Here is a 72089-nt window from a genome sequence, read left to right on the forward strand (position 1 = left end):
AATCTAGGAAGTGATAATTAACAGTCAACTTTGTCTTTAGGACCGTGCCCATTAACATGTGATATATGCACTGACAAATAGATGCTCATTGGCACAAAACCACAACACGAGAAATTCCCTCAGGGTGACCTTGCATGTCAATTCGGCCAACACGCTAATAACAATGCAGGGCAAACAGGCTGAGAAAACAAGCTGCCATTTTCTACAGCCAAGAAAGCCAAGAAAGTCGCAACAATGTTGGCCATCTGTACTTTTCATTAGTGATTCTACCCTTCACTTCGTCATTGCTGAATATAATCAAGCAATCCTTTCAGCTTGCTGCGTACCATCATAGCATCTATCATCGTCAACGTGTGTGTGGGGGGGGGGTTGGTTTCTCCCCACCACAGTTTATATCTGACAATCAAAATACAGGTAAATTAATGGCAGAAATTTGTGCATTCCTTGTGTGTGATTAATTTGTGGCAGTCAGTAACGATATTCAGGGTTGGCATCTTGTCTATGCCAAATGAGTCTCAGCTTAACTATTCAGCTGCAACGTTGGTGATGAATTTCAATTGAGAGGATGGCTTGTGCATTCCATAAACCTATCAGATAAGACTCCACTAAGTCCACGTTGTGAAAAATGGAAGCAAAGTGTACTGGGCTGACTTAAAACAGGAAATGAGTCAGATAAGAGTCTAACGTTATGGAATGCTGCTGTAACTTGCCTTTGACTGTGACTCAGGTCTGTTATGTATTTAGATGATATGTAGCCCTCTCCAGTGCAAGAGCTGAGGGAAGGTGGCCACATTAGGTGCATGTCCTATGATAGCTAACTTGAACCTTCACGTTCAAAGCAGAATACCTGTAATTGCCAGACTCAGAAAAATAAATCAAGCAGGAAATTACTCTCCCCACTATGCCCAGTTTGTAGGAAACTTTAAGGCCCAATCCTATCCAATTTTCCAGCACTGGTGCAGCTGCAATGTGACCCCAAGGTAAGAGAACAAACATTCCCTTATCTTGAGGAGGCCTCTGTGACTACCTCCTCACCACAGGATGCAATGCACTCCCCACTGGTATGGCTGCATCAGCACTGGAAAATTGGATAGGATTGGGCCCTTATTTGAATTTTGCCCACATTTGTGAAAGAACTCCATTTCCAGACCCCTTCCGCTCCCTAGTGGAGCAGATTTCATGAGGGATGGAGGTGTCTGTGGAGACTATGCATTTTCTGCAGAAATATATGTGCGTGTGTTTTGCAATGTATTATTACATCAGCTGTTTAGGTTGGAAAAATATGAATTTTTTAAGAAAATAGTAATTTTAATACTTATTTAAATATTAATTCTTTTTCGAATGTTGGGGGGGAAAATCTAAGAAGGGGGCAGGTTTGATGGAAGAGTGGGGAACAGGAGTCAAAAGAAAGTGTGTAAAGTTGGGACAGAAGAGAACCAGGAAGTTTTGTCCATCACTGCCTGAATCTCTCAGAGGCATATGGCTAGCCACTCTTGGAAACAAAATGGTGGGTTACCTGGATTTTGTCCAGTGTTGGTTAGTGAGGGGGTCTATTAACTAGCTCAGTGAACTTACCAACTTTGATGTCCAATGTGGCTGACTACCAAAGTCACTCAGGAACATTCTGAGCTGTTCCACAGTGAAACTGACAAGTGAAATGAACAGCAACCCCTTTCTACAGCAGTGCTATATAGGAGCTAGATGTTGATGTGGATCCCCCTTGGTGACTTGGCAAAACTGCAAGTGCTACAGTTGGGTATTATTATTATTATTATTATTATTATTATTATTATTATTATTATTATTATTATTAACAGTATTTATATACCGCTTTTCAACTAAAAGTTCACAAAGCGGTTTACAGAGAAAAATCAAATAACTAAATGGCTCCTTGTCCCAAAAGGGCTCACAATCTAAAAAGATGCAAATGAATACCAGCAGACAGCCACTAGAACAGACAGTGCTGGGGTGAGGTGGGCCAGTTACTCTCCCCTTGCTAAAAAAGGAGCACCCACTTGAAAAAGTGCCTCTTACCCAATTAGCAGGGTATATCATTCTAATCTCCAGAAAATTACAATATCAGGCTACCCTTTGGTCCTCGAGATGCCGGATATCACAACTTTGACTCTGGACACAATCCAGAGAAGAATTTGGGCCGTAAAGCACATTTGTGTCTCCTCATGAGCAAGCCACACCAGCACACGGAGGTGCACTGGTACACGGAGGCTGAATCCAGCCTCCATGACGGCTTGTGCGGTGAGCCTTGCATCAGTCTAGCTGGACCTAAGCAAGGCTCTGGGGTGGGAGAGGAAGAGGAGGGAGGGAGGAGGAGGGGGGAAGAGTTTCGGGTGGGGGAGGGTAGGCGGTGGGTGGCCCTGGGGGTGGGCAGGTGGGGAGCAGTTATGCCAGATCCCAACCCCCATTTCTAGGGAGCTTGGAGCGACTTCAAGCTGCTCCGCTCTCCTCAGAATTGTGCCACCTCTGGAGGTGGCGCAAGTTTGAGGAAACCCATGGAGCCAGCGTGCCCTACCTAGAGGTAAAAGGAATAGTTTCCCCTTACCTCTGGCTGAGCCACTTTGGGCCTCTAACTTGCGCTGGATACAGCGCAAGCCTCTTGGCTTGTCTGTTCCAGCACAGGGTAGGATCACGCCCTAAATAGATTAATGTACCATTGCATTCACCATAAAGAATGCAGGCTCCCCATTTTTCAATCATCTAGGGCATTAACATTCATGTTTTCCTTACACTGTTGTGCAGAAACTGCCATTTATCTCATGCTAGTCATCCATCTTTTCCTGGATTCACTCAAGCCAAGTCACAGGTGGTCTTTTAGCAAGTAGGAGAAGAATTAAAGCCTAACACTCCTAATTATATTAAAATAAGGTGTTGCCAAGCTAAAATAAGCCCTTCCTTCCTGTAGCCAAGGATTTAAATTCAGAAACAAGAGCCTGGATAATCTGTATCCATGTTTCAGCTTGCATAGCCCCAAGCATTTATTAATGGTCATAAAATTATTCAGCCTGTTTTAAAACCTTGCCAGAGAATTACTACGGTGACCTCCTTCCACAGTAAATTACACAGGTTGGCTTTTTGTGCTACATGAAGAACTATTTCCTTTTTCCTAGTAATAAATTAACTGCTACTCTATTCTGTGGCATGACCCTTTGCTCATGTGTTTATACGGGATGGTACAAAGGAGGAGGTGGGCATTTTTCATATTCCCTTTCATAAATTTGAATACCACTTTGCTTCATGAAAGGAAGCTTTTGAAAACAAGGCATGAACCAGGTTATTAAACCTGGAGGTTTTTATAGCAGCGAGAACTCCTTTTGTGGTCTGAACATTCACGAAGGCTGGCCAACACAACATGTGACTAGCAAGGGACAAATGCTGCCTTCGTGCCTGGTTGAGAACTTCCCAGAACCATCTTACTGATGACTGTGAGAAACAAGATCTATCATAGAGTTGGAAGAGCCCACAAGGCCATCTAGTCCAGCCCCCAAGGATGAAGCTTGAAATCCCTCTCTCCAGCAGGTGCCTATTGAGCCCTTGGACTACATGTTCATCTAGTTTGATCCAGCACGATTTTTCTTGTATTATTAGCCATAGACCAAGATGGATGCTAGATGCCTGAGGACACTTTGTTTTTACAGTTCCAGGACGACAGCAAAATCAGAAGCTTTATTCAGCTCTTTATGGGCAGGTATGTTAATGTAGGGGGTCACAGGGAATGAACAGATGTGAATAAGGAGTGGGTAGTCATTTATGACAGAGGAGAAGGCAAGAAGAGGGTGGCTCAGGAAAAGGGCGAGTGATGTAGCTCAGTGGTAGAGCACAGTCTTTGCATGCAAATGTTCAGTTCCCATCGTTTCAATCCCCATCGTGACCCAGGATTTCCATTATTAAGGCTAGGTAAGGGATTGCTGCTTGAGACCTTGGAATCCTAATGTTACTGGAATAATCTATAGTGGGCTAAGTAGACCAATGATAAGACCTACTATAAGGCAGTTTCGTATGTTTGAAAAGTGTGCATGCCTGTATAGGAGCTCATGAGTTTGGGTCCAGGTATACCTGGTCACACCAAGGCCTCCTGTTGACTTATGCAAGGGGGTGCTAAATGCTGCCCCCCTGCCCTGGTAATGTGCCAGCTTCTGCTCAACCCACTCCCTGAAGTGGTCAATTATGCTCTAGCCCACCACTTTCAAACACATTTCTGCTTCTGCTCCAGCTCTTTCTTTTCCAGGCCAGAGAGTGGGAGGAGCAGCCAACTCCATCCACTGCATGAGGCAAGCACTTCTGTCAGCCTCATGAATGGGCCAGCCATGCTGACTCCTGGGAAGCTGCTTTCCTAGGAAGCTGTTAGGCCCAATTCTAAACTCACCCAGCACCAGCGCTGAGCCTAGATGTGCCATAAAGCATGTTTATGGCACCTGGTGAGTAGGGAGCACTGGTGCTGGGTGAGAAGCCCCTTTGAGAAGCCCCTTTGTGGGGCTTGGGGCTTTCCCGGGGGAAGAGGACAAAAGTCCCCTCCCACAAGGAAAATCCCAGCAGCTTCCTGGAGCCTTCTGGATACAGTGGTAGCTGAATTGGCACTGCTGCTCCAGCAGACGCTGGGAAGCTTTGGATTGGGTTGCCTGACCATTGGCCCATCTAGATCAATACTGTCAACACAGACTATCCACAACTCTCCAAGGTTTCAGGCAGTGATTTTATTCTGCCTTACCTGGGAATGCCGGAGAATGAACCTGGGGCCTTCTGCATACAGAGAAGGTGCTTTTAACACTGACCATGGCCCTTCCCAGTGCCAAGTGTACTCCTCCATTATTTAATGCACTTAATGACCAACCTCTCATGAATTTGCCATGCAATTAGTGACATATGCCTTCCAAGCCTGGTGTAAGGTCACCACAGGAAAGCAATTTGTCATGTAGATAATATGTAGGCTGGTCTTCATATTAGCCTTAGGGCACTTATGTGTGACTGGATGCAGGTCTTGTTTGGCTAAGAATTGCTAATGTTTCCTTCCTATGAAGCACTTGCTGGAAAGTACTATACCTGGTAATTCGTTCATGCAAGACTGAAAAGTCTGGCTTAAATAAATATCACTTTGCTACCGCACCACCGCTGGTGGCTAATTCTTTGGTAGCTCAAGTAGCAACTTCTGCTGAACCAGTCAAGGGAGAGAGAGAGAGAGAGAGAGAGCTGTCCTGTTCCCTGCCAGTGCAAACCAGATCCCTATCAGAAAAGCTAAGCACGGGGGTACCACTTTTCCTGCCAGGATAGCACACTGAGAGCCCAACCCTGAGCTCCACATGCTTACCGCCGGCGTGCACTGATCCCGGGCAAGCGCCGGTGCTAGCCAAATGCTGGCTGGTGCTGCACTAACACTGGGTGGGTGCCACTGGGCAGTTGCATGGACCACCGAGCAGCAGAGAGGTAAGCGGGGATGTGGGGGGTGATGGGGAGGCAGCATTCTGGGTAGGGGGGAGGCCGGCAGAGGGCAGGGAGAGGGGGATGAGTAGGTGTGATGGGAAGGTGGGAGGTAGGGAGAAGGTGGGGGGAGGCATGCCAGGGGGAGGGAGTGAGGAGGGAGGGAGGGAGGCGAAACCGGTGGAGCTTCGATCCAAAGCCTCCATGTTGGGCTCGCCTCCTGACATGAAGGCTTTGACTTCACCACCGACCTTTTGGTCAGCAGTGTATCAAGTAGCCCCATTGAGGGTCTACTGCGCTTACTTGGGGAAGGGGACAAAAGTCCCCTTCTCTCAAGGTGCTGCCAGCGGCTGACTTGGGTGCGCAGGATGTGGCGGCAGCCATTTTCGGTGCCGCTGCAGCCGCACGTCCCAGGCAGCTCAGGATTGGGCTCTAAGGACGCAATCCTAAGCAACTTTCCAGCACTGACCTAGCTGCAATGCAGCCCCAAGGTAAGGTAACAAGCATGCCCTTACCTTAAGGAGGCCCCCTTGACCGTCTCCCACTGCAGGATGTGGTGTATGCCACATTGGCACAGCTATGTCAGTGCTGGAAAATTGGTTAGGATTGTGCCCTAATATGCTCTTTTCTTCTCCATGAACCAACTTTCCTGTGCTGTACAGAGTCAGGCAGCAGCACTGATACCACATTGAGGCTGCAGTTATGTCATCAGTGACCTGACGGGCCAGCACAGTCACTCATAGGATTGTACCAGAGTACTTAGAGAACTTTGCACGATAGGGTGCTAAAAACTGCCTTGAAAGCTGATTGGGGTTTCCCATTCAATGGACGAAGGCAAAATCCCAAACAATAGGATTCTTTTGATACTCATGATACAAGGTTATCCCAATAATGCTTCAGGCACGGTTAATTTTTCATAAAGTGCACAAAGACATCTCAGAGGACTCAAGAAAAAAATACATATCCTTCAGCTAAGTGCATGCTATATAAATAGAACGATTAAAAAAACACACAAGTTCGTCATATGTCAGACCGAAAGGAGAATGGTTTTAAAAATACAGAGATGAAAATAGTGATGGGTGAATTCCCCTCAGCTTGACGCAGAACTTGCTTGGTTTTAATGAGTTTTCTTAGCTTAGAACTTGCTTGGTTTCTAATGAGTTCAGGAGATGCTCATCTGTTGTGAAGAAGTTCTCTCCTAGTTCTTAATCCTGGCGCATGTTTGCTCATGGCGCTGTATGCATACACATTATACATGTCCTTCCCTGGGACTTCCCTGTCCTGCACCCACTGCACAGCAGTGTGGGATATTGAACTTTTATATTCAGCTAATCATTCCTCCCCCCAAAAAACAGGTCACCAATGGGAGCTAGAGAGGTTTTAGATCTGGATAGGGGACAACAACCACATCAAATATTTGCAAACAACCATCAAGCATATTGATCCAAGTAGAGAAGATTCTCATGACAGGGGTCAGGTCAAGAAGAATTTTATGAAAGAGAAGGGGTGAACATTAAAGAAAATCTATGTAGAAACTTATAGATCAATTGGCCTCAAAATTCATGTTTTATTTTCACAGCAATAAACAAGAATTTGCGTGAGAATAATAATAATAATAATAATAATAATAATAATAATAATAATAATAATAATAATAATAAGGTCCTCAGACTTCTCCTCAGACTTTTTTCAAGGCGGTTTACATAGGCAGGCTAATTTAAATCCCTGTAGGGATTTTTACAATTGAAAGAAGGCTCTATCTTTCAAGAGCTACAACAATTCAGAAGTTTCGTTCTGATCTGGCCTCCATCCTGGCCTCCATCCTCCCACGCTCAGAGCAGATGGAATAACTCGACTCAGCTTGTCAGCTGCTTCAAGGTCGCACGATGCCGGTGGCCTCGAACTGGCGACCTTCGGATGTTATCTTCAGGCAAATGGAGGCTCAACCCTCTAGACCATACATCCTGCCCAAGGAGAAGGGTATAGTAAGCTTACAAAAGTTAGAACATAAGAACATAAGAACAGCCCCACTGGATCAGGCCATAGGCCCATCTAGTCCAGCTTCCTGTATCTCACAGCGGCCCACCAAATGCCCCAGGGAGCACACCAGATAACAAGAGACCTCATTCTGGTGCCCTCCTTTGCATCTGGCATTCTGACATAGTCCATTTCTAAAATCAGGAGGTTGCACATACACATCATGGCTTGTAACCCGTAATGGATTTTTCCTCCTGAAACTTGTCCAATCCCCTTTTAAAGGCATCCAGGCCAGACGCCATCACCACATCTTGTGACAAGGAGTTCCACAGACCAACCACACGCTGAGTAAAGAAATATTTTCTTTTATCTGTTCTAACTCTCCCAACACTCAGTTTTAGTGGATGTCCCCTGGTTCTGGTGTTATGTGAGAGTGTAAAGAGCATCTCTCTATCCACTCTGTCCATCCCTTGAATAATTTTGTATGTCTCAATCATACAAAATCATACAAAAGTTCTGCACATGTGCCTACAAAGTAGATCCTTTGGGACACCTGGTGTGGCAAACATCAAACATACATCTGACATTTTTGCAGCACAATCCTATGCATGTGTACTCAAAAGCAAGTCTCACTGTATTCAGTGAAGCTTATTCACAGGAAAGTGTGTATAGGATTGTAGTATTACAGACCAATCCTAACCAGGTTGCCCATGGAGTGATAAAGTGGTGCTGAAACAGCCGCTGCTGTATCCTGCGCAGATAGAGACACAGCTGGAGGGTTCCTTGAGGTAAGTGAACATTTGTTCCATTACCCTGTGTTGAGCCCTGGCAGCCCCTATGGGTCTACTTGGAGCTGTGCCAGGTCAATTGATTGTAGGGCTTTCAGGCCCAAGAGGGGCTTAGGATGTGGCTGGAGCCTTTTCTGCCCCCCCTCCCATGCCTGAACCGCCCTCCTCCCCACCCTCCTCCACCCCAAAGTACTCCTTCCGCACCATCTGGCAATGGCCTTACCTGGATTGGTGGGCACTGCTCTGACACTGGCAGAGTCCTACCGGCACAGCTGCCTGGTGGCATTGGCCTCTGTGCAGCCTCCGTCCCACTGGCAGGAGGTGGCTTAGGATTGGGCCGTTCATTATAGAGGGACTACAAAGGGAAATGGCACTCATTTCAGAGTACAGCAAAGCTTGAACCAGGCCAGAGATCAGTAGACGTCGCAGAGCAACAGAGGGGCTGCTTCAATCTGCTGACATCTTCATATGAGTCAGCCCCAGAGTTCATCTGTGCCGCCTTCTGCCTCCTCCCTAGACTCTCAGAGACACCCCCACCTTGTATCATTGTATATTTTTATCATTATTTAAATTGTAAGCTGCTTTGGAGCCTGGCTGGAATGCCAGGAATAAATAGAAAAATACAGAAATGAAATAGCTATGTATGTTGGCATCTACACTAAATTCACCTTCACTCATAGATTCCTCCAATTTCATTTGGATCCACTGGTTTTTTAATAGCACTTTGCTTGCTCTTAGTGATCTATGACTTCAGAACAACCCCTGCTCACCTCAAGAGGATAACAGTTTTTAGGAGGAGCATCACAGATTATGGTAGTCTTCACTGTGGACAAGGAAAGTGACTAGCCATAGTAGACTTCCTACTAACCTTTAAAGCACTTAAGGATCACATTCAATTCCCCTCTTCACAAAAGCACTTCACTCCCTGCTATTCCCCATAAGTTTTTCTAGGCCTGAAATCTGGTATTAATCTCTCTGCTTTAGCAAGAGATTAGCCGTGATTGGGAATTTGAATCTCAGCAGTTTGCAGAGCCATCAGCCCATCATCTCTCCAAACTGTTAAATTATCAGGGCTAGGCAGGAAGAACAGACCTTCCCTGGTTTCATGCATATGAATCAAAAGCTTTGAGAAAATGTGAATGAGAATTCCTGTTGCTAGTGCCATCTGTCTTCATATCATCACTGAGTCATGAAGGTAGCTACATTGAACCAGCCTGCCACATTCTCAGCCCCATCAAAAGATCACTGTGGAACTGCATGGGTAAAATCAAGATTGCAGCCTATACAATAAGATTAAATTTGGGTTATGCAAAGCGTTGTTTAACAGGCAATATAGATTAGCAACAGAGAAAGACTGATTAATTAAATTATGCAAACTAGTCTATTAATAGATCACAGATTTAATAGATCACATTTCTTTCTGACTGCAGTATTTTGCCTATGGACAATCCCAAGCAATGCATTTTTTAAAATATTCTTAATATTTTATTTTATTCTAAAATAAAATAGTAGCTATTTATGAACATGTGAATCAGCCTTATATCGATTGGTCTATCAAGTTTAAGTATTGTGTATTTTGTCAGAAGTTGCTATATGTTGGTAGCTAGTGCTATAGCAGCTAGTATAGTACTAGCTACTATAGTATAGTAGTATAGTATAGTAGCTCTATGCAACTGGTTCTATGTAGCTAATTCTAAAAGTTGATCTTTTATTTACAGCATAAGCCGAGGCATATCTACTCAGAAGTAAGTTCCAGTGAGTTCAATTGGACTTACTCCCAGGGAAGTGTGCATAGGATTGCAGCTGGGCAGCCCTGTTCTATCTCTGCAGCAGCCTGTAGTGGCCCTGGCACTGCATGCTTGTGTGTGTGTGTGGGGGGGGGGGGAATCAGACAATTCAGGAAAGGTAAGTATAAATCATTTTTACTTACTTCCCTGTAGGCTGCTTGGCCACCATTGGGTCTCCTTGGTTCTACACTGTCAAGGAGCCTCAGAGGGCATATCAGGGAAGGGTGGTTTGGATCTTGCCTTGCACCACTGCCACTGTGATCCTCCCCCTCCCACCCCTGAACTGTCCCTAGTATGGTCCTCTCCCTGCCCCAATCTTCCCCCAAACTGTCATCACCTTACCTGCTCCAGCGTAGACTGGATGAGTTGGTGGTGCACACAGGCCCTCTGGGTATTTGCACTGGCAGCCTTGAAGCACACAACAGCAGTGTGGCTTGCCTTAGGCACTGGATTAGATTGGATTGGATTGGACCATAAGTACCATTATTCTTTTATTGTGATCTCAGTTATTTGGAAGAAAGTTCCATTTAGAAAAAAGGTTCCATTGAAAGCAATGGAATTTCCTTCCCAGTACATTGAATAGCCGAATCCCACAAACCAGTGACCCATTTTATGGACTTGATAGAACTCAGGTTTAATTTGAACATGCATTTAGAATTCTGCAATGCCAAGGGGTGTATAATTTATCTCCTATATCTTAAAAACATTTCAGAAACTTAACATTTGTTTCCTTGCTTATTTTTTAGCTACAAATATAACTGAATCATTCTTACCTTTTTTTTACTTTTTTCCCATCAGAGGATGGGGAGCCTTTTGCTAAATCTTTTCAGAATTGTCTTCAATCATCCAGTTTGAGAGGTAATCTGAGTCAGAAACAAAATTGTACAGCTGAACAACCATAAAGACACATCCATTCTCCTGAAATTGAACACAGAAATGGGCCTATGTAATTCGGTTGGTCTCATCAGAAGCAGGAGATAAACAGAACAAAGCTTCCTAAGCAAGTTTACAAAACTTTTACATTTGAGATTTTTTTTTTTTTCATATTTATGTAAGTGAAACTTACATATTGGAAAAAAATCCTAACTGCATTAGGCAATAGTTCATGTTTAAAAAAATCAAGATGCCACAACTCCAAGCAGTTTCAATTGATTAAAAATGCTAATTTGGCTTGATTTATTAACACATGGATCATTTTTATTGTTGTTCACAGATAATTACTTCTCCTGCTTTCCCTTCAGGATAAAAGTGTTGGTTGGTGAACTGCTACTATAGCAAAGCCTTCCCCCCCCCCCTAAAAACTTGAGACATACAAAACAGAACACGGTATTTGTTATTATCCAGGGTTCTAGCCTGAATGCAGGGTTCCAGCAAGCATAAGAGCTCTCTGTTAAATGCTGGGTAATTTCCATTTTTACAACATATAATGAAAAACTCACCACTAAAATGCACTGGAGTTTTCATGTATTTATAGTGGGACATTAGACATTAGTTTGCATCTAAAGGTATTGTTACAGAGCATAGAACAATGTCTTGCACAAGAAAGGTTCCATAATTTTCACATATTTCTTTACTTGCTGCTGCCCTTCCCTACTGACTGCTTCTGAACTGGGGGCTTCCAAAATAGGATGAGGTCTGGGGGGGAGGGTCTGCAACACGTAGGAGGAATTCGCAAAATCAGGGACCCTCCCACCTTGCACAATGAAAGCGCTTTCCACTCCCATGACAGTAATGTGGATTCAACAGCACCATTGGATACTATGTTCAATGTTTATATGTCAAATTACCATCACATGAACAGGAGCACTTGCATAAATTTGTCATGACCTGTAAAACACGTTCATCATGTTGCTTTGAGTCTCTAATTTTGAAACCACTACCTGCTAAGAATCCATTAACTTCTCAATAATGAAAAATTGTCTTATATGCAAAGCCATATAGGGAATCAATGGAACAGACTTGGATTCACAGTGAATGTTATTGGTTTTTCAATAATGCTGAATGTTGCATCAAGAAGAACCTTGAAGATGATCTATTTGAACTTTGTTATTGTTTGTCATAGTGAGTCCATCTCTCCAGGACTCATTCTTGTTTACCTGCTATGGTTCTTTACTGTAAAAAGGTCAGACTTCAGCTTCGACAAAGTGTACAGCTTAGACAAAGTGTACAGAGAAGCCTGAGGGCCACAGTCGCTTACCCTATTAAAAGAAAGAAAAGGAGTGAGCTCTGAAATCAGTTGCATGTCTGATTATAGATGAAAATATAAATGTAAAATAAAACATAAAATATATATACCACTTTTCAGCAACAACAAAAACATTTCACAGTACTGTTACCAAGTGAACTACAGGTGGGGCCTCTTTATCCATAGATTTGGCATCAGCAGATTTGCCTCACTGGGGATGCTGAACCCCCAGATTCCTCCCTCCCTGCAGACTTCCCAGAACCAACCGGAACCTTGTTCCGGTCACATCTCGGACATTTTCTGAGCCTCAGAGAGGCCACTGCCTGGTGCACTGCCTCTCCAAGACTCAAAGCAGCTCCAGACATGACCGGAGCAAGGCTGTGGTCAAGTTCAGAGCAAAGTTGGGCTCTGAAAACCGCAGTTATCCAACATTTTTGCTATCCATAGGGTGTCCGGGAATGGAACCCTTGCTGATTAAAAAGATCTGTAAATAAATTAATGGTTCTCTGTCCCAAAAGGGCTCACAAGATCAAACAAATGCAGAAGAAACACCAGTAACAGCCATTAGAAAAATAAATAGGGACTGTTATTCTCTCCCTATTAAATATTAGAGCAGGGGTGGGCAAACATTTTGGCAGGAGGGCCACATCATCTCTCTAACACTGTGTCGGGGGCTGGGAAAAAATAATTTACATTTCAAATTTGAATAAATTTACATAAACGAATACATTAGAGATGGAATTTATATGAATGAATGAATTTTACTGAGCTTATTTATAATACACATGAGAACTACAATTCAGGCATGTAGAACTACATGAGAACTACTGTTTGCCACACACCTCTTGCACAGTGAAAACGTACAGACCAAGCCAGAAACACATGGAGACATAAGTTGTTCATAGGCAATGGGGGGAGGGTGTTAAATAATGCCCAGGGAAAAACAGAAAACACATAGGCCTTTCTCTAACTCTGCCCGCAGCTTGCATCTGGTGGTCACAACTAGCAGTTGCCGGCCAGTGTGGGCTCCAACAATCTCTGACGGGCCAGAGGCTCATTGGAGACTGGAGGTCCCTGTGGGCCAGATTAGAGATCCCCAGAGGCCGCAAATGGCCCACAGGCTGGGGTTTACCCACCCCTATATTAGAGGAATGCCATTCAAAAGTGTAGTGGTGCCACGTATCAGGAAGAATCTACCGAGACGCTGCTCCAATACTTGTGTCTTATTCCTCCAAATTTTGTGTGTGTTCATCATTCCTGCACTTAGTTTTCAGACATGCTGACAATCTGTAGGAGTATAATGTGTAGTATGAGCCTTGAATTAGGAATATCCTTGAAAGCTCTTCACCAATGGTCCACATACAATCACACCTATCTGACTCAGGACCCAATCCTATCCAATTTCCACCACCAATGCCGTTTCAATGCAGTCCCAAAGCAAAGGAATAAACATTCCCTTACCTTGAGGAGGCCTCTGAGACTAAACCCAACTTCAGGATGTGAGGCATACCCTGTTGGCATGGCTGCAACTGCACTGGAAAAGTTGGACAGGACTGGGCTCACAGTATTTTTACTTTTGGCTTTCTCAGTTACTGTGAATGGACTTTTTCTATTGTTTAACAAGATGGATGATCATTAGGATATAACAAAAGGGTGTCAATAGTACTTAGTGTCCAAGAAGCTGGTTGTTCTCAGCTGGAGTTAGCTCAGCTGGAAGCAGCCTGGAGAACCATGGGAGTCCATAGTATCATTGGAGTTCTGATATAGGATCTGTAGTTTTGCTACAGGGCTATGCTTGCTTCCAGTAGCTTCTGCTCCTACATTTGTAGGTAAATATTTTACAAAGACCATGTAAGTCTCCAGTGCGTTCTTCGGCCAAAGGGAACGGAATCTGCTAGTGTTTTCCTTGGCCTTCTCATCACTCAGGGAAGCGAGAACTCTTAATGTGCTGCCCCCAAATGTCTCACTGCTCAGGAAAGTGAAGAGTATTTAACACAATGTTTTGACACGTTAGAATTTCAAGTGCTGAGCTAGTTAGTATAGTAATAGACTTATCAAAGTCTTAGGTGCAATTCACAGGAAATATCCCAGCCCAGTGATCTTGTACAGCCAAACCAGATCTTCACTGTGCACAAAGAGCTCAAGATCCGAGTAGCCCCATTGAGTAGGCTGGAGCTTGAAATAAGGGATCAAATGTTCCCTTCTCTCAAGGAGATCTCCAAATGCCTCCCTGCCTACGCGGGATACAATTTTTTTTTTTTTGGCCGTTTTTGCACCACTGTATCACGGCCTGGACAGCCCTGATAGGATTTGACTGCCAGTGAATTTTGTCTGTCTGATTTTTAAAGAGCATTACAATGTGGAAAAATAGATCAGTGTAAACAACCTCGTGATTTCCCAATTTTTTCCAAAACCATTCCATAACTGACAGTGGAGCAGACTACTTCCCCTATGAAGCAATGCACATTTTAGCTGCAGACAAGAAATGCTAAATCAATTCCAAGCTGGTTTCCTTTACATCTTCTCTTAAATCAAATAAAGGAAACATTTTTGATTGGGGGCAGGGGGTATGGAGCAGCCAATAATTTCCCTAACAACAGTGAGCATTTCACCTCAGAATTTCCAAAGGGCCTTATAGCTGCAGAGAATCTGAAGTAAATGCTGCTTTTGAGTATGACATGCCCAACATGAGGTACTGAGATTACATATTATGCACTGTTGAGGGTGTCAAATACCATTGCTGTATACTGTAGTTTCAAAAAATGTTATTTAAGAGAAGCTGAAACTGAATTTTTCAGGGTAAAAAAGGTAAGTTCCTTTCTTTTTTTAATTGTGTTTTTAGCAACACAAGGGCTATAACAATCTGGCTTCAAATGTTATTTTCTGTCAAATAATTTTCGACTTTGCAGAACAACCAAGTCCATTGAACTGTGCAGTTCCAGTCAGGCCCTTGTTTTTCCTCCTCAGTCACTGCTCTGACAGAGGCCGGACACTTCCCAGAAGGCCAGTGGAAAGAGATGTCCATCTCCCGGCAGCCAGCTAAGCAGAAGCTGTCAACTTTTTCCAGATGAAAATCAGCTCTCTGCCGTAGCAGCAGCTGATGCCATCACTAGTGAAGCAGGGACACAATTGCTTGTAAATATGTCTCGTTAGGACATATTGCAATGAACAATAATGCACAAGTGAGGAAGAGTGGCTTCATATTTGCGGAGGCGCATGCAATAAATCTTCATGTCATCTCTATGCAATAAATCTTCAGCCGTCTCCAAATTCTGCACATAGTTAAAAATAAATGTGATTACTATGAGACCAGGTCCTGAAGTCATTGCTTGATATGATGCCATCTTCAAAATCAAGTTTCGCAACTGAAGTGGTTCACACAATAAAATATTAACGCTGTTCTGGAGGCAGTTCTCTCAGGCATACATTGTTGCTTTTGTGTAGGGGATCACATGGCTCTGATGCAAGATGCAGGCCAGTCACTGACTTCTGATGTTGTCAAGAGTTGACAACAATTCTCAACTTCCCTTCACCTTGCTTGTTGTCAACAAATCAGAGGTTGAACAAAGCCAGTGGGTTGTTGTTCCTGTATGGCTCAATGTAAACCTAGACCAGGGGTCTCCAAACCCCGACCCAGGGGCCACATGTGGCCCACGGAGAGCCTCTATTCGGCCCGTGGCCAACCTCCAATCCCGTAAGAGCCTCTGGCCCAGTTGACCAAACAGAACCAGAGTTGTGCTTGTGTGTGCTTTATTTCCTTGGCTATGTTGGTGCTTGGAGAAATCCTGGACATTTGAGCCCATTCATTCATTCATCTAAGTTCCATCTCGAATGTATTTATTTAAATTTTATATTTAATTTTTTTTCCAGCCCTCGACGCCATGCCAGATATTTGATGTGGCCCTTTGGCCAAAAAGTTTAGAGACCCCTGACCTCGACTAAACAAGAACAATCTCTCACAGGGTAGGCATACTGAAGATAAGCATTATTACAAAAGGGACCAAGAAGTGGCAATGCCAGCATGGGCACTACCCAGGGCTTGTGTCACACCCTCTGGCATAAAACCCTCCCCCCCTACTCATCGGAAGCAGCACACAGTACCCAGAAGTGATACTGTAGTGATGCAATGACATCATCGCGTCATCATGCTTCCAGGGTGGCCATTTCCAGCCATTGGGAGCTTGGGTGCATGAAGGCCCACCCAAAGCCAAATGCAGTATGGGCCTCCACTTGGCAGGGGCTAAGATGGCGTGCTCGTCACCCCCCCCCCAGGGTGCATCACCCAGGGCAGACCAACTGCCCCTCACTTGCTCCGCTACTGGGGCCAAGTAGTTTGTAGGCAATGGATGGTATCCAGTGTAACATTATGGGAGTACAAGCTCTACCCAAGAAGAAGCATTCTGTTCATGAGAAGGGTCCTTGCATGAGCAGAAGGGGCTTTGTGTGATATGAATGCTCCATCCATTGTCAAAAGGAACTTGCATTCCTGGAGGGAGTTTGTGTTCCTAGAGTGCCCTTCCATTCACAGAAGTGTTACTCTGTGAAGTGTTACACCCCCTTGGGTGCCTGTGTATACAAAGGGATGGATGTCTGTTCTTTCAGTTTAGGGCAATTGGACATTCACCTGGATCAGAAGTAGGTGGCCATAATCTCAATATTAAATTGTGTCTATTATTCTCTTAAGAAAAGAATGAGACAAAATGTTGAATAAGAGGCAGATTAGCACTGATCACATAGTCAAATTGTGTGGATACACTCAAGAAGGAAGGAAATCCTGCCCTCCATCTAGACACATGGGCAACCCAAGCCTATCGCCCACCAGCCCGCACAATGCAATGGTACATACTGCATGCTAAGGTGGGGACAGCCAGCTGGCCTGGAAGAGGTAAGTAATCTTTATTTTATTTAGCAGGTAAGATCAACAAGCTTTGACGGTATTTCAGGTTTTGAAAAGAGGGATAGGATCCTGTCATGTGACGCTGTCACCACCTCTCCCACCCCTGAACAGCCCCTGACTTGGCTTGCTCCCCTTCCTGATCCAAACTTCCCCCAAATTGTTCCAGTGCCACCTGCTCCTGCATGGACTGGGTTAGCCATATGAATGCAAATTTATTTGCACTGCCAGTCTCACAGTGCACAGCTGCAGTGCAACTTTTATAGTGCTGGTCTAGGACAACTTGCCTCACAAAGTCCCTTGCCTTGGGCCCTCAATAGAATTGGGCCTTTAATGTCTGAATGGGCTCCCACTTGCATTGCTGTCCATGCAGAGGACTCTCTACAGATGATCTGGAGGCCTGCAGGGACAGGATTCTCAGTTGTGTGGATAGAGCCCACTGCACATACAACTGTACATGTTCATTTTTTGTCTCAGTAAAGTTCTTAACTAATGTCACTTTTGCTGTGGGTGAGGTTGCTTTAATTCCTTCAGATCTGCTAAACTGTTGGCATCCTTCAGTCTTGGAAGACCACGGTATCGCGCTCTGAATGGTGGTTCTGGAACAGAGTGTCCTCTTCAGTGCGCGAAGCCTGGGTAAAGTAGGTATGGAGGATAGACTGTTTCCCATGCAGCAAATCCCCTCTCTCCATGTTGCTGAAATGGTCCAATGGAAAGGCAGAGGCCAATACGGTTGGTTCCAGCGACATCGCAGGAGTTGCTAGAACGTGACTGTGTTCAGCCTCAGGGACTCCGGCTCCGGATTTTGCCTCGAGGTTGACTCCTGAAGCCTTTTCCATAACTGGATGTAGCCACAAGGCAGTGGAGGTTTGGGATCAGAGTTTTCCTTCTCTCAGATGAGCTGCCTTCCCAGGCTGACGAGTCCCATCTACCCGGTGGCTGTTTAGTCGCCTCTTACAACAAGTACGTATATGAATGCAGCATAAATTTTGTTTTCATATATGATTCTTTAATAACATTGTAATTTCATTGCAAGGATTTGTGAGCTCTCCTGGATTTTTAAAGACAGGTGTACTTTTTAAATGTTTCTTTAAAAAAATGAAAACCAAACAATGACATTCAGAACATACCCAATGAAACATTGGCTGGTCCATGTCTGTCCATCACATCTCATTTTAATGTTGTAGATCTGACAACAAGGCTCCCTGATGTGGCTCTAAAGCCAGCAATTGCCAAGAAGGCTAAAATTGGGTAAGAGGCACTTTTTCAAGTGGGTGCTCCTCTTTTAGCAGGGGGAGAGTAACTGGCCCGCCTCACCCCAGCAGTGTCTTTTCTAGTGGCTGTCTGCTGGTGTTCTTTTGCATCTTTTTAGATTGTGAGCCCTTTTGGGATAGGGAGCCATCATTTGATTTTTTCATCATCATTTAGTCATTTGATTTTTCTCTGTAAACCGCTTTAGTTGAAAAGCGGTATGTAAATACTGTAGTGGTGGTGGAGGAGGAGAAGGAGGAGAAGAAGAAGGAGAAAGCGTTTTATATTTGGATTAATACTAGAGCCACTCCAAAAATGTAAAGTCATTTTACTTCCAGTATATAAAGCATATAGTCCTGCCACTACCAGCTTTCTCATTCTCTCACACATAATCTTATTCAATGTAAATGAATACTTAATAAATCACATAGCCTTCTGTAAACCTTAATAATTGGAATGACTATGCCCTGCCCTTATCATTAGAACCATCTTGAGAATCTAATATTAGAGTCATCGTATCAACGGGAGTGGGGGGGGGGGAATGAAGGAGAATTTTGGTTCCATTTCCATAGCTACTTATTCCTATTTACTGCAGTGGCATGGAAATCAAAATTCAAGCCTGCAAATAATCAGGCAAGAACAAAACAACTAAGGGCACAATTCTAACCAACTTTCCAGCATTGATATACAATCTATGCAGCTCCAAGGTAAGGGAACAAACATTGCCTTACTGTGAGGAGACCTCCGTGACTGCCACCCAACTGCAGGATGCAGCACTTGCCCCACTGGTACAGCTTTGTCAGCGCTGAAAAGTTGGTTAGGATTTGAAGCTAAGTTGTAGATATCAGAAATATTCATTCTCACTGTTGTGCTATATAAAAATGAAAAGAGTCTCACAGCCCAATTTGGAGCTTCGCGGCACCCACTGGAGCAGTGCCAAAGCGTCTACTGCTATATCCAGTGGGTGCCAGGAAGCAGCTGGAGGTCCCCTCAGAGGGAACCTCACCATGGGGCTTCTCAAGTCTGCACCAGCTATTTTGCCTTCCAGTCGGGCCTTCCAGTACAACACAGAGTTCAGGATACAGCAGAGCAGAGCTCCACCAGCCTCGCCCCCCTCCCACTCCAGTTCCCCCCTGCCTCCACCCTTGTTCTGCCCTCCCCCACCATCCAGAGGCTGCACTGCCGCCCATCATTCACACTTACCCCCAGTGGTGGCACATCCTCCTTTTGCCGGCGCTGGACCCAGCACCTTACTAGTGCAGGCCCAGCACCAGCACTTCCTACTCTGAGGATGCTATGAATGAGCTTTACAGCACATTTACAGCACCCTGCACCAGCACTTGCACTGGGCCACTTTAGGATTGGACTCTAAGGCTGCAATCCTATACACGCTATACACGTAAGGGAGTAAAGCAAAATAACCAGCACAGACTTGAAAAGCCCCTTTGTGGAGCTTGGGAGTTTCCTCCTAGGAGACCTCCAGCAGCTTCCCAGCCTCCGCTGGATATAGCAGTAGCCACTTTGGCACCACTGATCCAGAGGGTACCATCAGGATTGGGCTGTAAGTCCTTTGAAATAGTTGAACCGCTGTTAATGCTGTTGATAAAAAGTACTTTATATACTGTTCAAATAATCATACGAATCATTTTATCTACAGTGAGCTCACAATGGATGGCTATACTAGCAGTTCATTATTGAAACTCAATTTTTCATCCCATACATGGTTGTCTCCTAATCATATATAAGTTTTTTTAAGTTGCCTGCTCTGAACCACAAACTCTGATATGAGATTGCTAATTGGGTAAGAGGCACTTTTTCAAGTGGGTGCTCCTTTTTTTTAGCAGGGGGAGAGTAAATGGCCCACCTCACCCCAGCACTGTCTGTTCTAGTGGCTGTCTGCTGGTATTCATTTGCATCTTTTTAGATTGTGAGCCCTTTTGGGACAGGGAGCCATTTAGTTATTTGATTTTTCTCTGTAAACCGCTTTGTGAACTTTTAGTTGAAAAGCGGTATATAAATACTGTTAATAATTAATAATAATAATAATAAAAAACTTCACTTGATCCTAGTTTCTGGTCTTTGGGAAGAAACTGTGGATCAAAGAGAGATGTTAAGCCATAATAGATTCTGGCAGAAAGATCTATACCAACGTGCAAAGGAGTTCAACCAGGTATATTGGTATTGATATTGCATCCAATTATTTCAATAATCTATGGAGGATGGATTCCATTAAAATAATGTATTGCTGTGCCCTGCAAAATTAAATTAGTTTCCTGCATCATAGCTCTTCACCAAAGGGGTATGCTAGAATAGGGGCAGAGTAAGGCTCAATTCCAGTGCTTTCAAGCAGGCACAGTACGAATTGTAAAAATATAGCGTATGATCCATTCTCCCAGATGCACAGCTAGTTGGACATGCAGCCAGTGCCTCATATGGTCTGTGCAGGCCACCAGTATATACAGCAAACATCCAGCACCTCTCCAAGGCTGCAAACATGGATTCCTCATGCTCTGAGCCTGTATTCATCATTCTGGCTAAGAGCAGGCTAGCTGGATCTTCATGTGGTGGAGAGTGTGTGAACAGGTCCCTGTAGAAGATAACGTCCATGTGCATTGCTGTATCCAGCCAAGGATCAGCCAGGAGGAAAAGCAGGTACCTCATGAAAGGAAGGATTCATCAGGCTCGTATTTTCTTTTTCCTTGTCCTGAAGGCTCATTATCTAGAGAAGGGGTGGACAGATATTTTAGCAGGAGGGCCACATCATCTCTCTGACACTGTGTCAGGGGTCAGGAAAAAAGAATTAGTTTACATTTCAAATTTGAATAAATTTACATAAATGAATACATTAGAAACAGAACATATATGAATGAATGAATTTTACTGAGCTTATTTATACGTATGTATACGTACGTATTTTATACATACGTAGCTTATTTATACGTACGTATTTATACGTTCTCGTAATACACATGAGAGCTATAATACAGGTATGTAGAACCACATGAGAACTATGAACTGTTTGCCTCCAGACCTCTTGCACAGTGAATACAGACCAAGCCAGAAACACATGGAGACATAAGTTGTTCAGAGACAAGGGGGGGGGGGGTAAAATAATCCCCAGGAAAAAGCAGAAAACACATGATTATAAAAGCCTTGCTCTAACTCGGCCAGCAGCTCGCATCTGGTAGTCGTGACTGGCAGTCATGGGCTCCAACAGTCTCTGATGGGCCAGAGGCTCATTGGAGACTGGAGGCTCCCTGCAGGCCAGAGAGGGCCACAAATGGCCTGTGGGTAGGGGTTTGCCCACCCCAATCTAGAGAGTATGCAAATTTTCGTGTAATAAAAATGACACAAAGGTTGCAATCCTAGATACATGTGCATTTGGCGGAGGGCCACAAAATGAGGCAGAGACGTCTTTCATATTTTTGTGGTAGTAGCTCACATGGCTGAAGAAACAAGTTTTTATTCAATCAGCTTGCCTATCCAATCATATCAGTACCTGTTGGAGAAACAGAAGACTACCCATGTACTTCTCTAGATCTTTCCACATAGCTTCTTAGAATTTCAGCCAAAAAAAATAAGCATACATAAATATTGTAATAGGCACTGTTGGAGTCTTGTCCAGGGCAATGCACTTTAGCTTGATTCAATGACAGTTAATTAAAATCACAGTGAGAGAGAGAGAGAGAGAGAGAGAGAGAGAGAGAGAGAGAGAGAGAGAGAGAGAGTTGCACGACTAGCCCAATAAAACAATAGTCTTTGATTTGAGAAATAACCCAGATCTAACAATTTCAGGCATTACTGTGTTCACAAGGTATTGGAAATGTCTTGGAAAAGTAGATTCCACCCTACTCCTTTTGATCACAGTTCATTAAAGAACTGTCTTTCTTTCCATTCTGTGGTCAAAAATGTACAAAAAATATAAAGTCTCCACATCTTTCTTGCAGCACAATTCTATGCATGTCTACTCAGAAGTAAGTCCCATAGTGTTCAAAGGGAAAGTGTATATAGGATTGCAGTCTTGGTCTCTGTAAGTGTTTCTACTAGCCCAAATGCTGACATACAGAAACTGACAACACAGGCCAACACACATTTTGCTTCCTTAAACGTTACACCAATTCCTGGGTATATTTGGGGTGCTGATTCCAAAAATGGCATCTGTTTTGCCCTATCACGTCTAGTTTTGGAGATATAGCCTCTTTAGTGAATGGTTCAAGCAGTGTCCTCATGAGGAAGTCTACACCACGGCTTCCTCATGAGGAAGCTGTTTGAACCATTCACTAATGAGGCTATACTATATCTCCAAAACTAGACATGATAGGGCAAAACGGATGCCATTTTTGGAATCAGCACCCCAAATTCATATCAAACCACCATAAAGTTTGAGAAAAACCTTTCTGACCCTCAATTTTGTAGGCCTGTGTAATGTGCTTAACTTTCTCACTTTCATCAATGGAGTAAAACTGCCACTTTTTGGCTCCATCATGGCTATGTGTTTTGCACAAGCTGCTGACAACCTTCATAAGGATAGTGAAAGAATGATTCGAAGAGGGTTTCCAGGGCATTGTACAATATTACATTTTAAAAAGTTTCACCGGCTTTCTCAAGGATGGAGGGTTTAGCCACTTAGGGCACAATCCTAACCAGGTCTACTCAGAAGTAAGTCCTACTTTGTTCAATGGGGCTTACTCTCAGGAAAGTGTGGTTAGGATTGCAGCCTTAGTTTCTGTTACAGCCACTCAGAAATAAGACACATAATACATTACTGTTCATTCTCGTGTGCTTAAATTCATCAAAGTTCTTCAGTAGTTCTCAGATTTCGGGTTCAGGACCCACTAGTGGATTTTTAATGGTTCGTAAAACTGACAGGGCAGATTAGGCTGTGTGCATCAAGGCTTAAACAAGTTGCTATGGGGGAGGAGTACTGCTGCCCAATCACCATTATAGCCACAACCCTTGGCATTTAGAAATCAGGTAGAAGCCTGTAGGGCCTCTAAAAAGTTTGAGCACTGTTCTAGTGCAATCATAGTAAAATCTATTTGGAGCCTGGCTTCTTTGCAGTTGAGGTTGCAAAAATAAAATCTCTACCCCAGATACTCACAGAATATGAAAAGACCGTGTCCGGTGCTTAGTTAGACTTGGCCTCCAATTGTGCCCCAGTTGTATATTACTCATTCTTTTAGCCAGGACTAAAAACTAGTGCCACTTTTCCTGGTCTCTGGGTAGCTCACTTCACAGTTTCTTTTGCAGCCAATGTTGCATTATTTCCCTTTTATTTTGACTTCCCCCCCCCAGCTATGTCCTGCAAGATGGATGAGCCCAGCATGTTCCATTCTTCTCTCTTCTGCCTGTCTTCCTTTTAGGTACCAAAACCAAGGACTACTCAAGACCCAGACCTATTCTTGGGATACACCAGTATAACTCCATATACACTGGTACAATGACAGCCCCACCAGTGTAAGCCCACACATTAATGAAAGTTACATAGAAGTCGGTGCAACACAGGAAGAACACTTTGCCAATGTAGCTTGGACATCACTTGAATTTTGGTGGGGAATGCTCCTCAGTGAACATGAGCCTCCTGTTTTCTGCTACTTTGGTATATAGTGGGCAGTGGCAGGAGGACAGAAGGAGTGGCAAACTGATAGCTATGCCAGTAGGTGCCAGTGATAAAGAAAAGGGCATGGTGTATGTGGAGGTATGAATTGCTGGACGGGCTGCTGCAGTAGGCACCCTGTGTCACATGCCAGCCCAGTGATTGGCCCACTCTGATAGCTCCGTGTGCTATAGCCTCCCAACCAGGTCTGCTGTTTGCAGTGATGCAGGATGCTAAATGTTCCACGAGCTGCCTTTGCCTGTCTCCTCCTGAAACTGGCTGGTTAGAGAGCAACGTTATGAAGTAGCTGGTTTGGGATCTAGACCTGTCCCCCTTCTTTTTGTGCCTGTCAGAGCTGTTTCTGGCCAGCCATGCAAAAGGCAAGCGCCTTGCTGATGAGGGAAAGTGCCTTGACTGACCTCGCAACTGCTCCCTCACTCCCTTGCTCTGTTCACCTTGGTAGTGCTTCTTTAATTCCTAGTGTTGGGGCTGAAGGGATGTGGTTGATTGGGGCTGCTAGGACTGGCTCCTTGGACATCAAACCGATGATACATGAATGTCACAAGGATGATGTGCCAGCATCATGGTGATGACACAAGGGTGACATGCCAACAATGACACACAGTCTTCATGCTGATGACACACCAACATCATGCCAATGATGCACTGAAGTAAGGACCCTACTCCATAGATAATGGGGCTGTATTGGTGTTTGCATTGATGCTGGGGGTGTTACTGGGAAAGGTTGTGCCAGTATTGATTTGTCAGGACAGGTGTGGCATTTGGCCCTTGTCATGCCATTGGTGTGGTATTGTCAGAATGGGCTTAGGATATGATGGATGTCATGCCAGCATCTGTGTGCTGTCGGCACAGCATCTGAACAGAACTGGGCCACCAGTGAGGTAAGCAAGGGGTATTTCTTTTGCAGTTGTTCTTTAGTTATATATTGTTCTGTAGTTTGAGTATATCTGGTTGCTGGCTGGATTTTTTTTTAACGATTTGTTCTCTCTCTCAGCTTGCAAGATGAATTATATATTATGCTGCTCATTGGCAGTTTTATTTAGTGTACTTTTTATAAATTGTTTTAATCTTTGTAAGCCACCTTGAGTTGTAAATGAGTAGTGATAGAGATTTTAGAGGGTTAACCTATCTTCACTTGTTGAGAAAAATAACTGAAATAGGAGCCAAGAAAAAGACTGGTGTTTTCCTTAAAACAGAACAGGAAAGCCATTATTTCAAAGTGACCTGAACAAAGAGAATATGCACATCATAGCTTCCAGGGAAAATTCCCTGGGTCTTGTGTAACCAAAGTTGTGGGCCAGGAACTTTTCCTTAGAAGGGCAAAATGACTTCCTAGTTAGAGCAGGAACCATGCACCAGTGTCAAAATATGCCCAATAAGGAGGTGGAAGTGACATACAGTATCACATGGGTAACTTGTTTGTTCCACCTTATGAATATGAGGTTCTGGGTGTGGTTCTCTGAGAAACTAAGAAAGAAGCGAAGGGTAAACGTCTGTATCCAAACGGAATCTATTAACTGTAAATAGCTGTAAATAAAAGCCTCCAAACGCTTTTAAAGGTCTGTGACTGTTTGGCATTGCATCATTGACAAGAATCTGAAAATCTTTCCATCAGTAGAAAGGGAGGATAGGTCCTTGGCTTAATAAATGTAAATATATAAATAATTTTTATTGAAACAGAGAAGAGACTGAACTCCTAGTTGATTCGCTAGAGTACATTCTCTTCCAGGTGGCTTTGCAGCACTAGCTTGAGGCTGCCTCAATTCCAGTTTCTTTCCTGACTTGAAGGCCAAACTAGATGTGACTTTAGGGGGCTCTGAATCCAAACTTGAGGTGGATTAACCCTTTGAAGAGCAGACTCCGGCCCAGAGCAAACCAACAGGCACCATGGGTGCCCAACCTAGATTGAAATTATAGCAGGAGGAAATGGTTATATCCACTGTGCCCCTCATCATAGCCCCAATCCAGATCATGGCTCACAACCGCAACTTTTTACTGAAGAAAAACAAACACAGGGCGGAATAATGCATTTCATGTGATCTAGAATTTGGCCTTATTTAAGGCAAGGATTGTCTTTGCTCTTCTACTTCTTTTCCCCAGTCAAGGATTAGTTAGTTGGCTCAGCAGAGCAGGACCAGCCCATCCATGAATCCATGAATTTGCAACTCGGACTCAAGTCACCTGACTCTAGTTCCCATCCCTGGGTAGGGGTGGGAAAGACTACTGTCCAGGACCCTAGAGACCAGCTGCTAAATGGACCAGTGAGATAAACAGAGCACTGATATAACTCAGTACATGGCACTTTCATTTGGTATTTGTTGCTAGTTCTTTTTCCTACATTTTAAGATGATTGCTGTGTGTTCATGGTAAACATTGGACCTCATCTTGAGTGTGTTAGCCCTCATCTTGAGTAGACCTCCTCTTGTGGTCTACTCACCACATCATCTTGAGGTCTACTAAATACATTAGACTTCATCTAGAGTATTTTTGGGGTACAGGAAAAGTCACCACTGAAGAATTTTATCATGCCAGTTTCACATGGTGTGAGTACATTTGCTTTTGGAGCAAAAACTGGTCTTTCCCGCATTGCATGATCTCGCTGCCAGAACAGTAGCAATGCTCAAGGAGAGTTCTGAGAATCTAGAGCTTGGAGTAAATGAGAGACTCATGTCTAAAAAGGATCCAATTTTTTTTTTTTTTTGGGGGGGGGGGGGGGCAAGCTACTAAAATCCTTGAATAATTTAATATCAATAAGCCCCAATCTTACAAAGACAAATGAGTGGCCTTGCACATGGTCTTTTTTTCCTGCCCCAAATTACATTTTATTGAACCGCATTTGTCATCCAAGTCCCTTGCCAAACAGGGCTCCATTAGCCTAAACTAATCAGTCGGAGGCAGATGGCAATTTGACAGCAAGAGAGACGGCAAGCTGACAGCTTTCCCTCAAAACGCCACGCACATACTGTGTTTCAAGTGCCAAGCTACCTTGACATTTAATTTAAAAAGTAACTTAAGATAGCTCCTACACAAACACAGAAAGAAACAGAAAAAAAAAGAACCCACAGAGCCCAGTTGCTTCTGCAAATTCAATTTTGCCTTATTTAAACCAGAAATCTTGGTGCCTGGAAGGCACATCTCCTTGCTGTTTAAAAAGCTTCTGTGTGTTGCCATGGGGAATATTGATGGTATTAAAAAAATGAAGAGTGAACAGTCGAAGCTATTGGACTTGGCCCTGGAGATGTACTGAAAATAATAGTGTTTAATAGGCATCATGAAGTGCTATGAATACACAACTCTAGTTGCTATAATTAGCAAATAATAGGGTCAGCTGTTTTTTTTTTGTTTTTTTTTCCCCTGTAGGTTTATATGCAGTTATGGTCCCAGTATCAAATATTACAGATAGCTGAGTTGCCAATGAAGGAAACACAGTGCCAGATTATCCCCAAGGCAAAAATGTCACTGCAGTGGCAGGACACCGTGTCAGTTTTCAAAGGACTGATGTCCTCCTTGCTGCTCCAAATGTGACGATTTCAACCTCCCAAGAATCACGACAACAATCTTGAAAGGGACAACATAAATGAGCGTCCATCAGTTATGCCACAGAAAGGCTGGAAGCAGTGGCGTAGCTAGAGGGGGTGCAAAGCACTAAGTCTCGCAGACACCTCACCGCTGTGTGCAAGTGGCCCTGTGGTGTGCAAGCGCCATTGCCTCCATTTTGCTTTAGTGGCCCAGAATGGCTTCAAAGGGGAGGGGGAGGGGCCACTTGCATTCTGTGGTGAGGCACCCTGCAAAACTTAGGGTGCAATCCTAACCCATTTTCCCACACTGACATAAGGGCAGTGCAACTTCGAGGTAACGGAACAAACATTGCCATACCTTGAGGAGGCCTCCATAACTGCCTCCCAATTGCAGGATGCAGCACATGCCCCACTGGCACAGCTATGCCAGTGGTGGAAAGTTGGTTAGGATTGCGCCCTTAATGTGCTTTGCACCCCCTCTAGCTACACTGTTGGCTGGAAGGGCTCTCAAGGTCGCCTATTTGAACCCTCACTACTAAAGCAGGATTGCTTATTGCTAGCAGAACCACAACTTAGTGTTCAATAAGGCTTTGCACAGATTGCCAGAGGAAGCCCAACTGGCCATTCCCAACCTTAATCAGCAGGCTTCCATGAAAAATCTAGCTGCCAATTTCAATTTGAGTTTTGGTTGGTTCTGTGTGCATTACCATTCCTCTGATCTCCCCCACAGCTCCTTTCCATGCCCATGCAGCTATTATTGGGCATTACCTGTAGCCTCTCTTACATGCCTGCTTAACCCTGGGTAAATTAGCAGTCAGTGTAGACACTAGGTTCTACTTAGTGTAGATACTTGTTTTTCACCGTCCTGTAGCAGAGACAAATGTCACACAAACAGGCATCCTCCCTGTATTCACAGACTTGGTATCAACGGATCTAATCATTCAAGGTTTTTCATGCTCTCTGCACCCCCATGCCCATTAACTTCATTTATGTTCTTATCAGTGGCACCAAGCAAAAATGTGTCTCCCTTTTACTGAATGCTATAAGCATGCAAGCTTATAGTGCAACAGCAGCTAGGTATGATAGAAGGTGTTATCAGTAGAAGTTTAGCAGGAATGCTTACCTGAAATGTATGTTTCTGATCTGTTTGTATGTGTAAGTTAAACAGAGTAAAAAAAATGGTTTTTTAAATGGTTTTGGTTTCAAAATCAAGCGTTTGGCTGAACTTAGCCGCACGCCGCAGATGTTCGCGGCACAGTAGATAAGAATGCATTTGAATGAACAGCCCTTTTTCTCCAAAAGAGAGGGAAAAAAATTTGTTTGTGATTTTAAAATCGGTCTGTGTTCCTTTTTAACACACAGGATCATTGCTTCAAGCTAAACACTTTATATATAGGCATATAAGTAGGTAGCTATATAAGATTTTTGTAGCTATATCACAGAAGCATATTAGACAGCTTCATCTTTTATCTTTACTAAGTCTTTAATATTTTAAGACCAGTTTGGTGCCTCAACAAGTGTAACTAACATATGAACTTATCCTAAGTAAGTTATAGAGGTCTAACTGCATTAAAGGGTTTAAAAGGACATAACATCAAAACCATTTCCGGTTAACATTGCAAAGGTCAGGTTTCCAGAGAAAACCATTTCGCAGCAATTTTCTTTTAGCTGTGCCCGCAAAACCCCATGATAAGTAAGTTACATTTCGAAGGCCAAAAGAACTTCATGATGAGATGAGGTCAGCTTTTGAACAAAGGGGTTGCAGTACCACCTACTGCCTGGTCAAAATCTGTAAATTGTACATGTTGGATGTTGTTGTTGGCAACCTTCAGTCTCGAAAGACTATGGTATCGCGCTCTGAATGGTGGTTCTGGAACAGCGTCTAGTGTGGCTGAAAAGGCCGATTCCGGAGTGACAATCCCTTCCACACTGGGAGCAAGTGCAGTCTGTCCGTGGTCTGTCTCCCTGGTTATGGGCCTTCATGGGATTGCGTAATCTGCACAACTGGTGATTTGTAACCCACCAATGAAATGTCTCCAATGAGAAATGTATAAAAGCAAGCTGAGGAGGGCGCTCTGCACTCCTCTCCTTCTCACTTCTGACATGCGCGCGCACACACACACACACACACACACTCTCACACACTCTCCACGCTTGGACGTGAATCCCTGGAGACGTGGATAGATTTACAGTGCTTTACTTCACTTACTTCTCACACACACATGCTTCTCTCTTCTTCTCACTTCTGACTCGCACACATTCTCAAAGCTTGGAAATGTTCCCTGGAGACACTGTGTTTTGGAATACAACGTTTTGCTGAATATTCACTCTCAAAGCTTGGAAATGTTCTGTTGTTAGGTTGGTCAATGGATTACAATAAAGGCCTGGATTTGATCACTACAGCCTACTGAGTTTGCTTTTGAATCTTGGGATCTCTTGCAACATCTGGGATTACCCTGCAACATTTGGGATTACCTTGCAACAGGTAGTCTGGACACTTGAAGAGATTAAGCAAGCGTTAACAGGAAGCAGGAAGTTAATGGGTGTGGTGGCTGCAGAGAGAGGGTTCTCCGTATTCACGGTTTCCATATCTGCCCTGTAATGCATCCCCCGCAGATATAGGGGGACACCTGTATTAAATAGTGGGTCCATGCGAATGAAAGAAGGCCAAGAGATAACAGCTCAACACATTTATTCCATCTTTAGAATAGAACCTAGCAATGAACACATAAGGCAAACACCCCTTGCTTTATACCCCTTAGCTCTGCCCAGATTCCCCACGATTGGTGCTGTTGAAACAATCTCAGACCGCCTGATTGGTAGGCTAACTAATCGGACAGTAGGATTTCGATCCACCACCCAATTGGCCAGCCATAAGACTGGTCCAATTGGTTATGCAGGATTTCGATCCTGCATAACTTGCATACATAACAACCTGTTTATGCATATATGAAAATTCCAATGTCCCATACTATTGGAGACAAGCAAGGTAATCTGGGAAAAAATGGTTTCATTCTTTCCCCATTAACTGCTTTTGTACTGCAACTTTTCCCATATTGTTTTTCTTTCTGAAGAGATCCAGGCATGCATCTGAAACCTTGGAATGCGAAGCAATGATGGAAGGGGGCATTCGGAGCAGTACACCGTTTGCCCCAATGATGTTTCCACTCCAAAACTCACCTTTATGAAGCTGCTTTTCCGTAACAAAACTGGCAGCCAGGATTTTGTTGCACAATTTGCATATGTGTTGCTCTGCCCATAGAGAATCCTTGTATTTATGCTCTAATCTTTCACAATTGAGGCTGATTGGGAAGGTGTGGGGATGCCCTTATAGGATGAAGAATTGTCCATTTATACATGGATTATATTTTACCACCATCTAGCTTGAGCCATTTGGGTTCACCACCTCAGGCACCAAAGTATCTTGAACTGCCTTTGCCTGAAAACATTACAATAGAGCACCATGAGCAGTGCTGGAGTGACACAGCTGCACAAAAAGAAAAGAAAAAACTAGAGGAAAATAAACATGTACACTAACTGGGCGATAGAGGAGAAAAGGGAAAGCGCAAGGACATGATCAACTCTACCCACAGGCAATAAACATGATGTCTGATTTATGCACTTCCATTCCCCACTCTGTTGTGTGTAGGAAACAGAAGACAGGCTACTTTGTTTTTCATCAAGCCATGAAAAATATTCCAAGCAGTGACATTCTGCCACCATCACCAGTGCGCAGATGTTTTCCCTGCAAACAGCATCGCTGAAATGTACATTGCCTAGTATTCCAGATATGCACTAACACCAGAGGAGGGTCACATGCCATGGGCAAAGGCAAAAGAACCCTCCAGGACTCACTGAAGAGCATTCAGAGGAATAACTTGGATCACTATTTCCATGACTCAATGGCTGCGTTCCCACTGCTGATCCAACAAACCAAGCATTGTGGTGTGGTTTATGCACATGTATTCAATTATTTGTGTGGGCATTCCCTTTAGGAAAGAAATATGTACCAAGGATGCCAATTGTGTTTTTCTTCAAAGGAGAAGAGATGGTTAGAGATGAACGATCTTGATGCGCAAAGTAATTTTTAAAATGTCTACTCAGAAGCAAGTCACATAGAGTTCAGTAGGACTAACAGTCTAGTAAGTGTCCTTAAGATTGCTATCACAGACACTGGAAATGCACTTTATATTTGCATCAAATGGCATGGGAAAGACATTGTTATCATTAGGCTGTTACACTAGCTTCTTATGATGTATTTTGAACTTTCTCTATCAAAGTTCAATGACATGGGATGTGTGAAACCCCTTGAGAAATTTCTGGTTTCATAGAACTTGATTGCCTTCCCTTGAAAGCTCTCAGACGTTCCTTCTAGCTTCAAACTGTATTTTTGGTGACATTTCAGTGTCCACCCTATTTCAGAATCCGAGAAGCTAAGAGAATGGAAATATAAAAGCAGTCTTGATGACCTATTGAGCAACTCTTAACAAAAAGCCCTCCCAACACATCTTTTCCATTTGAAAAGGACAGCCTTTCATTTGGTGCTTCATCAGTACCATGACTCACTAGATGGCAGCAGTGAGTAGCAGTCTCATCAGTGTGAAGAAAAGGCAAAGAACAGGAGAAATGGTCTTGTACTGCTTGGGATGTTGTGTGCTTTCATACTTCCATGTTCTAGGTCAGACACAGGAAATTGGAGGAGCCATCAACATACATTAGATGTAGTGTTGCCACTTTTGTAACTGACTGGTGTGGGACTATTCAGTAGCTCTTACTTTCCATAGCATGGAGATGAAGTGAAGGAGAAACTTTCACTTACTGAATTTCTGTGGGTCATTCAGCTCTTACAGGCATAGAATGTATATGTGTGTGAGAAAGAGCGAGAGCGAGAGAGACCTATGTGTGGTAACTTAAGGGTTAATCTTCTGTGCTGCAGGTGATTTGGGTAAGTAGTCAGGGACTCTTCATTATTATATTTTATTCCTGCTAAAACACTGGGGGCTGGGGATAAGAATAGGCCCTCAGTTTGGCTGTACTTGTCGTAAGAGGCGACTAAACAGCCACCAGGTAGATGGGACTCGTTAGCCTGGGAAGGCAGCTCATCTGAGAGAAGGAAAACTCTGATCCCAAACCTCCACTGCCTTGTGGCTACAGCCAGTTATGGAAAAGGCTTCAGGGGTCAACCTCGAGGCAAAATCCGGAGTCGGAGTCCCTGAGGCAGTTCATGGCTGAACACAGTCATGTTCTGGCAACTCCTGCGACGCCGCTGGAACCAACCATATTGGCCTCTACCTTTCCATTGGACCATTTCAGCAACGTGGAGAGGGGGGATTTGCTGCATGGGTAACAGCCTATCCTCTGTACCTACTTTACCCAGGCTTTGCACACTGGAGAGGACACTCTGTTCCAGAACCACCATTCAGAGCGCGATACCATAGTCTTCCGAGACTGAAGGATGCCAACAACAAAACACAGTGCTAGGTTTCTGCTCTGCATTTTGCATGTAAACTAGATCCAGCTTACATAACTATGGGTGCAATCCTAAACAACTTTCCATCTGGCATAGCTGTGCCAGTTGGGCATGTGCTACATTCTGCAGTTGGGGGGCAGTCATGGAGGCCTCCTAAAGGTAATGCCATGTTCGTTCCCTTACCTCGGAGTTGCATTGCGCTTACCTCAGTGCTAGAATGTTGGTTAGGATTACGTCCTATGTTAAATATTCAGGCTGAAGAGTCATAAGAGTTGCAAACCCTGGCTAGGTCTTCTTCCTCATAGAATAAAAGCTATTAAGCCACAGATTGACCCATAGATAATAATTGACACTTGATGGGAAAAAGTGCTGATGAATTGAACTTCTTTATGTCCTTCACAGAAGTGGAGGTAACTGAAAACATGCTACCCAGTGTTCCACCCAGTTGTGTGTAGCCAACCAATTTCATTGGTGGAAGGAAGCATGCAAGATTGGAGATGGAAGAATCATACTTGCAGGATTAATCTCTTACCATACAGAGAAATCCATGATTTTGGAAAGAGAAGCATTTTGAGAGTGAAGCACCAAGCCCTTCCCCAAATATGTGAACTGAAGCATGGTTCCCTTGTTTGCTACATTCAGAGAATTAGGAATATGTCCTGTGCAGAGTCAGATCATTGGTCCATTTAGCTTGGTGTAGTCTACACTGGATGACAACATCTCATTCCAGGTGGAAAGTTATCTCACTGAGTAAGCATTCCCCCACAGACCACTAGAGAGGGCGGAGAATGAAACAACCACAGTCTCAGTCAACACTTCAGTGGACCACGGGGGAGCACTCACTCAGCGAGATACTGGACGTGATCAAAGGCAATCATCTCTTTTTTCTGGGACCTCGTGGACCACTTCTCAGTGTCTCATGGACCAGCTGTGGTCCATGGTCCACAAGTTGGGAACCACTGGCTTAAAAGATGTTCCCAATGAAGTTCATTCCCAAGATCCCACTGGCCCTCCTTAGGATGCGAAGATCACGTTTGTGTCATAGGTCTAGAGTCCTCCTTATCCTGTTTTGTACAAACAGCTAAAGACTTCAAGAGGTGCATTTACATAAGGGCACATCAAAACAGGGGCATGAATTACCCTCTACAATATGCAGCTGCAATTTTGCAATAATCATTTTGAGATGTTAAATACAAAACCAAGCAGGCAACAAAAATTAGTTAGGGGGGGGAGAAGTAATAACCTGCATTAAAAAAAATACAGTGTTTTAGCTCAACTGGAATATAATTATACTGTGGAAAGTTCCTCATCCATAACATTTTTCAAAACATGTTAACAGCAGGATTTTTTTACTCAATTTAAGAATGAAAAAGCAACATGTCCTTTAAATGTGGCAGAAAATAAGTACTTCTGCAGTATTCCTATGGTTTCAATGTAGTATGCCTGGAGGTTTTGAATGCTTTTGCTTTTGTAGGGGGGTTGCAGTAGGAAAAGGCCATTTGAGTGCACATTTCATATTCATGGATGTTAAAAAATAGATCAGCTGCTCTTAGAATAAAAGGAAAATATGTCTTTTCTGCTTCATTTCTTGGTGAGAGTTTATTGGAAAATCTCAAAGGTATTTAGCTTTAAATGTTGTGCTTCCAAGGAAGGGCCTCTTTTACATTCGAGGTCTGCAGAACTTGAAAAAAATATGTTTCCAATTCATTGACTTAGTGGATGGTGCAGCACGCTGTTTTGTATAAAACGATCTCGAAGACTAACATAAGGCTCTCCTGGCAGTTTCTGGCTTGTAATGTTCTCCGATTTTGGCAGTGTGTCATGGTGCATCACTGATGAATATCTATCTTGCCTTGGAAGGTTGCTTCCTGGAGCATCCTCGACTCAAAATAGACTTTCATCGCACCAGGGTGTTAGATGTGATTTGATCAAACTGTTAAAGGAGAGATGCTACCACATAGGAAATGGGGGGGGGGGGAATAAACTTGATTGAGCCTTCACCTCCTCTATACATTGAGCTGGCAAGATGGCCATGGAGAATTTTCTGTGTAATTTAATGTGCAATGATTAAATGTTCCCAAAGAGCACTAAGACTGGCAGAACAGGTTGCTATGCTGCACACACTTATCTCAGAAGTAAATCACACTGGTTTCCTTTGGATTCATTTTATGGATGAATATAAAGACGTGGCCATACACCCTAGCTCCAAACAGTCGAGGCTCTGGGTATGCGCTGAGCAGCTGTTCTGTGCCCACAAACCGAGGCAGAATCCCATTTCATGGGAGGAAATGAGTCTTTCTACCAATCTGCTCACTGCAGGTGCAGGTCTGGATAATTTTACATACAGAAGAACAACTGAGCCACACTGATGGAAAGTTGGACTGGCAGCATTCATGCGATAGGGTTCGCCCACACGCCTGAGCCACCCCAGCTCTGATCACCCTGCTCCAGGTGACATAATCTTGACCCCGAGGAGGCCAAACAGTTGGTAACAGAAGCTGGTAACAGAACAACCTTTCAGAGCTGCGCTGATCAAGTCCACCTGGTCCCTGTTTGCGGTTAACTGGGAAACTACACTCTGTCCATCTCACCGAGAAAGGAGCAATGGGAGCATACTCCATTTGTACTGTGGTCTTTAGAAGCCCTGGCCAAGGATGAGGCAGGGAGCTGCTCAGGAGATCAAGTCTGGGGGTTCTCTCAGACTATCTGCCTGCTATGTGAGGTAGTAGGACGCAGGGAAGCTTCTTCAAGAATGAGGAGGACGACTCAGGTTTAAGTGTACTTCAACTCTCTCTCTCCTCTGCGACCAGTTACAAAAGCCAGGTAGCTGAGCTGTTTGCTCTGCTTGCTCCTAACCATTGCAGAGGAGAATTGACCATGGAGGACATCCAGTGTACACCCAAAGTACCCAGAACCCAATAGTACTACAGTGTACATGATCTAAATGATTTGCAGTCTATGAGTACTCCTTGATCTGCAACTTCCATGGAAGCTCAGGTGGCATTGTTGACAGACAGCGTCTTTTGCGTGAGATTTATCAGAGGAGGCCTTTTCTGGAGCAGCATAATGTATATACGGGCAGGCCCATATTGCTGATACAATATCTGTGGTTTCAATTATCCGTGGATCCACAGATCCAACCCCCCCTCCCCCGTGCACTCATTAACATTCTTTAAAGGCTTACCGGGAAGTGTATCTTGCTTTCAACAGGTCACTATAAGCATGCCGGCTTATAGAGTGATGAGGTCAGGCTGTTGGCAGCCTGAATGCCTGATTAAAGCTAATACTAAACAGAAAGGGGTGCATGGGGTGGGCAGGGGGCCACTACAGTATTAATACAGGCATCCCCCATTTCCCTGGTTTCTGTAGCCACAAGAGTCCATGGAATGAATTCTCCACAGATAAAGGGCACACCTGTAATTGAATAATGTCATAGTGGAGAGCCCTCTGCTAATATATTTTGAACATACTGACAGGGCAGTCTTCTTTGGATCTGTGGTAATAATAATAATAATAATAATAATAATAATAATAATAATAATAATAATACAGGCATTTATATACCGCCTTTCTTGGTCATTTCTTCTCAGACTTTAATTCAAGGCGGTTTACATGGGCAGGTTGTTCTAAATCCCCGTAGGGACTTTTACAATTGAAGAAAGGTTCTATCTTTCAAGAACCACAACATTTCCGATGGATCTTTTATGGTCTGTTATCACTTTCTGGCCTCCAGATTCCTCCCACGCAGGCTGACAAGCAGCTCCTTCATCTCTCCGAGAGCAGGTGGAATAACTTGGCTGGGCTTGTCAGCTGCTTCAAGGTCTCGCCATTCACGGTGCCGGTGGCCTCGAACTGGCGACCTTCGGATGTTATCTTCAGGCAAACGGAGGCTCAACCCTCTAGACCAGACCTCCTGCCCAATCTGGTAATCTCAGCTTTCCTAAAGCAGTTTGGATGCAATGGCCAAACATTCACATTGCCTCAAGAGTTATTGACCAAGACCTCACATGTCCTGTTTTACGACAGTAATTATTTTCTATCAAAAGAAAAAGGCAGTTCAGATTATATGTTGATTACCTGCCTAGCCTTTGCAATTCAGGACAGATGAGAGCAGTGTGAGTTTTCACGTTCAGTAATGGACCTGGCCCCCGTGGTGACCCAGGGTGCTGATCTGCGACATGCCATCTCCACCTCCCAAGGGGAAACTCATTCAAGTGGATCGGAGCTTCGTGCAATGCTTAGCCGGACTCGAAAAGCTTTCTGAGGCTTCTTGTGACAAAAACCAGAAGTATTTAAGATCACAAGGGGAGCCTCGGAAGGCTTTTTACATGCTGCTGAGTACCATGTGGGTCTTCACCTGCCCACGGAATGGCTCCAATGGGCAGACAGGGCGGCACAGCAGGCAGAGGTGGCAGCGGCGGGGGTGTGGCAAGTGCGGCGCCTGGGGCTTCCCCCACCCCCCACCCCAGGTCCGCCACTGTTCACATTCGGAAAAAAATGCCCCTTTACATATGCTGGGAAGTCTAGCTTTAAAGTAGCTGTGACAGCATGTTTAGAGGGGCATTTTGGATGAAATCCCCAACTGCAATTTAGAGAAGCAACCTAGAAAGGGAGAGAAGAGGCAAGACGTATGTGCAGTGCGGGCACCCATGCCTTGAATCACAGCTGGTTCTGGAAGAAAAGTATCATTCAAACAGGTGCAAGAGAGAATGAACCTTTCTGATTCCATGGTTGGCAACCTTCAGTCTCGAAAGACTATGGTATAAGCCTACAGCACCCGGTATTCCCATGCGGTCTCCCATTCAAGTACTAACCAAGCCTGACCCTGCTTAGCTTCCGAGATCAGATGAGATCGGGCATGCCCACTTGTCCCTCTACCCATTTCCAAAACTTGTGACCCATGATTTGTATTTTCAAGGGTTGCCTTGTTAAAAGAAACAAATGTTGGATGCTGTGCCTGCTGTGTGTCTTCTTAAAGGACAGCGTCAGCAGGGAGGATGGAATGCACGAACCAATTGGGTCGAGGAACTCACATCTGCAGCAGTGAAAATGCCTCTTTCCTCTAGCCTTTTATCAAGATATGAGCAATAGCCGTGGTCACAATGTTCCCTTGAAGGGGGAGTTTGTGGAGATGATTGGTTGCATGTGTTGCCTGGGCACTTACAAGCTGCAGCAATATGTAAGCAGAAACAGCCGCACAGATTTGTCCTGCAGCCACCACTGGCGCGGTTGTTTTTATTTCCGTAAAGTCTGGCGCTTTTCCTCAAGCAGAGCTCAAATCCATAACACATAATTCTGTGTCAGCTCAGGTCACTGTTTTGTCATTCAGTTATAAACACACAAGTAAATAACCGGCCATGTAAATCTATAAAGAAAGAGAGAGTTTGGACAGAGAGACAAACTAGTAAATAATGTCTAAGCTGAAATGAGAGCTGTGCAAGACATCTGTTTGACACACTGTGATTTTCTTTCCCAGAAAGCTATTCCATGTAGGAAGCCGCAGGAAAGTTCTCAATCTGTAGGTCACCATGTGTGGTGATGGCACACATGTGAAGACAGCCTGTCCAAATGCAATAAAAATGCCATTTTTCACATGAGACAATCTAGCCATTAATTTTAAGCAGTTTGCTTTGCGAAATTGTTTTCTGTGCTAGAGAAATGACACAAGCAGGGAAAAGTTATAGTTTCTTGGATAGAGACATGTCAGGTGAACCTCTCTAAGGTGGAGTACAATAGCTAGATGAAACCTTAGTTCTTCCCAGATGTCTCCCAGCATAGTTTGTGTTTGTGTCTCTTAAGTGCATAGTGGATACTGCAGGTTTACTGAATCATATTGAGTCAATTAAGGGCGCAATCCTAACCCCTTACGTCAGTGCTTTTCCATCAGGGCAATGCAGCTCCCTTACTTTGAGGAGGCCTCCGTGAATGACACCCAACTGCAGGATGCAGCACATGTCCCATTGGCACCACTATACCAGTACTGGAAAGCACTGACATGAGGGGTTAGGATTGCACCCTAAGGCTCGTTTATTATTATTTTTGGCTGTGAAGATTTACTCAGGGAAACCCCTGACTCGCAATTCAACTCATTTCTCAAAATGACTTGCGTCTCAGTTCAAAAGACTCAAAATTTATCATGTGTCAGATCATGATGGCTGCAGGTTATGTCTCACAAATCGAGTCAAGTTGTGGGGTCGCTCCGTGCCTGAGCACATCCCTGAACTTGGGGGAAGTTGCATAGCTAATGATCATGTAGCCCGGCGCCTAGCTCAAAATGATGTACCAGAAGTGATGTCACAACCAGAAGTGACATCATTCCCCAGGTTTTTAAAAAAGTGAAAATTGGGGAGAAACCTGCCTCTTCCCCCCAGCAGCTCATCACCCATTTGCTCTGCCACCTCCCCCCAGCCAATAGCATAGCTAAGGCATATATTTGCTACCTGGGGTCGAAGAAGTTTTTTAGCCTCCCCCAAGACAAAATCAAATTTAGGGTGCAATCCTAACCTATGCTGGAACAGGCAAGTCAGGAGCCTTGCGTTGTATCCAGTGCAGGATTGTGGCCAGAAGCGGTTCAGCCAGAGGTAAGGGGAAACTTCCCCTTACCCCTGGGTAAGGGCTTTTGGCCACAATGGGTCTCCTCGGACTTGCGCCACTTCTGGAGGTGGCACAAGTCCAAGGAGAGCGGAGCGGCTTGAAGCCGCTCCGTTCTCCCTGGGAACAAGGGTTGGGATCCAGCATAACTGCCGGATCCCAGCCCCGCCACCCACTCCCCGCCTACAGCAGGGCCGCCAACTGCCTGCCCTCTCCCCACCCAGGAACACCTTCCTCCCTCCTCCTCCCCGCCTACCTTTTCCACTTGTGTCGGCACAGACGGGCCGACACAAGTGGCTGAGGGGAAGCTGGCACAGGGTCTTATGTCAGCCTCTGCAGGCCGGCGCTTCTTGGATACCCCTTGAGGAGGCACGAACGTGCTTTATGGCACGCTTGCAACCTCTTAGGCTGGCCCAAGGGACTTGGGCTGGCATAGGTCGCAGTTTGGATTGCACCCTAAATTAAGTAAATAAATAAAAAGTGTGCCCCTGATTGGTTTGAATGAGAACTGACTCATATTAACACCTTATTGGTTCCATTGTATATCATAATAACATGTCATTAAAACATGTTAATAACATAATAATATGTCATTGGCTTTCAGAAGAATCAGTCTCATAGGTCTGTTTTGAGTTTAGAAAATCCACTTTTTGTTCCATAAAGCATGTACTTTCATTTTCTGGTTAATTGGCCATAACTTTTGATAGAATACAGATATTCCAATGTAATTGGTTTCCTTGCATTTTGCATTAAATTACCTTTCCAATGATATATAACATGATGGTATTATTCGTACATACCTAGATTTTCACAATTTTGGTTACTAGTGTCAAGCTCAGTTTGTTGCCCCCCTAAAGCTTGATGCCCGGTGCAACTGCTACCCCCTGCACCCCCTTAGCTAAGCCACTGCTTGGGGGCCATCAAATTTCTCAAGACCTAAGATGGCAGCACCCAGGAGAACAGGATAGGAGGGGCCACTGGGGTCATCTCACAGTGCCCCTGCAAGTGTGATACAATGCCCTACAGTGCTGTGATACACTTTGGGAACGAACCCCTGCCTTAGGGTTACAGTGAGAGACTTTGAACTGTGTGGCAGTGCTGAGTAAGCTCTCAGAAGCTGAGGGGATGCAATTACTACCAACACCCTGATTCTAAAATGAGCAGAATAAATTTAGGGCACCACACACCAGCAGCAATTTGCATCAACTGTTACCCTGCACATGCCCAATCTCGTCTGATCTCGGAAGCTAAGCAGGGCCAGGCCTGGTTAGTACTTGGATGGGAGACCGCCTGGGAATACCGGGTGCTGTAGGCTTATACCATAGTCTTTTGAGACTGAAGGTTGCCAACCATCAACCTTTCCCCTCATTCCCAGGCTACCCTGACCCTTTTCTCTGCTCAGACTTATGCCAGCAAAATGGTGATCAGACAGCCTCCTGGAAGGCAAGTAGAAAATATCTTTTTAAAACACTTTAAACTTACTTCAAATTTAAAATATTTACTTAAAATCTGCTGGCTGTCTGATCCCACCCACCCAGCCAGCATTGGTTGCAGTATGCACTCCATCAGTGTAGCTGCATCGGTGTCAATGCTACCCTGGGGGATAGGATTGTGTAAGTGAAGGAAGTATATACAAACATGCCTAATTATGAAGATTGCAGAATTTGATTGTCTTGGCACAATAATTAGACTATTTTTATCACATGCTACAAATGGGCTTCCTTAAACTATCCTTGACCCACAGGTTCACCTTTTTTTTTCTTTTCATTTTCCAGGTCCCTCTTTAGGGATGAGAACAAGTCCTTCCCAACGAAGTCTCGACTGTCTTCAGGGAGATTGTGTCTGTGGTTTCAAAGTGAAGACAACAAACAAAACCAAATAACTTGACGGAAGAGTGAAGTGGGCAGAAAAATAATGCCAGTCATGGCTGGTACACAGAAAAATCAGTCATGAAAGAAGAAATGAAACACAGAAAAGAAGCTTAAAGGAGGAGCAGGGTTACCAGACTGTAGCCATCTTTGTGAGCTCACCGACTCCACTTGTCCAATTTACCACATGCACGAGAACAAAACAGAAGCCATGAGATTCTTTGGTACCTATTCAGAAGTGGATTTGTTAGGTTCCAGAGGCAATGCAGACTGTGGCAAGTTAAAAAAGAAAACAATCGTCCTGTTAGTTAACAGAATGAAGACTGTATACTAGATGACTTCACAATACAGAACCAGTGTTGCCCACAGGCAAATACCAAAACTCAGCATCCTTCAGGGATGAAGGTGGGGAAAAACTGCACTGATGTAGATGGAACCTTTTGCACTACTCCACTCCAGAATTTTGTCTGTACCAGAAACTGGAGTTCCACCATTTCTCAATTTAAAAGGAACAATACTGCAGCCAGGATGGTGTAGTGTTCTGGAGTTGTACTTACACCTGGAAGATTCAGGTTCTAAATCCCCACTTAGCCATGAAGTTTCCTGGGTAACCTTGAGCCAGTCACTATTTTTCAGCCTAACCTACATCACAGGGTTGGTGTGAGGACAAAAGGAGGGAAGGAACCATGTGCATCACACTGAGCTCCTTGGAGGAAGGACAGTATAAAAATGTAAAAGATAAATAAATTGCTTATGACAATAGGGACACATCTGTTTTTGGTTTTGTTTTTTTTAATAGGCAAGCACTTATAAAAACTGTATTTAACAGTGGTGGGCAATCCACACATCATTTTTGGCTCAGGAATAAGCTGAGCTATTGCTCCCCAAAACCAGGAAGTAGCTTAGTTTATTTCCAAGTCAAAGCCATGTTTGACCCACCTGCACCCCTGTGAAGTCCAAAATTGCCCCCCTCCCCGTTACCATTCTTCCTGATACCTCAATCTCTTCCTTGTAATCCCCATCCGCTGACTACAGCAACAATTTATCAGTGCAATGAGTTTTGCTGGCACCTCGGCTTCATCAGTGTGCACATCAGTGTGGTGCACTGCTGGTTCTCCTGTGGCGAGCACATGAATCAGCAATTGAAGTAATGGCTGTCTAAGTCAGTGCTTTCATCATGGGAAAATGTCGCAGAACACATTTCACACATTATGGTACGCAAACACATTGTGTTTTTTACATATATTATTTACCTATAGGGGGAAAATGCTATGAGTGAGCTAGTCCATATTTTCTCAGTCCCCAGAAGATGCCTTACTACTGATCGTAGAACTTGAACTTATTTCCTTATGCGTTGCTTCTAGTATTTTCTTTGTCAATTTCATCCTTCCCCCTCTTATTGCAGTTTTTTTTAAATCAGGTAATTGACAGTACAATCCTATGCATGTCTACTCAGAAGTATGTCCCATTGAGTTCAGTAGGACCTACTCCCAGGTAAACATGCTTAGGATTGCATCCAAACCTACTGGTTTGGCATGCCCTGACAAACCAACAGCAAAACTCCACATGGCAAAAGGCTGTCTAGAATGTTGTAGCATCTCTCCCGCTTGACAATGTTTGCAAATCTTTTTATGGCTTAATTTACACAAAGAACACCTGCTTCTGCCATGCAGTCATGCCAAAACAATTTTGAAAGGCAGCTCAGAACAAAACACTGAATCTTCTTTTCATATGTTTGGAAGGGATTGGCAGTTTTGAGGTCCATCAATTTTCCGTACATGATGCCGACATGGTGATAACTATTCGCATTCCATCCCCTGAACATTTCAACTGACAATACAGACTTGAGTATTTAATATGGATGGTGAGTATTTATTCTCATATCCTGAGAAACTGGGCCAAAGCAATTACAGCACAGAAAGCTTTTCTTTCCCTTCCCTTTATAGGGGAACATATTATACAGCATGGTTTACTTAGCAAATACTGGTTGTCAAATGAAATCCACACACTTTTCCTACAAAAGGATCAAAGTTTGCTAAGCAAATGCTTCTACCTTAGACTATAAAACAGACAAGGAAACTGGTTACATCCTACAAGCTCAGGAGCCCAAATTGGATAAATGTTCCATATACTGTATCTCCAAGGGCACAATCCTAACCACCTGGTTAGGCTGGCACAAGTCACTTGCACCGTAAGGCACATTTGTGCCAACTCAGGAGTCAGGGAAGCTAGCGCAAGGATTCAGGTCCTGCGGGGTAGGTTTGCATCAGCTGAGCTCAACTGATGCAGGATTCGAGGGGGGGTGCATGCGGAGGGCAGGGAGAAGACAGGGAGGAGGCATTTTGGGGTGGGGGAGGGAGGGCAGCTGGTGTTCCCAAGGGCGGGTGGGGAACAGGAGGCGGGGCCAGAATCTGGCGGTTATGACCCAGTTCCTGGGCAGCGTGGAGCAGCCCCTCGCGACACCATTCTGGTCAGATCTGTGCCACCTCATCACATAGCACAGATTCAAATAGACCTATTCCAAAGGGAAAGTTTTCCCCTTGCTTTGGTTTGCACCACTTCTGGCCCCAAACTTCCACTGGATGCAGCGTGGGCCTGCTGGCCTGCCTGCTCCAGCACAAATTAGGATTGTGCTATAAATGAGTGTGTACTTCTTAGAGGTTTCAAAAAGTGAGTCACATTACCTGGCAGCCCAATACTAAGCTGCGCTGGTGCAGACAGGCCACATGGCCTGCACTGCATCCAATGCAGCTTAGGAGGCAGCTGGAGATCTCCTCAGGGTAAGGAGATATATTGCTCCTAAGCCACCCCTAGGGGGCTTCTCAGATCCCCACCAGCTAAAAATCTGGTGCAAATCCAGGAAGACTGTGTCTGGCTGCCTGGCCAGGATCAGGGTTTGAGATAGAGGAGGCCTTCCCCAACCCTACCCCTCCCAGGCCCAATCCTCCCCTTTCCCACCCTCCCCCTGCCCCAAAATGCCCTCCCTCTACCTCCAAACTGCCCTGTTGCCACCCTCCACACGCCACTGAGCCACCCGGCACAACACACTTCTGCCACCTGGTGGGGGGATTGGATTTGGAGCCGCTGAACTGGCCCAAGCCTCTGCACTGGCCCAGCAAGCTCCCAAGCAGATGAAAACATGTCTTGCAGCAAGTTTGTGACACTGCAAGCCAGCACAGGGACTGCCGCACCAGCTTAACAGTGCATTAGGATTGCGCTGTCAGACACTGAAAATTTCCCTTCTTAAATCATATTCAGGATTTGAGGATCAGTCACTCAGTGTAACCACACACAGCCTCATTCAGCGGCACTATAGAATGACAATGGCCTACACATCTGCATGTGAAGAAGGTTTCTTGCTTGCATTCTTGTGGAGATGAGGTCCTCTGAATCTGAGTCAAGTTAATTCTAATCTGGAAAACAGAGAGTAGAGACCAGCCAGCTCTGGAGCATACACTGAATGCAAACCCAAAAGTTACAGTTAACAAAAAGAGTATCTTCCCAAATTAAATACATCTTGTCGTCCCAAGGAAAGAAGTCAGGGCAAGGAAATGGTAAATAAGGACAAGAACATTCAAGAACTGCTGATCTCGAGAGGAAGCCCCGGCTGCTCATTCCACAGCAAGGCAGAGCTCCGAAAATCCAGAGCACTTCCAAGAAAAGATGTGATTAGGGACTTGATGGATGAGCCCCTCCATTTATTTCTTTTTCAAACTTGCTTGTCTTGCAGCTAGAGCCGCATGAATTGCTCCAACGTGGATGAATAGATGAATTCTTTTCTGAAAAGATAATGTAAGTAATTATATTGCTAAGCCCATCAAATTGTTTCAAAATTATTTTTAAAACATTCTGCTCTTTGAAGTTAGAGGAATGCTGACTGATTGCTGGGAATTTGGGAGGGAAAAGCAGGGGGTCTGGTTTTTATGAACTCTGCGAGAAAACAGCCCTGAAAAAAAAAAAAAGACTCCGTGTGTCACACTGCTAACTATGCAAAGATATATGGGGACATGCAGATATAATTGAAGCGGATATTAGTAGAACATCTTGTCAAATTGGATCCTAAGACAAAAGAGAACCTGACAGATCAAGAGAGTTATTCTTTTACGCACCACATTGTCTAATGCATGGAAGGAAGTTGGAACGCCTCCTTCTGTATAGGATAAAAAAAATTGGAGCTTTTTTGGTCTTGGCAAGATATGTTCCCCTTTGCCTATATCTGTCAGCAGCCTGTATCTTGAACCAGTTAAACAGCCCCAATCCAATGCAACTCCCCTTGTGATAATGAAGTTGGGCCAACATGGCTCCACCTAATCCCACAGAAGGAGTCTTGATATCTGGATGCCCCCTCAGGGTAAGGAAACATTTGTCCCCTTGCCCCAGAATATGCCCATGCCATCCTATTGGGTCTATGAAGACCTGCGCCAGCTTTGTTGCTGGCACAAGTTTGCATGGACCTGGGTTGGGGGATCGAGGCCAGGAAAGGGGATAGAATATTAGCATTCACCTTTCCAGGTCCCAGTCTGCCCTCTTCCCTGCCCTCATTGTTCATCCCCACCCATTCTGCCTGCCCCAACTCCTTCCTACCCCAAATATGAACCAGCAGCAGGCATCCCTGGTCCACTGGTGCACAGAGCCAGCCACTGACTGCTTGCCACTTGCGGCAGTGGCAAGGTCCCACCAAACGACATGTCACCTTTGCAACAGCCATAAAGGGCCTTACATCACCAGAATAAATGTTCAGGCTGTATAAGGCCCATGGGATTGGGTCAAAGGTTTCACAACAGTCTACATGGGTATCCCATACTCATCTGAGGGCCCATCAGAGACATGTGTCCCCCATATCAGCAGTTTCTGTATCCATGAGGGGGGTCCGTGGAAAGGATCCCCCGCGGATACAGGGGCACACCAGTATACAGAATAATAAGAAAGAAAAAAATGTCAAGACCTACAGGAAATCAGCTTATGTGTGTGCTGGAAAAGGCATACATGAAGATACCACAGAGACTTATGCACAGCTACAGTATGTGGAAGTGCTGTTTAGAGTGATGAAGGTGCAATTTAGCCCTGGATGAGGAACAGTAATTGAGTTTTCCATTGAAGATCTTGGAAAAGGACCTAGAAAGCAACAAACCTTCTGATAACCATAGTTATAAAACAGTATGTGCTGACAGGATCTCACTGAAAGGAACATGGAAGGATTTGAGCATGTAGCCTTTTGAAGGAAGTGCAAATGACTTTTCTAGAAAGACCTGCCTGCAGCAAGTCCTGGAGAGGGTATTTAGTAAACATTTACATAGCATGGGAGGATGAAGACAAAATACTAATTTTTTTACTGGATTTGTTCAAAATATGACTGGAAGCCTTAACGACTATTGCAAGAAATGTGAAGCAGGGGACATTCTTTATGGAACAACTGCATGTCATCCTGGAGTGTCAAAGGATCTTGATATCACAGCATTGACCATGAAAGAACCACTGAGAATGGGCAAGAAGAGAAAGCAGAAAATTCAGGGCAGAGGCCACTACAGAGAGGAGATGATCCGAAGAAGAACAGACAACGGGCAATGATGGAAACAGTCAGAGAAAATGCATATTTAGGAATATGATGTAGATGAAAGGTATGCAAAACAAAAGAAAGCATGATCAGAAATGTTTAAGGGAGGATTAAAGCATTTAAGGGAGGATTAATAATAAGTATATTAATCATGTCAGTTTCCTTGTATAGTGACTTCGTGACTTAGATGAATCATTTTAATTAACGCTGAGACTTCTAAGGGCTTTTGGTTAACATTTTTTTAAGAGAACCAAAAAATTAAAAGGCAACTAGAAGATAATGCTATGGCTGAAATGTGCTGAAGCTTACCAGGATGGTCTATACATTCCGACGACAGTCTGAAACGCAAACATCTGTCTATCTGAATAAAGTTTGTAAGAAGTTTGGTTTATTTATTCTTTTACTTAGCTGATGATCTTCAGTGGGCCCTTCTTATCCTCAGGCTTGGCATCCACAGATTGGTGCATCCGCATATGCCAAGCCTGCACTGCACAGCACTCCATATGTGGCCTCCCCACACCTCAGAACACCTCCCAGGCGTGACAAAAAGTCACCAGTGCAAACCTGGCTTCTGGTCACATCCGGGAGGCTTCTGAGGAGGCTGGGAGGCCAGGCACGACCTACAAGTAAGTTATTCTGGTGCTGTACTGGGCCCTCCCAGTACTCCCCTGGGGGCTGGGGGATAAGAATAGGCCCTCAGTTTGGCTGTACTTGTCGTAAGAGGCAACTAAACAGCCACCGGGTAGATGGGACTCGTCAGCCTGGGAAGGCAGCTCATCTGAGAGAAGGAAAACTCTGATCCCAAACCTCCACTGCCTTGTGGCTACATCCAGTTATGGAAAAGGCTTCAGGAGTCAATCTCGAGGCAAAATCGGGAGCCGGAGTCCCTGAGGCAGTTCATGGCTGAACACAGTCACGTTCTGGCAACTCCTGCGACGCCGCTGGAACCAACCATATTGGCCTCTGCCTTTCCATTGGACCATTTCAGCGACATGGAGAGGGGGGATTTGCTGCATGGGAAACTGTCTATCCTCCATATCTACTTTGCCCAGGCTTCGCGCACTGGAGAGGACACCCTGTTCAGAACCACCATTCAGAGTGCGATACCATAGTCTTCCGAGACTGAAGGATGGCAACATGGTACTGGGTCCTCCTACAGCTTCCAAAATCCATTATTTTGATGTCAGCTAGGGGTCCTGGAATGGATCCCATGGATATCGAGGGCCCACTATACTGCTTTCAAACACATTTCTCAGAGTGGTTGGCATGGCTTCCTGTCCTAGAGGGACTTACAATTTCGAAAGCAACACAAGGGAGCCCACAGAGGAACAAAAGGGAAGCGGAAGCAAGGATAAACAGGGGACATATATGCAGTTATTCCATATTAAGCTTTGTTACCATATTCAGGGTCACAGAGAACTGGCTTTGGGACCAGGGCAAGAGGCCTGATTGGGTCCCCCCTTCCTAAATTTGTTGTGTAATGTATAGTTGTTGTTTTTGTTTTTGTTTGTGTTTTTGTTTGTTTTTTTGTCATGGCCCAGGCTCTCTGGAAGCCTAGGCCCTGGGAATTTTGCACCCCTCCCCTTACCTCAGATCTGATGTGAGGATTAGCTGGACAGGCTCACAGAAGCAGGCTTAATCGAGTTGCCCTCATCAGACTTAGTAACAAATTTTAGTACTGTTGAAACTTGGGAGACAATTTAGTTGTGACTAACTTGAATTCCATTCATTTCAATGAGATTTACACCCCAATCCTATCTAACCCATCCCCACGTGGTGATGCAGGGGTGACGGTGCGGCTACCACTGTATCCCACAGGGAATTTTTGGCTGCTGGAGGTCTCCCTAGGGTAAAGGGATCCATAGTGGCCCCAGCAGCCACCATGGGTCAACTCAGGCAGATCAGGCCCAGAAAGGGGGTTAGGATACATAGGGGTATTGTTATGAAGAATATTGGTATATTACTTTTGTTCATTTAGCTGTTTACATAGCTAACTGAGGGCCCAATCCTATACAACTTTCCAGCACCAGTGCAGCCGCAATGCAGCCCTGAGATAAGGGAACAAATGTTCCCTTACCTAGAGGCGCCCTCTGTGATTGTCTCCCCACTACAGGATGCAGCACATGCCCCATTGGCATGGTTGCATTGGCACTGGAAAATTGAATAGGATTGGGCCCTAGCTCAAATCAATGGTTCCCTATCTCCAAAAGGCTAACCATCTAATCTTGCAGTCTGGATGTTATCCAGGAAACAAGTACAGCCAAGATGGCCTGAAAAAAAAAAAAAGTGTAAACTGTCACCATGACAACACAAATTAACAAAATTAACTCTGAATTTTGCAGCAACTGCTAGAAATTGGATGGTGTGATAAGTTACAACTTGAATTGATCACTTCAAGCAGTCATGACACCAATCGGCTGTTCAGCAGGAATCCGTGGGAGACAACTTCCGGCGCTTCCTCTTGAACAGCTGACGCTCAGGCAGTGGTCCTATACACGCTTCCCTGGAAGTAAGTCCTACTGAACTCGATGGAATTTTCTTCTGAGTAGACATGCACAGACCTGTCCTCTCAGTTACTGATCTGTCCACCAGAGCTCCATGCATGCAGCCTCAGCATCCGGAGAGTGGAGAGGAACCTGGCAGAAGCACAAAAGTGTTGTTTGCCACAGGCTAGGTATATGCTTGTGGCTCTCCTGCTTCATGCATGTATGATCCCTGCCTGGATTGGGGCACAAGACCTTACCACTTTTCAGCTACGCACTTTGAAAATGAAAGAAAGGGGGCGAAATAAGCACTTTCTAATGTCCACAACCTCATTCAAGGGAGGCTTTGAAATAGAAATTAAATGTAAGATGGTATCTCTCCTTCCTTGAGATAAGTAAAATATTAAATTATAATTAAAGAGCATGACAAAATATTGGGTTAGATCCAAAGGTGGCCTTCTGCTCACAGAAGGGCTATTTTATAGCTTGTGCTGGAGGGCTGCATGGGGAAAAGGCAATGATCCAAACTGAACTAAATCTGTATCATTTGGCTTGTGCCATCTCTTGCACAGGCAGAAGCATGAACTTCTTACCTATTACTTTGTGAACTCTTAAGCCTGCATCCTATACACGTTTACCTGAGAGTAAGCCCCATGGAATCCAGTGGGGCTTACTGCTGAGTAGACATGCATAGGCTTGCATATGCTGAACAGCAGACCATAGCAGAAGGACGTGATAGTTGAATAACATCCATTTCATTGACATCAGTAGAGCAAACCAAGGCAATCAAGGCTGTGTTGTGGGATAGGAGCTTAACCTCTTATGACAGTGGTTTTCAAACTCTCCAGGAGAGTTTGAGCCTTTGTAAGTTCTTGCGGGGGCGGGGGGGAGGCAGCCGGGGTGGGTGGAAGGCAGCAGCGCGATCCCCAGGATTGCACCACTCAGGGGGCTGCAGGGGCTTGGGAGCGCTTACCCAAGCCTCCTGTAGCATCCCCAGGGTGCGGGGAGCCCGGTGCGAAGCTTTGTTAGATTGTTAGAGCTCCCTGCAGCAGTGAATGTAAAAGCGAAGCGATCACGCCGTGCCTTCGCTAAAGCCTGCCTGCCTCCTCCCTGCCTCTAGGCTGCCCCCGCCCCTTAAGGGGGCAGAGGCTAGGGCCCACAGGCTGGGGCGTCGCGATGCCCCAGTTTGAAAAGCCCCGTCTTATGAGAAGGCTAAAGGGCAAGCTCTGAAGCTAGGAGCTTTATAAGGGATGAATTATCATTCCCACCACATATGTAGGCAGTGGTGTCGCTAGGGTTTTTGTCACACAGTGCAAGACCTCATTGTGTCACCCCCATGATGGACTTCCTCTCATACCAGACCATGCAGACATAAATTACAATATCATATGCACAGTCTAAATGCGGTGGCATCACTAGGGTTGGTGTAACCCCCATTAACTTTATTTATTTAAATATAGAACAGTGCAGGTCACCCAACGAATCAGTAACTAACAAAAAAAAACAAAAAAAAAAACAGTGGCCAGTTTGAGGACACTCACACAACTGATTGAGTGCCCAGTCCTATCCAACTTTCAAAGATCAATGCAGCCATACCAATGGGGCATGTGCTTCATCCTGCAGTAAGGAGGCAGTCACCAAGGCCTGCTCAAGATAAGGGAATGTTTGTTCCCTTACCTCAAGGCTGCATTGCAGCTACACAGTCAGTGGAAAGTTGGATAGGATTTGGCCTAAGAGTTCTAGTATTTGCTCTGATACATAGAAATGACAGCTGACTCATACTAACACCTTATTGGTTCACTGCTCTGTCATACTAACACCTCATTGGCTCTCAGAACACTCGGCCAGTTTTGAGTTTTAAAAATCCACATTTTGTGACATAAGGCAGTTGCATTTTCCTTTTCTGGTTACTTGGCCATAACGTTGGATACAATACAGATATTTAAACACGGTGTGTTTCATTGCATTCTGCATAATATTCTGCATCACATGATATATAATGTGATGGTATTATTCAAAATCACCAAGATTTCACAATTTTGGCCAGTAGTATTGTCCGAGGAGTGTTCCCCCTTGAGTGTGTCACCCGGTGCAATCTGCACTCCCTAGCAATGCCACTGTCTGTAGGCCACTGCTGTAAGTACACAAAAAAACTCATGAAAAAAATGTCTGAACCAGCACAGTCTTAAGGACGGAAAGCAACAGATACATCTTCTGGTATTGGATTGCCAGATGGGATCTATCCCTCAAAACTGAGATTTCTGAGGAAGAGCCAATGTCATGACTGCTTACTCTAGAAAATGGACATAATCTAATACTGGGGAAGAACCCAGTGGTGAAGATAAAGATTGGAGAAGCAGGGCCATTTTTTGGAAAACTGACAACCTACAAAAGTATGACCCAACAGTTGGAAGTAGTACATTACTTGAAGACTTAAGGAGTGAAATTAAAAAGAATGTGTAGGGCAAATTCAGGTAAGACACTTGGGTAAATTCATAGCTCTTGAGCAGAGTTTGGATCCCTGGAGAGCACAGCCTTATTGTAAATTTCAACATGTCGTTGATTTTCTCTCTCCTAGAATGAAGCTCTTATTTGGATTGTGGCAGTCTAATGCCCACAACATTCCTGAAAAGTAGATGATAGTAATTTTCTCGCTTTAGAACTGTTCTCTATATATAATCCAGCTTTCGTTTTTCATGGGGAAAATGTGACAAAGAATTTTCACATCTACGCGCGCCACTCTCATGAATAAGCCTTCCTGAGAAAATAGCATCAGAATCCTTTTTTTCCCATTTGGCAGTCTGCCGACCTGCTTTCAGGAATCACTGGGGGAGAAGGGGCTGTCCAATTAAAAAAAATTAATTTGTGACTGAAAACCTTTTGTACTGCATAGACAATCAGAACTGAAAGATTAATGGAATGGATACTGGATAGAGACTTGACATAGCATACAGGTTTGTATTTTTTTTCCTCTATTCCATAAGAAGCAAAACATTGAATTGCATGTAAGAAATACAAAATGATAAGTCCACGTCCTACCTAGGCTACCTAGACAGCTTATTCTATACTCACTTATTCTATAAGCTGCCTATGCTGGACATTTTCTGGATATTAAGATATGTGAGCATAAGTTAAAATCTGAATTTTAATGGGAGACCATGTTTTTAGTGGCACATGCAAAGAGGATCAGCATCACAGAAACAGATGTCGACCTATGCAACATCATTTTAAACCCAAAAAATGTACATATCCACATGCAGAGGACGCTTCCCCGCGCATTTTGGAATCCTGTTTTCACAAGGTTCCCATGTAGAGAGAATCTAACTCACATACAATTACACATAGGAATCTTTTACAGACCTTACAGTGAATGCATGTAGATTAAGGGTGGCACCTGGTATTGCAATGCCATTCATCATGAAGTGACAGAATTTGCTTTCAGAAGAGGTGGTGATAACCACCAGGCGGCTTTAAAAGGGTATGAGACAGATTCATGAACAAGTCTCTCAATGGCTACTGTCACAATGGCTCTGATTCCATGCTCAGAGGCAGCATACTTTTGAGTTCCATTTGCTGGAGAGCAACGGTGGCACAGGGCTGTTGCCTTCACGCCATTTGAGTTTTCCAGACACATCTGGTAGGCACTGTAGAAAAAAAAAAAAGGATAATGGGCTAAACAGGACTTTTGTCTGATTCAGCTGTCCAGTGGTTCCCAGACTTACCTGTATCATGATGCCCCTGCAGCCTCTTCCGGGCTCAGCTGGGTGCTGCCATCTTAGATCTCACAAACTCTTGCAAGATCCAAGATGGCAGCACTCATGTCTCATGAATTTTCATGCAATCCAAGAAGATAGCAGCCAGGGAAACAAGGAGGAGAGGCCACACTGGGGACATCCTGCAGTGCACCCATGAGTGTGCCACAATGCCCTATGGCAGGAGTCTCCAAACTGTGATCCAGGTTCCATATCCGGCCCGCCACAAGATTTTATCAGGCCCTCGGCAATTTGTGTTGTGTTTTTTTTGTCAGAGCATTTGCTAATGTTTGATATTTTTACTCATTATATATAATTTCTCAGTTTCAGCATGGCATTATTTCTTTGTACATAAGAACATAAGAACAGCCCCACTGGATCAGGCCATAGGCCCATCTAGTCCAGCTTCCTGTATCTCACAGCGGCCCACCAAATGCCCCAGGAAGCACACCAGATAACAAGAGACCTCATCCTGGTGCCCTCCCTTGCATCTGGTATTCTGACATAACCCATTTCTAAAATCAGGAGGTTGCGTATACACATCATGGCTTGTACCCCATAATGGATTTTTCCTCCAGAAACTTGTAATTGTCACATTTCTCTTCTGTTCTGAATCTGATTACAAAAAAAAACTCCAACTTACTCATTCATTTATATTTCACTCATTCATTTATAAAACCAATTTTTTTCAGCCTGTGAAAATGCACAAAATAGATGACGTTGCCCTCATACTGAAACGTTTGGAGACCCCTTCCTTAAGAAATCATGGCACACACTTTGGGAACCCCTGCAGCACGCTCTTATCTTCTTCTGTGTTTGTTGTACATGCTGATAATATGGGAAAAGGCCTAATATCTACATTTCATGCTGAGTCCAGGTGTGTGGATTAAGAAACAAGAATCCTATTGTACAGAAAAGGACATGTGTTGGTTTTCGAAGGGATTACAGTAAGTGAAAAGGGCTAAACTTGCTCCTTGAGTGCCAACAAGTTGCAAAAAAGCAGCTCCATGTCTTATTTGAAACTGGAGCCTTAATTCCCTACAAAACTGACTCCAAGTTTCACTTAAGGAAGGGAAATCCTTAATTAATCAGCCACCGATTATAAAACTCCTGTGGAGGATTTCATACCTGCTGAGGTATTTAATGATAGTATAAATTGGTCAGCTAATTCTAGTTAAATGATATACATACATTTTAATAAGGTAGTACAGTTTTCCTAGTGGATAAGTTACAGGTATTGCTCAGCAATTCTCCGAGAAGAGGGAAAGATAGAGGTTTGCATGGGACAACTATAGATTAATCAGTCTGTTTGGTATTGCTTGAAGTAACATATATCTGATTTCTTCTAGGGAGGCCATTGTCATGAAACCGCATCCCACCACTGATGAAATGACCCTCCCTCTGTTGAAAAGAAACTTAGGTCACAAACTCTGCAGGACTCCTGTAATGTTTGCTTATAAAACTCTGCAAAGAATCATGCACGCTGATGATCCTATATGAAATAAATTAATAATCAGAATCTCATAGCCCAATCCTATGCACGTCTACTCAGAAGTAAGTCCCATTAGTATCAATGGGGCTTACTCTTAGGAAAGTGTGGATAGGAGTGGGCCTGCAGTTTTCAAACTCTCCTGGAGTTTGAAACCCGCAGTAAGTCTTTGGGGGGGCCGGGGGGGAGGCAGCAGGGGCAGGGGGAAGGCAGTGACGCAATCCCCAGGATCGCATCGCTCAGGGGGCTGCAGGGACTGGGATGCACTCACCAGTTCCTGCAGCAGCCGTCCCTGTGTGTGGGGAGCCCTGCGCGAGCACCTGCAGGGTGCCCCAGGTCAGGGAAAGGGAGAGCGGAGTGATCTGCTCTGCCTCCGCAAAGGCGGAAGCGGAGTACAAGCGCCCCACTCTCCCTTTCCCTGACCTGGGGTGACCTGCAGGCACTCACGCAGGGCTCACCACACAAAGGGACGGCTGCTGCAGAGACTGGAGGGTGCACCCCAGTCCCTGCAGCCCCGTCAGAAGGGAAAGCGGAGCGATCATGCTCCGCTTCCGGTTTTGTGGAGCGGGGCGTGATCACTCCGCTTTCACTTCTCCTGACCTGGGGAGCCCTGCCGAAGGTTGCGCAGGGCTCCCTGCACCCCCAGGAGGCTGCAGGAGGCTTGGGCAAGTGCACCCAAGCCCCTGCAGCCCCCTGAGTGGCGTGATCCTGTGGATTGCGCTGCTGCCTTCCCCCTGTCTCCTGGCTGCCCCACCCCTTAAGGGGACAGAGGCCAGGACCCACAGGCTGGGGCATCGCGACACCCCCATTTGAATACCACTGGATTGGGCTGTCAGTTGATAAACTGCAGTGGCAAGAAATCCTTGTTAATCTTGACTCTTATTGCAGGCAAGTCTGCTTAAAATATATTTGTTTGGTGTTTTTTCCAGGTTCCCAGCTTCAGGTTATAGGAGAGCATGCTACTGGGGAGTGGGAGAGAGCTGGTGCAGTCACACTCCATGGCCACTGAAGTGTGGCTTTGGCTCACATTACATTGCCCCTGCATATCAAACCCCAGCAGTATTTCCTGATGATACCTGTATCAAAACTGACCATTAGAAGACTTTCCACAATTATACAGCATGGCTGCACATGTGCTTTAAGTACCCATCTTATCCCTTCTCTGATCACCCACAAGGGACTTCCCATTTCTCAGTCTCATCCCAACAGCTTTCTGGGAGAATGGGACACCAACACCATTCTCGTATTACAAAAAACAAAGATAGCCTATATTAGAAGGTAATAAAAATCATACAGATGCTACTGTTTTATCTGACTACTGGGTATCTTCATCTGCAACTCTGAAAAAGTTGGATGAGATATAGTATGCAGCTGAAGGCTTCCTAGCGCAGAGGCAGCCAAACCATATTGCATCAAGTGTATAGTTATATATAGTGAGTATTATTAACATAGTAATAAGACCATAAAAACACTGCAGAAGCTGGGGCCAACGATTTATGAAGTATATTAACAAATGCAATATATGATACAAAAGCAATCATTCTAAATAAACATTTCATTTTCTAGACGTCTATAAATCTGGAAAGAGGAAATGACTTTCTTTCTTAGGTCAATGATTTTTGTTGCCTGGCAAACCTTTTTATTTAAAATGTACACAGAGGTGAATTTGTACATGGGTACAGTGTGTTAGGAACCAGCCAGGAGAGTACAACCCAAGCCAGTAACGTGGTTTCAGGGGCAGGGCTGAAAGAAAGAGGCCTCAAATCCACAGGCAAAGGGGAAAGCCCCACTTTTGATTCATCAGAGCAATCAGCCCTGCCTTTCTCCCCACATTCTATCAGGCTGGCTTGGATGGAGCTTTGCTTGCTCCTTGGAAAACTCCATGGGTGACTGCACTTTGCTTGCACAGCACATTTGACCCTGGGAACAAAAACCACCTGCTAGGAACTTCCTGACTTGGAGCAAACAAGTTGTTATCAACACAAGAAAGAATCCAGAAACCTACTGCCCTCATCAACTCCACTGCCAAATTCAATCAAGGACACACGCCAATGGAGAATCTGGCCTCCCAAGCTAGCTACCACACCCCAAATTGGTATATGAATGATGGAAGAACTAATTTGGGACCAACAAGGATACATCATCAAGGGCCAACAAAAGAAGTTGGCCCTTGATGGTGTGACAAAAGACAGATCAAGAGAGAGATCTTGGGGTGTGGTAGACAGCTTGATGAAAGTGTTGACCCAATGTGCGGTAGCAGTGAAGAAGGCCAATTCTATGCTTTGGATCATTAGAAAAGGTATTGAGAATAAAACTGTTAATATTATAATGTCATTGTACAAATCACTGGTAAAGCCACGCCTGGAGTATTGTGTCCAGTTCTGGTCACAACATCTCAAAAAGTACATAGTGGAAATGCAAAAGACAGCGTCTAAAATGATCACCAGTCTTGGGCACAACATGATTTGCAAGACCTGCCCTAAAGTACTGGCTTCTCATTATACAGGACTGGCCCATCAGTATGCCAGGGCTAAGGATGTACAGCCCTTTAGCTGCCTCCCTTTTGATCCACCAAGCCCTTCCTAACCTTTGCCCATCCAAGTGAGGGCCTGCTCTGTCACCAGTCCAGACATCATATTTGGGCATCACTGTCAGAGTAAGCTGACCTTGCGCTATATTTTAGATCCTCCCACTAGGCCTTATGCCCCATAGCCTCATCACAGAAGGGCACCAGGGAGGGCACCAGGTTGCAGGTCTCTTGTTATCTGGTGTGCTCCCTGGGGCATTTGGTGGGCTACTGTGAGATACAGGAGGCTGGACTAGATGGGCCTCTGGCCTGATCCAGCGGGGCTGTTCTTATGTTCTTACAGAAGGGCACAGTACTGAGCAGTCACTTCGAGATAGTTTTGCAATGAGGTTTGGAGCTCATTACTTGGAATTGCTCTGTCTCTGAAGTTCCAAGATGCTGCTGCCATTGCTTTAATGTAGTGTCTCCTAGCTGAAATATATTCTCCCATAAGCATGCATTTTCTCACTTTAATGACATCACAAATATGTACTGAAAAACTCTCCACACCACAAAAGAGAAAGATAGATGAATCTATTTTTCATGTATTATGACTCCACACATCCACATTTCTGTTGAGCCGAGTATTGTAAACAGAAGATGGAAAGATATTTCACTTCTGGAGAAATGTGTACATGTTTTGTGTTCCTTAAAAGGAAGTAAGATCTTTTTTGTTGTTGTTGTTTTTGCAGCCAAGGCTTTCCTTCAGAGCACTCTTCCTATTTTACAAAAAAAGTATTCTCAGCGTTTCCACTTATCTATGAGCAAGAAAAATAATAACAACATACACGAGATTCTTCCGTAACTTATCACACTGTTTCACACTGGATTAAGAAAAATTAATTGTGACTGTTAAAAAGAACAAAAAGCAAGTAAAAATTAGCCATGAAAAGAAAAAATGAATCTTAGGTAAACGGAAAAATTCTATTTCCCAGTTGTGCCAGCATCTGGGAGGGACCCACAGTTGTGGCAACATCTATGCCTGGAGCTGCCCTACAGATTCTGGTGCAGAAAGCTAGGCACCTCCAGCAGCACAGTGCAAAATGGGGCATATCAAGATGGGGATTGGGGTAGATTGCAGTGGCAGAACCATCCATTGCATCCCAAAACCCCCATCTGCATTCTAACCCCACCCAGGAGAAGTGGTGGTCTTGGGGAGGTCAGGGAGCAAAAACCCCAGTTGCCACACCTGTGGGACCTCTAGGAGTGCCACTGCTGCACCTGCCACGCTGCCACATCCACCCACTGTGCCTCTGCTGCTGCCTCCACAGCTGTTACCCAGGCAAGCAAAGCCCCACGCTGAGGTAGAAAGACTCATGGACTACAATGCGGTGGACTACAATGGGCTTTCCCAAGACTTGGACTTACCCAAGTCTTGGGCTTACCCAAGACTTTCCATGGACTGCAATGGGGTGGTCCTGCCTCCCCAAGTCTTGGGCTTACCCAAGACTTTCCATGGACTACAATGGGGTGCTCCTGCCTCCCCTGCTGCATCCACACCGCACGTCCCTGACTTTTACTAAATACTTTATACTAGGTGCCAGTGTACAAAAAGAGAAAACACAGTATCCAATTGTAACTAGGCAGAAGCCCTACGCTGGAGGCAGAAGGTTTTTGGAGAACCCTGGAATGTCATACAAGCTCTGTATGGCAGGGTAAGTATCCCCTGGGGGGAGGCGGTGTGTTGTGAGGGGGTGGCATGTTGCGGTCCTGTGCCCTGGGGTGGCACCCAGAAGGTTCCTCAGAACAAAAGAGCTGCTGTAGATCTGAGAAGTTCCATCAAGGACCATGCAGAAGCTGGGAGGGTAAGGTAAGTATTTCACTTCTTACCTATCCCAGTCAGCCTGGTCCCTGGATGGCATGCTGGATGCAGCTTACACTGCACCAGCAACCCTACATCCAGCATCCAGGATTGAGCCCAAAGTGAAACAACTCAGGAAGCAGCTGGAGAACCCAAATGTGACATCATTAACATTTTGTCATGACATCACAACATCGCTGCACCAGGTGCCACAGGCCCTGGATATGCCTCTGAGTAGGCTCTATCTTCAACTGCACACATTCATATTCAACATCTTATGAACCCCAGAGCTGGGGAAGAATCACACACATGAATGGGGCATTCCAATCATAAGAACATAAGAACAGCCCCACTGGATCAGGCCATAGGCCCATCTAGTCCAGCTTCCTGTATCTCACAGCGGCCCACCAAATGCCCCAGGGAGCACACCAGATAACAAGAGACCTCATTCTGGTGCCGTCCCTTGCATCTGGCATTCTGACATAACCCATTTCTAAAATCAGGGGGTTGCAAATATGCATCATGGCTTGTAACCCATAATGGATTTTTCCTCTAGAAATTTGTCTGATCCCCTTTTAAAGGCATCCAGGCCAGATACTGTCACCACATCCTGTGGCAAGGAGTTCCACAGACCAACCACACGCTGAGTAAAGAAATAGTTTCTTTTGTCTGTCCTAACTCTCCCAACAATCAATTTTAGTGAATGTCCCCTGGTTCTGGTGTTATGTGAGAGTGTAAAGAGCATCTCTCTATCCACTTTATCCTTCCCGTGCATAATTTTGTATGTCTCAATCATGTCCCCCCTCAGGCGCCTCTTTTCTAAGCTGAAGAGGCCCAAACGCCGTAGCCTTTCCTCATAAGGAAGGTGCCCCAGCCCCGTAATCATCTTAGTCACTCTCTTTTGCACCTTTTCCATTTCTACTATGTCCTTTTTGAGATGTGGTGACCAGAACTGGACACAATACTCCAGGTGTGGCCTTACCATCGATTTGTACAATGGCATTATAATACTAGCCGTTTTGTTCTCAATACCCTTCCTAATGATCCCAAGCATAGAATTGGCCTTCTTCACTGCCGCCGCACATTGGGTCGACACTTTCATCGACCTGTCCACCACCACCCCAAGATCTCTTTCCTGATCTGTCACAGACAGCTCAGAACCCATCAGCCTATATGTGAAGTTTTGATTTTTTGCCCCAATGTGCATGACTTTACACTTACTTACATTGAAACGCATCTGCCATTTTGCTGCCCATTCTGCCAGTTTGGAGAGATCCTTCAGGAGGTCCTCACAATCACTTCTGTTCTTCACCACTTGGAAAAGTTTGGTGTCATCTGCAAACTTAGCCACCAAACTGCTCAACCTTGTCTCCAGGTCATTTATGAAGAGGTTGAAAAGCACCGGTCCCAGGACAGATCCTTTGGGCACACCGCTTTTCAGCTCTCTCCATTGTGAAAATTACCCATTGACACTCACTCTTTGTTTTCTGGTCTTCAACCAGTTCTCAATCCAGGAGAGGACTGGCCCTCTAATTCCCTGACTGTGGAGTTTTTTTCAGTAGCCTTTGGTGAGGGACCATGTCGAACACTTTCTGAAAGTCCAGATATATAATGTCCATGGGTTCTCCCACGTCCACATGCCTGTTGACCTTTTCAAAGAATTCTAAAAGGTTTGTGAGACAAGACTTACCCTTACAGAAGCCATGCTGATTCTCTCTCAGCAAGGCTTGTTTGTCTATGTGTTTTGAGATTCTATCTTTGATGAGGCATTCCACCATCTTACCCGGTATAGATGTTAGGTTGACCTGCCTATAGTTTCCTGGGTCCCCCCTCCTTCCCTTTTTAAAGATCATTGTGACATTTGCTATAATCCAATCCTCTGGCACCGTGGCCATTTTGAGGGACAAGTTGCATATTTTAGTCAAGACATCAGCAACTTCATTCTTCAATTCCTTAATAACTCTTGGGTGGATGCCATCAGGGCCTGGTGACTTATTATCTTTAACTTATCAATGAGGTCTGAAATATCTTCTCTTTTAACCTCTATCTGACATAATTCCTTGGTCAGGAGGGGCCGTTCAGGCAGCGGTATCTGCCCAAGGTCTTCTGCCGTGAAGACAGATGCAAAGAACTCATTTAATTTCTCTGCCATCTCTAAGTCTCCTTTTATCTCCCCTTTCCCTTCCTCACCATCCAGAGGGCCAACCGCTTCTCTGGCGGGTTTCCTGCTTCTAACATATTTGAAGAAGATTTTATTATTCCCCTGAATGTTGTTGGCCATGTGTTCCTCATAGTCTCTCTTGGCCTCCCGTATCACCTTCTTACATTTCTTTTGCCACAGTTTATGTTCCTTTTTATTCTCCTCATTAGGGTAAGACTTCCATTTACGGAAGGAAGCTTCCTTGCCCTTTACGGCCTCTCTAACTTGGCTGGTTAGCCATGCGGGCACCCTCCTGGACTTAGTCGAGCCCTTCTTCCTTTGTGGTATACGCCTCTGCTGGGCCTCTCTTACTGTTGTTTTAAGCAGCCTCCATGCACTCTGGAGAGATTGGACTCTTTTTACCTTCCCTTTCAACCTCCTTCTAACCAGCCTCCTCATTTGCGGGAAGTCCGCCCGTCGGAAGTCAAGGGTTTTTGTGAGAGATTTGCCCGACATTCTTCCCCCGACGTGCATGTCAAAACGGATCACAGCATGATCACCCCCAGCGGCTCAGTAACATTGACATCTCTAACCAGGTCCTGAGTACCGCACAATATTAAATCCAGAGTCACCTGTTCTCTGGTGGGCTCCGTGACTAGCTGCTCTAAGGCACAGTCATTTAGCATGTCAAGGAGTCCAGTCTCCTTTTCGTGACCAGAACACAAATTGACCCAGTCAATATGAGGATAATTGAAGTCCCCCATGACTACAACCCTGTCCCTCCTTGTCACCTTCCTGATCTGTTTCCTCATTTTAAGGTCCCCTCCCGGTTTCTGGTCTGGAGGACGATAGTAAGCCCCCAGTATTACATCGCTTCTCAGGCCTGGGAATTTAACCCACAGAGATTCTATGGTGGAGTCGGAACCACCTTCAATCTCTACTTTGCTGGATTCTATCCCTTCCTTAACGTAAATGGCCAACCCACCTCCAACACACCCCTCCCTGTGCCTCCTGTAGAGTTTATAGCCCGGGATTGCGGTATCCCACTGATTTTCCGCATTCCACCAGATTTCCATTATGCCCACTATGTCAATGTTTTCCCTAGTAACCAGACATTCCAGTTCTCCCATCTTTGCTCGGAGACTTCCGGCATTTGCATAAAAGCATTTGTACATGGAATGCCCCAGGATGGGCTGCTTATTAGCTCCTTTGTCTCCACAATCACATATAGAAAGCCTGTGTGCTTACCATCATTTATACATTGCATGTGTGCAACCCTATCTACTCCCAATATGAGAACTGAAAGGGCCTTCCAAAGCAAGTCCATGCATATGGAAGGCTTTCTCTGTGCAATCAGGAACGCTGATTGTGCAAAGACAGACTGAATGTGTACAGTTGCACACACAAAGATTCTCTTCAGACCTGCAAATACATGTACATGAATACATGCAAGGCAGAGGCTGCCATTGTAACCCCACTCCACCACCATCACTACAAACCATGGTATTCATATCCATTTGAATGTGTGAAAGGGAATTTGGCTTGTTGCAGGCTGCAAGGGATGAATGTAAATGCATAATCAGGTTCTAATTTTGGTGTGATTCACACATTACTTTGGCACCAATGCGTGAATCAAGGCTGAATATGTATGAACTGCAGATAATAGCAGGGAGCAGGGTTAGATAAAAAGTGGATGCTGAAATGCTTAAAGTTACAATACAAAGTTTCATCAAATGCTTAGAACATTCCCTTATCTTTCAACCACCATGTTTGCATTCATGTGGTACTTTGTAATATTTAGAATCCTGAACCTTTTTTATCTTAAAGTGAGAATTTACATATTCAATTAGGCCCAAGGATGGCCCATGTAAATCTGCAGCCTGCATGTGGCCAGCTGAATACTGATGGCATTCCTTTCGAGGGTGAGCCAAACCCAGCCTCATCAGTATGCCTGTGCCACTCAAGAGACAGATTGGAGAGTCAATGGAATCAAAAAGGCTTAATCCTCTCGCGCTGACCGACATTAGCGAGCACTATTGGGATTATAGGGAGGGCAGTGAAATGCATAAACAGAAGTGAAGCAATAGTATTTAATTGCTCCAAAATCCTCTGCAGAGTATGTCCTTTCCAACAGGAAAATCTTCTAGTGTCAAAATTTGTCTAGTGTCACTAGACAAAGACAGAAACTGGGCATTTCTATTGAGTGACTTTTCAGGAAGAACTCCAACCCCAAGCAGATGTTAGACTTGCAGTGGAATAGATGGCGCTTCTGCAATACGGAAGTCACTGCCTGAGCAACGATAGGTAACAAACCCATTCATTTGGATGGATTTTTTGCTTCTCCAGCCTTGAAAGAAGCCCAAGTGTCATGGCACGGTGATCACAGGCACTGCGTATGGAGAGCGAGCCACCAAGCCAATCCATTTGCCTCTTCTCCTACTGCAATGGTAGGTACTAGTACTACTTCCACTGCTGTGATCTTTCCTGCTGCCACCAAGTGGAGAATTCACACTTGATAAAGCTGCCTATACTAACCAACACTCTTAGGAACACTCTTTTGGTTTAGTATCCAGACACTGCTCTGGTAGGATGAGTCAGCTACTAGGCATGAAGTGGGAACTCCACAAGAAAAAAAATAGTACCCTGAAGCCAAGGTAAGTAAGCAATAAAAATAAACTTTTACCAGGGATGTGTGGTACCAGTGTACGGTGAGGCAGAACCACCCCATATGGAAAAGCAGTGCACCTACTCTGCGAGCTTACACCTGACGAGGTTCTCCTTACACCGGAGATAATTGGTATACAAAGAGCTTCCTCAGGTGTCAGGAGAGGCTCCTCAGATGTAAGCAGGCAGGGCAGCTGCGTTGCTTTTCCATGGACTACAATGGGGTGGTCCTGCCTCCCCTGCCGAATCCACACCGCACGTCCCTGACTTTTACTAAATATTTTATACCAGGTGCCAGTGTACACAAAGAGAAAACGCAGTATCCAATCGTAACTAGGCTTTGCAGTGTCATAAAGGCATGTACGACAGTCCACCTGCCTTTGTGGTGTGGCGAACAGCACAATATCAGCAGCCACTTCAGAGACACCGCCACAATCGGTACAATTGCACAGGGGGTCACAGCAGAATGATGAGGCAGGCAAGTCATCACAAAATAGGGGTGATGGGCAAGGAGGTGATATTGCTGGTGCAAGGTCAAGTGGATCCATGTCGGGAGATCAGTGTTGATCTGTGTCGGCAGAAAAGGTGATAGCATACAACACATGGCAATGCCGCCTATCCTGCCCCCTCCCAGGCCCCTCCCATGCCCGATCCACCCACAACCTGCCCCAGTTAATGCCCTTTCCCCTATCCTGTTCCATCTCTCCTGCCCTCCCCACCCTCCCTCTGCCCCTACTCCAGAATTGCCTATTCCATCTGGTGCTGAAGGGAGTAACACTGACGCAAAGCACTTCGTGGCATTTTTGCAATAGTGCACATTGGTGGAGCATACAATCTGCTGACACAGCAGAGGGATAGGATTGGGCCATTAAAAAACCATCTGGAAGTTTCCCAGTCTGAGATTTTAGGGAACTTTCAGTGGAAGAGGATCAGAGCAGCAGAATCAATATAAAGGCGATCTTTTCACATGCTGAAGTATGACAGAAAACACAAGGAAGAAGAAATAGGTGGATAAAAGACTTCATTGATTAATCTCCAGGACTACTGCAATTTCAAAAACATAACATAAAACATTGCTCAATACCACTTTACATTTCACATAAACAGCATCAACTTCTCATCCCATAACTGGAGCTTTGGGTGAGGGGCTTTGTCAAATGTCTTTGGAACGCGGAGGACTGTCTGTCAGATCACTCCTGTCAAAATATTTGTTGACAGTCTCAGAAGAATTCTGGAAAGCTGGTTACCCAAGACATTCCTTTACAGAAGCCATGCTGATTCTTCATCTGCAAACTTCATCTCTAGGCACATTTAACACAACACTTCTTGCCTTAAAATTGCTTTCCACGAATTTACCTGGGGCAGTCATTAGACTGATCTGTTGTTAATTTCCTGGCAAATGCCATCCAGCCCCGGGGGATTTGTTAATTTTTATCACATTAATGTGTTCAAAAGCTCCATCCTTTATCACTTCTGTTTGACATAATTCTTGATGCACTCCCCCAAAACAATGGGTCATGCCAACATTTTCTTCAGAGAAGACTAGCACAAAGAATCCATTTAGTTTCTCTGTAATTTCCTTGTCTCTCCTTAGTACCCTTTTTTAACCAGTTTTTTTCATCTAACAGTCCTATTGCATCTCTGGCTGATTTTCTGCTTCTCTTATCTTTAAACACATTTTTTGTGATTTATTTTTACAGTCTTCTGCAATTTGCTTCTCAAGTCCTGTGCCTGCAGACTGCCTTTGATTCAAAAGATGAAATTTGCAATTATTTTACTTGGCATTTGTGATGTGGGGGTCTTACTTTGGCTCCCATGTTCAGCCTCCACCCACTCAAGAGGGATATTGCCTTTTAACTAAAGGACCATTGGGTGAAATGTGTAACCAGGGCCTATGAGAGGAATTTTAGCAAGGGGAACAAAGTTTCTTTTGGGCCCCTTTCCAAAGGGGACAAATGGGGGACAAAATAGGGTGGGGGAGGGTGCTGACAGCCACAATAGTCTTTGGAGCTCAGGTCTACTAGGCTTCTTGGTGCAGAGCCCAAGCCTACCCAACCATGCAACATTGGCAGCTAGACAATGTCAATTGACATTGACATTAGATAAAGTAATATGGAAAAGCAAACACACTCCTAAGTCTCTCTAAAATTTTTGAAATGTAGAAAATCGATTGCAGAAAATTAGCATCATCATATTTAGGCTCACACTAGAATGGATCAAAATGAACTTCCACAGTAGCTGTAGCCCCGTAGCTGGGTCCCTATGCTTCTATACACTCTTTCATGGTTATGGGATCCACAAGCCAAAGAGCTACTGTAGCAGGCCAGTTGCCTCCCAGATATGACATTGTGTTAAGGAGGGTCATAGATGCTTTCCTGGCCCAGGTTCTGTATGGCTTGCAGCAGCAGTTAACACTGCATGCACATGGTTGTGCCCCAGCATTATGCGCTGGCAGTGGGTTCAGGTGAGATAGAAAAGTGTCAAGTCCCAGGAGCTTTCTGGGCCCCCTCATTTGGCTCCTGGGTCCCCTTTCTGACCCTGAGCCCAGGTACAAATTACCCCCTTTACCCCCCTCTCCTAGGCCCTGTGTGTGACATTGCACATCCCTTGGTCACAGTCCATGGAGAGGTCTGTGTCCGTCCATCCCTTGTCTGTAATTCCCCAAGAGGTACAGAGGCTGAATCACTCTTGTCCTCCACCTCACTGCAAATCAGCTTCACAGAACCTCCACTCCCTAGGCCAGCAATTTTTTCAACCACTGTGCTGCAAATGGTCTGCAGGTGTGCTGTGGGAGTTCGGCGGAAGGTCATATAGAAGTAGGGCCATTGGAGGATGTGAGCCCTCAGCCAGCAGGGTGGTGCGCCTTGTCAATTATCAAAAAATTGATGATGTGCCTTGACAATTTTAGCATCTTCTCAGGGTGCTGTGAGATGAAAAAGGTTGAAAATCGCTACCCTAGGCGCACCATAGACCTCTCAAGTAGTTTGTCCTTCCTTTCCCCTCATCAAACATGTCAATAGCTTGCCTTTTATACTGTCTTGCTTCCAGCTGTGCCCTGTTTCCCACCATTCCTGTCTTGATGCTTCTTTTTCCTGCTTTCTAGTTCCCTTAGCAACTGCCGATGGGCAGGAACAAGAAGGAACAAGAAGTCTCCCTCCACATGCATAAGCTCCTGGTCCATTCATTCATAGTGCAAGCAAGATGGGTGGGTGTGCTCCTTTCTTTAAAACAGCAGTTGTTTACCAGTGACAGATCAGAAAACCCACAAAAGCATTTCTGTGTGTGAATATATAAAAATCTAAGGCTGATGATGTTGTGGATTCATCCAACTGGATGATCTACTACAGTGTGGGAACCTCTACCTGCCACTTGGCCTGGTCAGGGGATGGGATTCAGCTGTTTCATGCCAATCCCAGTTGACCTGAGTCTATTGCTTAGTGTTGACCCAGACACAAAGACACATAATCCACAAAACTGTTTCTGTCCTGTGTAATTCTTCAGTGATGGCGCTGAATTCAAAGAGGCTAGGGCTGTTACAGCAAGATATTTCAGCAGCTTTTTGGGAACACAGAAGGCAGGGATGGAGGTTGAGAGGATCCAAAATTAGGAGAAAATAGTTATTTTTACCACACCCTCTACTTTTTCCAGGGAGGAAGAGGAGAGGCCGCGGCAGCTGACGCAACACCTGATAAAGAGGGCAGCATTTGGTGTACCACTGGGAGGACTTGGGTCAGCCTTGAATAGCTGGACAATACATCACGCAACATACACACAACAGTTATTTATGATGAAGGGGAGATGTGCCAGCACCACTCTTTCGCCACAGAAAGCCCACCACTGGCTGAGGTGGGATTGTTTAGGGCCTTCCGTCTTTCCAAAATGTAATATGGATAAACCTTCTTTTGAACACGCTAAGTTGTGTTCTATAAGGATTCTTATATGTTTGGTTCCACAGAGAAACTGGAGAATGTCTTAGACTAGAACCTTAGAAAGCTATAAGACAAAGTTTGTTTGTTGTTTGTTAATGTTAATGTTAATGTGTTTTTAATATGTTTTTATCTGTTGTTAAATTATGTTTTAATCTGTTTTTAATATGTTGTAAGCCGCCCTGGGTCCCTTTAGGGAGAAGGGCGGAATATAAATAAAGTTTATTACTATTATTATTATTATTATTATTATTATTATTATTATTATTATTATTATTATTATTATTATTATTTGCGTGAGAAATTTATATCCTGCCTTTCCTCGACCAAGGGCAAGTGCCCCAAGCAGCTAACAAGTTTTGCCAAAAAATAAAAAGAGGCTTACACTAGAAACAACCTACATCAAAAACACACATCACTCAGATGCTTGATGAAACAAAAGTGTTCTGAGCTCTTATTGAAAAGCCAAGAGAGATGGGACAGTTTTCAACACTCCTGGAAGAGAGTTCCATAGTTGTAGTGCTACTATGGAGAGAGCTCACCCTCACAATGCCATTCCCCTAACCTGGGTCAAAGGAGGCACTTCTGTCCTTTTAAAAATGAAAAGGGGTTGTAAAGCTGGCTCCAGTTTGCTGGAAAGGTTGATTCATGATATATGAGTCCTGAAAGCTGCAGAACCATTTAATGGATATTCGCCAAAGAACTCTGTGTTGTGTCCACATTGTGTGATCAGCCGCCCATGCCGGCAAGCTCAGAAAATGTAGCCACATGCACTATAGCAGGGGTGCCCAAACCCCGGCCCTGGGGCCACTTGCAACCCTTGAGGACTCCCAATGTGGCCCTCAGGGAACCCCCAGTCTCCAATGAGCCTCTGGCCCTCCAGAGATTTGCTGGAGCCCTCACTGGCCCGACGCAACTGCTTTCAGCATGAGGGCGACTGTTTGACCTCTCGTGTGAGCTGTGGGTTGAGGGCTCTCTCTACTGCTTGCTGTTTCACGTCTGTGATGCAGTAGCGGCAGCAAAGGAAAGGCCAGCCTTGCTTTGTGCAAGGCCTTTTATAGGCCTTGAGCTATTGCAAGACCTTCATTCATTCATATAAGTTCATCTCTAATATATTCATTTATGTAAACTTATGTAAATTTATTCAAATTTTAAATGTAAATTAATTCTTTTTTCCCCCGGCCCCCGACACAGTGTCAGAGAGATGATGTAGCCCTCCTGCCAAAAACTTTGAACACCCCTGCACTATAGGTACAAAAGGCATAGTCTGGGGCAAGCTTTTGTATGCTTACAAAATGCACATGCTTTTGAATAACCAAAGCAGCATCTTTGAATATTATCCAGAATTAGCTGGAACCCCCCCACCCCCAAAAAAATCTCTAAAATAATTACTTGGAGAAGAAAGAGACATAATCATACAGGACAAGTAGCAGATAGACAAGTGAATGTCCTGCCTGTATACAGGGGCACATCAGTTTTCTGTGTCTCAAAAGATACACCCACATAATAATGTATTGTGATCATTAATTCACTTCCACTGAACAATACTGCAATGTTACGTCTCTAGACAACAAGAATAGCTGCTTGGAATCAGTACGAAGAAACAAACAAAAAACACCCCAGAGTAATTGCTTAAAGGAAGTTAAGACCTGATGACAAATGAATGGGATGGGGGGGTAGAAGTGTTAATTGAATGAGTTGTCATTGTCCTTCTCATACGTACATTGATGCATTGTGAGGAATTGACTGCACCAGGGACCATGAACCTCTATTTACCTAATCAAAATGGTTCTTATATTGCCAGTGAAGCATGCCTAAAATTGTTGGGACCATTGTAAGGAGATCACTTAGAACAGGAAGGAGCCTGGATCTGAGAAACCTTTGTGAATAGAACCTGTGATAGAGTAGCAAGTGGGATTGGTACCCTGCAGGTATCTCACCTTACAGTCCTAACAGTCCATGACAAATTCCAAGGACCTGAATGCAGAAGGACTCGAACATCTACTAGCCTTTGGAAAAAGGCAACTCTGAAACAGGATGCATTGTGGGAAGGCAATTTTGCTGGAAAGAATTTTGCAGCTCTGGTGGCCACAGGCAGGTCTGGCAATGTCCCAGGAGAGCTGCCACCTCTTGCAACAGCACTCCCAAAATGCTCACCAATTGAGCATTCCATGTTCCCATCAGCAGCCATTTTGCAACAGCAGAACATCGTTCCACTATCTTAAAGCACTACGGCCAGTGGCCCTGTCTGGCATAGGATTGGGCCGTCACTTGGAAATAGGTCTCATTGAACTCAACTTACTTCTGAGTATACATTATTGAACTGGGCTGTCGGACTAATCCTAAGTACAGTTACAAGGGAATAAGCCCCACCAAATTTGAGTAGCTCTTGTGTAAGTATGCCTAGTAAGCACTGTTAGTATTGCATTCATTCACTAGCAACTGAAATGCCTATGACTGGAGGTCCAAATAAAAGGAATGGAAAATGAAGCAGACAATGTCTTTCTTTTTTCCCCCCTATATCTTTTATTTCATATTTTTAATGGACGGTGGGCTCTAGAGCTCTTTGCCTAATAGCTACCATTTTTCCCCCTCAATGCCCTAGATGTGGCATCATTCCAAGTCATTGTAGGAAAAAATAGCAGTCACAAAAATATGGCCGCCCCTCCAGAAGGCCACCATCTTCTTCCAGAATGCTCAAGAATGGCAGTATGTATGGGACATTGTGCGGGGGGGGGGGGGATGGATAGAGGCTGCCAACAAAGACTCTTGTCAATGCTACAGGTTGCAGAGTGTTTAAAAAGAATGTTTTAAAGAAACACCCACTGCATTACAATGCAAGTCCCCCTCACCAAAGGGGGAGTTTGGGAGTTAAACAAATGTTTGAGAGTTATGGAAATTAATGGGATTTTAATGAATCGATAATGAAACAACAGATTTTAATGAATGAATAACAACACGAATGAGAGGTTTAATAAAACTGAATGGAGTAATGAAATGAAAACACATCTTGAATGACCCAACAAGCCACATGGGATCTACCTACAGGGAAAGGAAAAAAAAATCAGACTAATTACATTTCAGTCCAGGGCAGACACCAGGTTGCTGGGAGGCCCAAGGTAAAGTACTGGGTTTCCTCCCCTATCCACATTCTGATGATGCATTGGGTGCAACCAACGTTACAGGTGCTGAGGTTTCAGGGGTCACTTTAGCCAGGTGAGTTCTCTGATGAGTCTGACTCTTGGGCTCATGGCACCTGAACAATTCCAGATTCTACTCTTGTTTCAGATGTTCCAACTGACTGGTTTTTCTGAGCACCCAGAACCAATACAGAATGCAGGAACACGCACAGACAGCAATATTGAATCATCAGGGAGACTATGATCCTATTCAGAACAAATTCCTCTTCAGTCTCCTGAATCTTTTTTTTTTCTTTCTAATTGAGATTCTCAAATTGTGCAGAAGTTCCTTATTACTTCACACCTCTACAATTGCTAGATCTCACATAGGCATGACAAACCTCTCATTCCCACACTCTGATCACTTAACGGTGATTGCACTATTAGGTTATCAACCAATCATGCCATTAGCTGGTCCACTGCTCTATAATCACCCTAATGATGTTTACTCGCCTTGTAATAAAGATTAAGTGACAAAGAAATTAATGATGAGATGCTAAGTCAGCAGGGTAGCATTTTAAAAAAGGTAAAAATTATTTGGTTAATTCAAATGCCGATGATGACATTAGGCAGTTCTTGTTCACACAAAGCAGGTGGGTCCTGTTTCTTTATCAAGAAAAGAGTGCTTTCATTTCTACCTATGCCATGAACAAAGAGTAGTTCATTTCTAAAGAACAAAATAGGGAGGGAACAGAGCTGGTAAGGAGCTGTACTCCAAATCCCTGCTTTCTAAACCTAATTGTCACAGAGGTGGTAAATCTCGGTTGTACCACATCATGCTACAAGTAAAGGTTCAAATAAATCCAACTGAATGAAAAGGAATTCCCTGCAAATCAGATTAACATGTTAGGGGGAAAGGACCTGCATAGGAATTTTTTTCAAGTGGTAGTATTCAATCATATGAATTGTCATTTGAAGTTCAAAGTGATACATCCAGGTGTTCATATGGGTACAATGAAGGCACATGAAAGGAGACAAGACCCCCCCCCCCATCATGCACATTCATCAGAGTTGTATGTATGGGGGAGGGGGGTCTTTCTACAGACATGTTAATGCAGGGTGACCAGATACAATGGAAGACAGAGTGCATGTACCTTTAACCACTGAATAGAAGAGGGAATTTTGGCAGGTGCAGCTCAACATGGAAGGGTTTAAAAAA

General features: G+C 44.5%; 1 pseudogene; it reads left to right on the top strand.

The window, feature by feature from the left end:
- The first annotated feature begins 40703 nt into the window (after window positions 1-40703).
- Window positions 40704-40823, top strand: LOC136656633 (5S ribosomal RNA; annotated as a pseudogene).
- Window positions 40824-72089: the final 31266 nt, after the last annotated feature.

The sequence above is a fragment of the Tiliqua scincoides genome, chromosome 6, assembly GCF_035046505.1.
Source record: "Tiliqua scincoides isolate rTilSci1 chromosome 6, rTilSci1.hap2, whole genome shotgun sequence".
NCBI lineage: Eukaryota > Metazoa > Chordata > Lepidosauria > Squamata > Scincidae > Tiliqua > Tiliqua scincoides.